The 69233-nt window shown below is 45.5% G+C and overlaps 2 protein-coding genes across 2 annotated transcripts in view; one reads left to right on the plus strand and one right to left on the minus strand.

Moving 5' to 3' along the window:
* LOC115138735 (cysteine-rich protein 1-like) overlaps positions 1-10526 on the plus strand; it is a 15142-nt gene extending 4616 nt beyond the window's left edge. Inside the window, exons 2-5 of the mRNA XM_029675888.2 lie at positions 7981-8075; positions 8546-8603; positions 9733-9786; positions 10234-10526. Of these exons, the coding sequence (XP_029531748.1) occupies positions 7981-8075; positions 8546-8603; positions 9733-9776 (197 nt within the window). The 3' untranslated portion in view covers positions 9777-9786; positions 10234-10526. The remainder of the gene's footprint in view (positions 1-7980; positions 8076-8545; positions 8604-9732; positions 9787-10233) is intronic.
* A 20193-nt stretch (positions 10527-30719) lies between these two features.
* LOC115138736 (cysteine-rich protein 2-like) lies at positions 30720-60402 on the minus strand. Its single transcript, XM_029675889.2, has 8 exons — positions 60248-60402; positions 39606-39700; positions 35566-35623; positions 34875-35006; positions 33708-33776; positions 33414-33508; positions 32835-32892; positions 30720-32505 (listed from the first exon to the last, which is right to left on the minus strand). Exons 1-8 carry the CDS (start codon positions 60288-60290, stop codon positions 32438-32440), a joined length of 618 nt encoding a protein of 205 aa, XP_029531749.1. The 5' UTR covers positions 60291-60402; the 3' UTR covers positions 30720-32437.
* Between the last annotated feature and the right edge of the window lie 8831 nt (positions 60403-69233).

A 69233-nucleotide genomic window follows, 5' to 3' on the forward strand; every position in this document is an offset into this window, starting at 1 on the left:
TAGTTGGAGTGGTGTAAGAAGTGTTACTCAGGGTAGTTGGAGTGGTGTAAGAAGGGTTATTCAGGGTAGTTGGAGTGGTATAAGAAGTGTTATTCAGGGTAGTTGGAGTGGTGTAAGAAGTGTCACTCAGGGTAGTTGGAGTGGTGTAAGAAGGGTTATTCAGGGTAGTTGGAGTGGTGTAAGAAGTGTTATTCAGGGTAGTTGGAGTGGTGTAAGAAGGGTTATTCAGGGTAGTTGGAGTGGTGTATTCAGAAGTGTTATTTGGGGGTAGTTGGAGTGGTGTAAGAAGGGTTATTCAGGGTAGTTGGAGTGGTGTAAGAAGGGTTATAAAGGGTAGTTGGAGTGGTGTAAGAAGTGTTATTCAGGGTAGTTGGAGTGGTGTAAGAAGGGTTATTCAGGGTAGTTGGAGTGGTGTAAGAAGGGTTATTCAGGGTAGTTGGAGTGGTGTAAGAAGGGTTATTCAGGGTAGTTGGAGTGGTGTAAGAAGTGTCACTCAGGGTAGTTGGAGTGGTGTAAGAAGGGTTATTCAGGGTAGTTGGAGTGGTGTAAGAAGTGTTATTCGGGGTAGTTGGAGTGGTGTAAGAAGGGTTATTCAGGGTAGTTGGAGTGGTGTAAGAAGGGTTATTCAGGGTAGTTGGAGTGGCGTAAGAAGGGTTATTCAGGGTAGTTGGAGTGGTGTAAGAAGGGTTATTCAGGGTAGTTGGAGTGGCGTAAGAAGGGTTATTCAGGGTAGTTGGAGTGGTGTAAGAGGGTTATTCAGGGTAGTTGGAGTGGTGTAAGAAGGGTTATTCAGGGTAGTTGGAGTGGTGTAAGAAGTGTTACTCAGGGTAGTTGGAGTGGTGTAAGAAGTGTTATTCAGGGTAGTTGGAGTGGTGTAAGAAGGGTTATTCATGGTAGTTGGAGTGGTGTAAGAAGGGTTATTCAGGGTTGGAGTGGTGGTGTTAGGGTAGTGGAGTGGTGTAAGAAGGGTTATTCAGGGGTAGTTGGAGTGGTGTAAGAAGGGTTATTCAGGGTAGTTGGAGTGGTGTAAGAAGTGTTACTCAGGGTAGTTGGAGTGGTGTAAGAAGTGTTACTCAGGGTAGTTGGAGTGGTGTAAGAAGGGTTATTCAGGGTAGTTGGAGTGGTATAAGAAGGGTTATTCAGGGTAGTTGGAGTGGTGTAAGAAGTGTCACTCAGGGTAGTTGGAGTGGTGTAAGAAGGGTTATTCAGGGTAGTTGGAGTGGTGTAAGAAGTGTTATTCGGGGTAGTTGGAGTGGTGTAAGAAGGGTTATTCAGAGTAGTTGGAGTGGTGTAAGAAGTGTTATTCGGGGTAGTTGGAGTGGTGTAAGAAGGGTTATTCAGGGTAGTTGGAGTGTGGTAAGAAGTGTTACTCAGGGTAGTTGGAGTGGTGTAAGAAGGGTTATTCAGGGTAGTTGGAGTGGTATAAGAAGTGTTATTCAGGGTAGTTGGAGTGGTGTAAGAAGTGTCACTCAGGGTAGTTGGAGTGGTGTAAGAAGGGTTATTCAGGGTAGTTGGAGTGGTGTAAGAAGTGTTATTCGGGGTAGTTGGAGTGGTGTAAGAAGGGTTATTCAGGGTAGTTGGAGTGGTGTAAGAAGTGTTATTTGGGGTAGTTGGAGTGGTGTAAGAAGGGTTATTCAGGGTAGTTGGAGTGGTGTAAGAAGGGTTATTCAGGGTAGTTGGAGTGGTGTAAGAAGTGTTATTCGGGGTAGTTGGAGTGGTGTAAGAAGGGTTATTCAGGGTAGTTGGAGTGGTGTAAGAAGGGTTATTCAGGGTAGTTGGAGTGGTGTAAGAAGGGTTATTCAGGGTAGTTGGAGTGGTGTAAGAAGTGTCACTCAGGGTAGTTGGAGTGGTGTAAGAAGGGTTATTCAGGGTAGTTGGAGTGGTGTAAGAAGTGTTATTCGGGGTAGTTGGAGTGGTGTAAGAAGGGTTATTCAGGGTAGTTGGAGTGGTGTAAGAAGTGTTATTCGGGGTAGTTGGAGTGGTGTAAGAAGGGTTATTCAGAGTAGTTGGAGTGGTGTAAGAAGGGTTATTCAGGGTAGTTGGAAGTGGTGAGTGGTGTAAGAAGGGTTATTCAGGGTAGTTGGAGTGGTGTAAGAAGTGTCACTCAGGGTAGTTGGAGTGGTGTAAGAAGGGTTATTCAGGGTAGTTGGAGTGGTGTAAGAAGTGTTATTCGGGGTAGTTGGAGTGGTGTAAGAAGGGTTATTCAGGGTAGTTGGAGTGGTGTAAGAAGTGTTATTCGGGGTAGTTGGAGTGGTGTAAGAAGGGTTATTCAGAGTAGTTGGAGTGGTGTAAGAAGTGTTACTCAGGTTAGTTGGAGTGGTGTAAGAAGGGTTATTCAGGGTAGTTGGAGTGGTATAAGAAGGGTTATTCAGGGTAGTTGGAGTGGTGTAAGAAGTGTCACTCAGGGTAGTTGGAGTGGTGTAAGAAGGGTTATTCAGGGTAGTTGGAGTGGTGTAAGAAGTTATTCGGGGTAGTTGGAGTGGTGTAAGAAGGGTTATTCAGAGTAGTTGGAGTGGTGTAAGAAGTGTTATTCGGGGTAGTTGGAGTGGTGTAAGAAGGGTTATTCAGGGTAGTTGGAGTGGTGTAAGAAGTGTTACTCAGGGTAGTTGGAGTGGTGTAAGAAGGGTTATTCAGGGTAGTTGGAGTGGTATAAGAAGTGTTATTCAGGGTAGTTGGAGTGGTGTAAGAAGTGTCACTCAGGGTAGTTGGAGTGGTGTAAGAAGGGTTATTCAGGGTAGTTGGAGTGGTGTAAGAAGTGTTATTCAGGGGTAGTTGGAGTGGTGTAAGAAGGGTTATTCAGGGTAGTTGGAGTGGTGTAAGAAGTGTTATTTTGGGGTAGTTGGAGTGGTGTAAGAAGGGTTATTCAGGGTAGTTGGAGTGGTGTAAGAAGGGTTATTCAGGGTAGTTGGAGTGGTGTAAGAAGTGTTATTCGGGGTAGTTGGAGTGGTGTAAGAACGGTTATTCAGGGTAGTTGGAGTGGTGTAAGAAGGGTTATTCAGGGTAGTTGGAGTGGTGTAAGAAGGGTTATTCAGGGTAGTTGGAGTGGTGTAAGAAGTGTCACTCAGGGTAGTTGGAGTGGTGTAAGAAGGGTTATTCAGGGTAGTTGGAGTGGTGTAAGAAGTGTTATTCGGGGTAGTTGGAGTGGTGTAAGAAGGGTTATTCGGGGTAGTTGGAGTGGTGTAAGAAGGGTTATTCGGGGTAGTTGGAGTGGTGTAAGAAGTGTTATTCGGGGTAGTTGGAGTGGTGTAAGAAGTGTTATTCAGGGTAGTTGGAGTGGTGTAAGAACGGTTATTCAGGGTAGTTGGAGTGGTGTAAGAAGGGTTATTCAGGGTAGTTGGAGTGGTGTAAGAAGGGTTATTCAGGGTAGTTGGAGTGGTGTAAGAAGGGTTATTCGGGGTAGTTGGAGTGGTGTACGAATGGTTATTCAGGGTAGTTGGAGTGGTGTAAGAAGGGTTATTCATGGTAGTTGGTCTTACTCACACATACCCCCATTACAGTAACCACACCCCAATTACAGTAAACACACCCTAATTACAGTAAACACACCCCAGTAACAGTAGACACATCCCAATTAGAGTAGACACACCCCCATTACAGTAGACACCCCCTCCCCATTACATTAGACACACCCCAATCACGTTAGACACACCCCAATTACAGTAGACACATCAAGGGGACTGAAGGATCTGTGTCTGTATATAAACCTCCTTCACACACCCACCTACAGACAGACAGACAGATGGACAACAGAGTGCCTGAGGAATGAGCTGACCATTCATAACCAGTGGTGACAACAGAAGTGAAGGAATGTTGTTCGATGAATCACAATAGACCTTATTCACGTGTCGGCCATGATTGCTCCAGAGTAGGAATGAAAACCCCTGTGTGAATAAGGTCAATTACTGTAACCCAACAGCGTTGCCTCTGTTACCCTCTAACACTGTAAGTCAACCTAGAGCAGTTGAGACACAGCAGCACCATTATATTCTGTCCCAGGGTAGTGGAGAGGGACATCCTTTCTCTGTCTCCTCATCTTGTTAGTGGAAGTACAGTAATTACCAGAGGTGGGACCAAGTCATTGTTTTACAAGTCACAAGTAAGTCTCAAGTCTTAGCACTCAATGTCCCAAGTTAAGTCCCAAGTCAAGACAGGCAAGTCCAAGTCAAGACCGTCAAGTATCAAGTCAAGTCTCAAATCCTGAACTTTGAGTTTTGTGTCCTAAACAAGTCATAATATGCTCTTCACCAAATGTAATACCATTTCATATTTTTAACAAGAGTAATAGTTAGTATATTACATTTACGCAAATCATGAATGCTTTTAAAAATATCTATATATGTATTACTTTCCAAATAAATGTTATATTTCCATGGAAATACATGGGTAGCCATGAGAAAGACACCCCACCCCCAATAGTGATCGACTATCGAGGATCGCTGTGGGGCGCATTCGGCGATGTAGGCTCGTACACCATCGCCCAACCTTAACACACACACACACGCACATGCACACGCACACGCACACACACACACACACACACACACACACACACACACACACACACACACACACACACACACACACACACACACACACACACACACACACACACACACACACAGTAGGCTAACGGTTACAGTAGGCTAACGTATGTCAATGGTTTTAGGAACAGCAGTAACATCAGGCAGGATTTAGGCTACCAACTGCCTAGCCAGTTGTAGCTCAATCTTGGGTGCAATGATCACGTTCCCGCACAGACTGACTGTGTGGAGGCTCATTGATTTAACGTTACGTTGCCTACATGATACACTAGTAAAGTAATAAAATATATGTCGGCTATATTAGCCATGACTTACCATTCTTTGTGCAGCTTCAAATGTCAAACAAAGTTGGAAACTTTTGCGCCTCCGCCTGTAATTTTCTTCCCGCATGTTTTGTAAGTTGCAATCAATTTTTTTGTTGATACAGTGTCGCCCTTTCCAAGGACTCCATCTGAATTCACCCGCCGACGTTCCTCTGCTCTGCCACGCACAACTGTTCCTCAGCTGGCACAGATTGATTGGCTGCTGTCCGATTCAAACTGTAATCCGTTAAACGAAGAGTTGATGCGCTGCACACTTTTTTAATAGCATCATTTTTAATATTTGGGCTTGAGGAGGGTATCAAGTCAGGTCGAGTCATAAGGCTCAAGTCCAAGTCAAGTCACGAGTCATTGGTGTTAAAGTCAAAGTTGAGTTGCAAGTCATCATATTTGTGACTCGAGTCCACACCTCTGGTGAATACTGTGGCCCAGAGGGAGGTCAAACCTTGGAACTGGTTCCATTCCACCCAGCCTCTACAGAGCCAGCTGGAATGCTGTAGGACTGACTGACTGGAAGACTGACTGACTGCACTGAGACACTGATTGACTGACAGATTTTTTTTATTTAACCTTTATTTAATTAGGCAAGTCAGTTAAGAACAAATTCTTATTTTCAATGACGGCCTAGGAACAATGGGTTAGCTGGTTTTTTCAGGGGCAGAACAACAGAGTTTTACCTTGTCAGCTCAGGGATTCAATCTAGCAACCTTGTGGTTACAAGTCCAACGCTCTAACCACTAGGCTACCTGCAGCCCCAGTAGAATTTGATTGCTGACTGACTGACTGGCTGACTGGAAGACTGTTGGACTGGCTTACTGACTGACTGGCTGACTGACTGACCGACTGATTGTACTGAGACACTGGAAACAATAATCTGACAGCAGTTGCCAGAATGGATCCATACTCACACTAGGGGCTCGATTTCATCCGTAGCGCTGAAGAATTGTGCTACAGCTCCATAGAAATGTAAAGGCAATGTTCCTGCGTTCACAGACACTGGATTCACGGTACATACGGCATATGTCAGCTCAATCTGGAAATGATCTTTACATTGAGTTTGCGCTACAGTGCGGATCTTCAGCGGATTGGATCGAGTCCTAAATCACTAACGTGACAAATACATTTTTGGGCGTTTCTGTACTTTACTTTACTATTTATATTTTTGACAACTTTTAATTTTACTCCACTACATTCCTAAAAAAGATAATGTACTTTCAACTCCATACATTTTCCCTGACTCCTAAAAGTACTTGCTACATTATGAATGCTTAGCAGGACAGGAAAATGGTCTAGTTCACGCACTTAAAGAGAAAACCCCTGGTCATCCCTATTGCAGCTGATCTGGAGGACTCACTAAACACAAATGCTTTGTTTGTAAATGATGTCTGAGTGTTGGAGTGTGCCCCTGGCTATCTGTAAATGATGTCTGAGTGTTGGAGTGTGCCCCTGGCTATCTGTACATTTAAAAAACAAGAACATTGTGCCGTTTGGTTTGCTCAATATAATAGAATTGGAAACGATTTATACTTATACTTTTACTTTTGATACTTAAGTATATTTCAAACCAAATACTTTTGGACTTTTACTCAAGTAGAATTTTACTGGGTGACTTTCACTTTTACTTGAGTCATTTTCTATTAAGGTCTCTAACTTTTACTCAAATATGACAATTGGGTACTTTTTCCACCACTGACAAATAACTACTGTGCATGAACACAGTAATACAGTATAGGCAAATGCAATTCTACAATATGTAGAGACTTTCAGAATCATTTACAGTAATTCCAAATATGAAGTAAGAGTTCACATGAGGGATCTGTCATCTATTGGTTAAACACTTCCTTTAAGTCGTGTATTGAGTGAGACTTTAGCAGGACACTCGTTCATATCCATAGATGGTAGTGATCATGTTATGCTCCAGTGTGTTCTGAATTTTCTCTACTTTATTTATGACCAAAATGTATTAGAATGTCGTTTTGCTTTCAGCACCTCCTGTCCTTATGTTTGAACTTTACAGCATTTGGCTCCCATCAGACACAGCAGATGCTTAGTTGGCCCTCTCTCCCATTGCATCATGGGATAGGTCTCAGCAGACAGCCCTCCGAGCTTGAACATTTCTGCTCATAAAACCCATAAAACCCATGACTATGGCTTACCCCCCAGTTTAACGACCGTCTCCATGATGGCTGTTTGTTGCAAATCATTCCTCACAGCTCAGCCCAAAGATAAATACTCTCTTTATCAGGTTTTTATATTTCCAAGGGAGGAGGGGAAATAGGGAGGGAAGAGAGGACATATTCCTCAGGGAGTCTCCACTCTCTCTCTCCTCAGACACTCAGCCAAGCACCACACCCTCCCAATATTCTTGTGACTAAAGTGTTATCTGTGTGCTGGTCTAAACGAGGCCTGTAAACGTTACATCATGGAGCTCACGAGCAGTATCCAGACAGTATCCTCACCAGACTACACTCTGACATCCAGACAGTATCCTCACCAGACTACAGTCTGACATCCAGACAGTATCCTCACCAGACTACAGTCTGACATCCAGACAGTATCCTCACCAGACTACAGTCTGACATCCAGACAGTATCCTCACCAGACTACAGTCTGACATCCAGACAGTATCCTCACCAGACTACAGTCTGACATCCAGACAGTATCCTCACCAGACTACAGTCTGACATCCAGACAGTATCCTCACCAGACTACAGTCTGACATCCAGACAGTATCCTCACCAGACTACAGTCTGACATCCAGACAGTATCGTCACCAGAATACAGTCTGACATCCAGACAGTATCGTCACCAGAATACAGTCTGACATCCAGACAGTATCCTCACCAGACTACAGTCTGACATCCAGACAGTATCGTCACCAGACTACAGTCTGACATCCAGACAGTATCGTCACCAGACTACAGTCTGACATCCAGACAGTATCCTCACCAGACTACAGTCTGACATCCAGACAGTATCGTCACCAGACTACAGTCTGACATCCAGACAGTATCGTCACCAGACTACAGTGCCCTTCTCGGGGTGGTGTGGGGAGATGTCATTGTGAATGGGCCATTGTCCATTAGCTAAATGTGTCCTTTTATCTCTTTGTCTCACAGCGGAGAGAGTGACATCACTGGGGAAAGACTGGCACAGACCCTGTCTGAAGTGTGAGAAGTGTAACAAGACGCTATCGGCCGGATCACACGCAGAGGTCAGCCGAAACACACACACACACACACACACACACACACACACACACACACACACACACACACACACACACACACACACACACACACACACACACACACACACACACACACACACACACACACATGCACACACACACACACACAACAACACACAATTAATTATTATTTGAGAAATATTTTAAGGAAAGAATTAAGGATATTGGAATAATTTATTTATGATATGTGTTCTCTTGTCATAGATCGTATTGGTCATAAACTACAATTAAGCCCACATTCTGGTCCATTAATCTTTCATGATATTGTTTGGCTTTTCATCTGAAAACATTCACATGCTGGTATTTTCAGTCAGCCAGGCTGGTACTAATACAGCCTGTACACTCTCTCTCTCTCTCTCTCTCTGTCTCTCTGTCTTTCTCTCTCTCTCTCTGTCTCTCTGTCTCTCTGTCTCTCTCTCTCTCCCTCTCTCTAGCACGATGGCAAGCCTTACTGTAACAGCCCCTGCTACTCTGCACTGTTTGGGCCTAAAGGTGAGTTCCTATTTACAATGATCCTACAGTAGAGGTGAAAGGTGCCTTAACAGTCTATCTTGATGAGGATATCATAATTGGGAGAGATCACAACCCTATTATCGTAAACCATATTACCTAGGGTTGTTATATGTTTTTGGTTGAAAGTACATGTCAATGTAAGAAGGTAACAGTTGATATATAAGTTGAGTTCATTGTTATGGGAGCCGTGTGTATATATACGTACCCTGATAAAGCTCCACTCTGTAATCTTTGGGAGGAGAACCTCACTATCGGGTATTCCTGACCATAATATCCTGTATGGAAAGTCCTGTTCATTGTGAACCTCAGTGGGTAAGGTTCACGCTTCCACAAAGAACATTGGGGTTAATAACATCTTATCAATCAATATATTTTATATTTTATCTACTGATAACCTAGAAACTCTCTCCTCAAAATACAGTCACTGTGTCTGAAAAGTGGGCTAGTCAAACCCCTTACATTGACAGATATCCTGAACGTGAGAAATAGTTGGAATGTTCTGCTGGAATTGGAACAGCGGTAGTCATAGCAATGGTCATGTTGGTTCCGTGTGGTGGTTCTAGAAGAGCTGTTGTGGAAAGGGGTCAGGGACCACAGGAGTTTCCATGATTGTGGTTCCGCTGTTCCACTGCCACCTGAAACATAATCCCAGAATGTTTTGTCGACATACAGTATGCAGTCCCCTGACCCAACACTCTATCTTTCTTTCTCGCTGTCTCTCTCTCTCTCACTCACTCTCGCTCTCTCTCTGTCTCTTCCCTCTCCCCCTCTCTCTCTTTTTCTCTGTCTCTCTCCCTCTCCCCCTCTCTATCTTTCTCTCTGTCTCTCTCCCTCTCCCCCTCTCTCTCTTTCTCTCTGTCTCTCTCCCTCTCCCCCTCTCTCTCTTTCTCTCTGTCTCTCTCCCTCTCCCCCTCTCTCTCTTTCTCTCTGTCTCTCTCCCTCTCTCTCTTTCTCTCTGTCTCTCTCCCTCTCTCCCTCTCGCTCTTTCTCCCTGTCTCTCTCACTCTCTCTTTCTCTCTGTCTCTCTCCCTCTCTCTCTTTCTCTCTGTCTCTCTCCCTCTCGCTCTTTCTCTCTGTCTCTCATGCTCTCTTTTTCTCTCCCCCAAAGGATTTGGACGTGGGGGAGCTGAAAGCCACACATTCACTAAGTAGACCAACTCAGGTACAGTACAGGCCATTCAGTGTACTCATTCAAATATAGACCAACACCGTTCATTTAAGTCACATTCAACTAGATCTCAATGATAATAAGATATTTGTCCTGTTACACATAACTGTGTTTCTTGCACATCCCAACTCCTCCTGAGACACCTGCAGGGTGACCATATTCCAGCACCACCAGAGAAATTAGGGTTAAGAGCCTTGCTCAAGGGTACAGCGACAGATGTTTCACCTTGTAAGGTTCGGTACTTGAACCAGTGAACTTTTGATTCCTTTCCCAACGCTCTAACCTTGAGGCTACCTGCCACACCAGAATCAAAGCAAATATATGGAGAGAAATATACACCTTCACCACCAATCTCACAACCTTACAAACGCTACAAACATGAAAGATTGTTGTTTCGTTATACAAAATACAAATCTAACATGTTTTCTCCTTTGTTTACAGGTTCATCCACCACACCAAATGGGTTTCAAGAAGAAGGCAACTCAGCGTTCTATACCATCCTCCATACTATGCTAAACAAAAACAAACAACCAAAAAGGCTCCTTTTTGGAACCAGCGTTTTGTGTTATTTTCTGTCTTTGTGTTGTCTAGAGGAATCAGTCTTAATACACATTTTAATTGGCTATAGTGAGATGTTTACTATAGTCCTGCTAGTGGATCGGAGGGTTATACAATATCCTCTCTGTTCCTGTACATGTTTTTTACATCCTAATTAAACAGTCTTTTTCAAAATGTTTTTCTCTCCTTTTCATTCATTCCTCATTGGCTTTACTCAGATCAGTATTGTTTTTATATTACGTCTCATTTAGACGTTTCCTCCTTAATACACTTGACAGATACATACAGAGCAATATGAGAATATTTCTGTGACTTCTACTTGCTACAATCTATGGAAACTTGGACATGTCCACTATGTCCACTATGCCCACAATGCCCACTATGTCCGCTGTGCCCACTATGTCCACTATGCCCACTATGTCCATTATGTCCACTATGTCCACTATGTCCACTATGTCCATTATGTCCACTATGCCCACTATGTCCACTATGTCCATTATGTCCACTATGTCCACTGTGTCCACTATGTCCATTATGTCCACTATGCCCACTATGTCCGCTGTGCCCACTATGTCCACTATGTCCATTATGTCCACTATGCCCACTATGTCCACTATGTCCATTATGTCCACTATGTCCACTGTGTCCACTATGTCCATTATGTCCACTATGCCCACTATGTCCACTATGTCCATTATGTCCACTATGTCCACTGTGTCCACTATGCCCACTATGTCCATTATGTCCACTATGCCCACTATGTCCATTATGTCCACTATGTCCACTATGCCCACTATGTCCATTATGTCCACTATGCCCACTATGCCCACTATGTCCATTATGTCCACTATGCCCACTATGCCCACTATGCCCACTATGTCCATTATGTCCACTATGCCCACTATGCCCACTGTGCCCACTATGGCCACTATGTCCACTGTGTCCACTGTGTCCATTATTTCCACTGTGTTCACTATGTCCATTATGTCCACTATGCCCACTATGTCCACTATGTCCATTATGTCCACTATGTCCACTGTGTCCACTATGCCCACTATGTCCATTATGTCCATTATGCCCACTATGTCCACTATGTCCATTATGTCCACTATGTCCACTGTGTCCACTATGCCCACTATGTCCATTATGTCCACTATGCCCACTATGTCCATTATGTCCACTATGCGCACTATGCCCACTATGCCCACTATGTCCACTATGTCCATTATGTCCACTATGCCCACTATGCCCACTATGTCCACTGTGCCCACTATGTCCACTGTGCCCACTATGTCCACTATGTCCACTATGCCCACTATGTCCACTATGTTCACTATGCCCACTATGCCCACTATGTCCACTATGTCTATTATGTCCACTATGTCCACTATGCCCACTATGTCCATTATGTCCACTATGCCCACTATGCCCACTATGTCCACTATGTCCATTATGTCCACTATGCCCACTATGCCCACTATGTCCACTATGTCTGATGACCAGGTGGCGAATCGCATCTCTGCATGTCTGGCAGACATATCAGTGTGGATGACGGATCACCACCTCAAGCTGAACCTCGGCAAGACGGAGCTGCTCTTCCTCCTGGGGAAGGACTGCCCGTTCCATGATCTCGCCATCACGGTTGACAACTCCATTGTGTCCTCCTCCCAGAGCGCTAAGAACCTTGGCGTGATCCTGGACAACACCCTGTCGTTCTCAACTAACATCAAGGCGGTGGCCCGTTCTTGTAGGTTCATGCTCTACAACATCCGCAGAGTACGACCCTGCCTCACACAGGAAGCGGCGCAGGTCCTAATCCAGGCACTTGTCATCTCCCGTCTGGATTACTGCAACTCGCTGTTGGCTGGGCTCCCTGCCTGTGCCATTAAACCCCTACAACTCATCCAGAACGCCGCAGCCCGTCTGGTGTTCAACCTTCCCAAGTTCTCTCACGTCACCCCGCTCCTCCGCTCTCTCCACTGGCTTCCAGTTGAAGCTCGCATCCGCTACAAGACCATGGTGCTTGCCTCACGGAGCTGTGAGGGGAACGGCACCTCAGTACCTCCAGGCTCTGATCAGGCCCTACACCCAAACAAGGGCACTGCGTTCATCCACCTCTGGCCTGCTCGCCTCCCTACCACTGAGGAAGTACAGTTCCCGCGCAGCCCAGTCAAAACTGTTCGCTGCTCTGGCCCCCCAATGGTGGAACAAACTCCCTCACGACGCCAGGACAGCGGAGTCAATCACCACCTTCCGGAGACACCTGAAACCCCACCTCTTTCAGGAATACCTAGGATAGGATAAAGTAATCCTTCTCACCCCCCTTAAAAGATTTAGATGCACTATTGTAAAGTGGCTGTTCCACTGGATGTCTTAAGGTGAACGCACCAATTTGTAAGTCGCTCTGGATAAGAGCGTCTGCTAAATGACTTAAATGTAAATGTAAATGTAAATGTCCACTATGCCCACTATGCCCACTATGTCCACTGTGTCCACTGTGTCCATTATTTCCACTGTGTTCACTATTTCCACAGTGTCCATATCTGCAAGAAGAAAAACAGAACACATCACATTGGCATCAGGCCAGCCATAGATAATACTTATTGTCCACATTCCTTGGCAGTTGGCACAATCACTAACTCAATCAGTAATCTAATTCGATTAGGATCTGGACACAGAACTATGTATGTGAGCAGGAATAGAAAGCTTTCCTTCAACATTGCAGTAAATACATGGGTAATCTACCTCGATTAAAATTCCAGCTATTGATGAGGATGGACTCTTGAAACTGTCATCCTCTCTAGTCTACCGTGGGTTTGTAACCTCACACATAAACTAAAGTTAACATTTTTGCTAATGAGAGCAACATAGATCAATATTATGACATTGTCCTTCTGAATAAGTCCCTATCTACTTCCATGAAACAAGCATTATGACATTATCCTTCTGAATAAGTCTCTATCCACTTCCACGATACAAACATTATGACATTATCCTTCAGGGGAGTGAGGGAGGGGAGTGAGCATGGGAGGCCAGGCTATTCTAGAGTCCTAAAGGGAGATGAAGGGAAAGGAGGGTCTGGGATTTTTCCCAAACTATCCCATGGCCAGAAGGGAAAGCCAGAAGGGAAAGCCAGAGGGACAGGCCAGAAGGGAAGTCCAGAAGGGAAAGCCAGAAGGACAGGCCAGAAGGGAAGTCCAGAAGGGAAAGCCAGAAGGGAAAGCCAGAAGGACAGGCCAGAAGGGAAAGCCAGAAGAGAAGTCCAGAAGGGCAGGCCAGAAGGACAGGCCAGAAGGGAAAGCCAGAAGGGAAGTCCAAAAGGGAAGTCCAGAAAAACAGGCCAGAAGGGAAGTCCAGAAGGGCAGGCCAGAAGGGAAGTCCAGAAGGACAGGCCAGAAGGACAGGCCAGAAGGGAAGTCCAGAAGGGAAAGCCAGAAGGGAAAGCCAGAGGGCAGGCCAGAAAGGAAGTCCAGAAGGGCAGGCCAGAAGGGAAGTCCAGAAGTGCAGGCCAGAAGGGAAGTCCAGAAGGGAAAGCCAGAAGGGAAAGCCAGAAGGACAGGCCAGAAGGGAAGTCCAGAAGGGAAAGCCAGAGGGAAAGCCAGAAGGACAGGCCAGAAGGGAAGTCCAGAAGGGCAGGCCAGAAGGGCAGGCCAGAAGGACAGGCCAGAAGGACAAGCCAGAAGGACAGGCCAGAAGGACAGGCCAGAAGGGAAATGCAGAAGGGAAGTCCAGAAGGGCAGGCCAGAAGGACAGGCCAGAAGGGAAGTCCAGAAGGGCAGGCCAGAAGGGAAGTCCAGAAGGACAGGCCAGAAGGACAGGCCAAGCCAGAAGGAAAAGCCAGAGGGCAGGCCAGAAAGGAGGTCCAGAAGGGCAGGGAAGAAAGGAAGTCCAGAAGGGCAGGCCAGAAGGGAAGTCCAGAAGGGCAGGGAAGAAGGGCAGGGAAGAAGGGAAGTCCAGAAGGGAAAGCCAGAAGGGAAAGCCAGAAGGACAGGCCAGAAGGGAAGTCCAGAAGGGAAAGCCAGAAGGGAAAGCCAGAAGAACAGGCCAGAAGGGATGTCCAGAAGGGCAGGCCAGAAGGACAGGCCAGAAGGGAAAGTCAGAAGGGAAGTCCAGAAGGGCAGGCAAGAAGGGAAGTCCAGAAGGGAAGTCCAGAAGGGAAGTCCAGAAGGGCAGGCCAGAAGGGAAGTCCAGAAGGGAAGTCCAGAAGGGCAGGCCAGAAGGGAAGTCCAGAAGGGAAGTCCAGAAGGAAAAGCCAGAAGGTAGGTCCAGAAGGGAAGTCCAGAAGGGAAGTCCAGAAGGGCAGGCCAGAAGGGAAGTCCAGAAGGGCAGGCCAGAAGGGAAGTCCAGAAGGGAAGTCCAGAAGGGAAGTCCAGAAGGAAAAGCCAGAAGGGCAGGGAAGAAGGGAAGTCCAGAAGGGAAAGCCAGAAGGGAAAGCCAGAAGGACAGGCCAGAAGGGAAAGCCAGAAGGGAAGTCCAAAAGGGAAGTCCAGAAAAACAGGCCAGAAGGGAAGTCCAGAAGGGAAAGCCAGAAGGGAAAGCCAGAGGGCAAGCCAGAAAGGAAGTCCAGAAGGGCAGACCAGAAGGGAAGTCCAGAAGTGCAGGCCAGAAGGGAAGTCCAGAAGGGAAAGCCAGAAGGGAAAGCCAGAAGGACAGGCCAGAAGGGAAGTCCAGAAGGGAAAGCCAGAGGGAAAGCCAGAAGGACAGGCCAGAAGGGAAGTCCAGAAGGGCAGGCCAGAAGGACAGGCCAGAAACACAGGCCAGAAGGACAAGCCAGAAGGACAGGCCAGAAGGACAGGCCAGAAGGGAAATGCAGAAGGGAAGTCCAGAAGGGCAGGCCAGAAGGACAGGCCAGAAGGGAAGTCCAGAAGGGCAGGCCAGAAGGGAAGTCCAGAATGACAGGCCAGAAGGACAGGCCAAGCCAGAAGGAAAAGCCAGAGGGCAGGCCAGAAAGGAGGTCCAGAAGGGCAGGGAAGAAAGGAAGTCCAGAAGGGCAGGCCAGAAGGGAAGTCCAGAAGGGCAGGGAAGAAGGGCAGGGAAGAAGGGAAGTCCAGAAGGGAAAGCCAGAAGGGAAAGCCAGAAGGACAGGCCAGAAGGGAAGTCCAGAAGGGAAAGCCAGAAGGGAAAGCCAGAAGAACAGGCCAGAAGGGATGTCCAGAAGGGCAGGCCAGAAGGACAGGCCAGAAGGGAAAGCCAGAAGGGAAGTCCAGAAGGGCAGGCAAGAAGGGAAGTCCAGAAGGGAAGTCCAGAAGGGAAGTCCAGAAGGGCAGGCCAGAAGGGAAGTCCAGAAGGGAAGTCCAGAAGGGCAGGCCAGAAGGGAAGTCCAGAAGGAAAAGCCAGAAGGGAAGTCCAGAAGGGCAGGCCAGAAGGGAAGTCCAGAAGGGCAGGCCAGAAGGGAAGTCCAGAAGGGAAGTCCAGAAGGGAAGTCCAGAAGGAAAAGCCAGAAGGGCAGGGAAGAAGGGCAGGGAAGAAGGGAAGGCCAGATCCTCCTTCGTGACCTTTGTGGCTTCCACTGCCACACCCTGTTCCGAGGACATTGCCTTGAGCTCTGAGTTTACGACCAGCCGCCCATCCGCGCTCCGTCACCCAGCAACTGGCTGGCAGCCACCTCACTAACCTTCCTCCCCTCAGCTGTCACCAGGCCGACCCACCGCCCACTGTTACCACGGTAATAGACACAAACAAGACCCAACAGGCACCTGACAACCCAGACACCTCTCTCTCTCTCTCACTCTCTCCCTCCCTCCCTCCCACCCACGTGCATTCCTCTTTGAACAAAGACATCCAGTGTCACACAGAAGTCCACCAAGCCATACCACAGACAGGGTGGTATGCCCAACTGATGAGGCCACAGAGCGAGGGGGGGATTAGTAATAGCATCTGTGAAAAGTGCATTTATCTCCCAACTCTTTTCTTATCTGTTATCTTCCCCCAACTAGAATGAAAAGAGACTATAAAGTAAATAAACAAATTCCATGCATAGCACACTCAGAGAAAAAATATACAAATTGACTTCAGTTGTGGTTGGAGTATTTTTTACATACTTATACGCTCAGTGCCAACCATGTCAATAGAACCTATCAAGTTCCACAGGATAACAAAAGACAAAAGAGTTCTTTCTAAACATTTTTGGAATAATGGGGACAACATCTATCTGTGAGGGGGCTAGAAAGGGGGACAACATCTATCTGTGAGGGGCTAGAAAGGGGACAACATCTATCTGTGAGGGGGCTAGAAAGGGGGACAACATATATCTGTGAGGGGGCTAGAAAGGGGGACAACATCTATCTGTGAGGGGGCTAGAAAGGGGGACAACATCTATCTGTGAGGGGGCTAGAAAGGGGGACAACATCTATCTGTGAGGGTGCTAGAAAGGGGGACAACATTTATCTGTGAGGGGGTAGAAAGGGGGACAACATCTATCTGTGAAGGGGCTAGAAAGGGGGACAACATCTATCTGTGAGGGGGATAGAAAGGGGGACAACATCTATCTGTGAGGGGGTAGAAAGGGGGACAACATCTATCTGTGAAGGGGATAGAAAGGGGGAGAAACATCTATCTGTGAGGGGGATAGAAAGGGGGACAACATCTATCTGTGAAGGGGATAGAAAGGGGGACAACATCTATCTGTGAGGGGGATAGAAAGGGGGTAGCATAGAAAAATATAAGAAATATATCAACATGAAAAATGTGGGTCAGTATTCTGTTTTTTTTACAGGGTCAGTGAAAATGATTTTTTTTGTTCTGCAATTTCGCGGCAGAAGATTGTGTTCTCTCTCTCCCCCCTCTCTTTCTCTCTCTTCATGACAATTATCTTTTAACACTGGAAGGACAGACCTTAAAGGGGAGATGAACTTCCTGATTTGGCCTTGTTTTTCGAGTGAGTGACTGTAACTGGGTACTGTTTTGGCAGAGTGAATTTACAAATGCTTCACACGTGCGAAAGCGCACACAAGAGACACCCACACTGTGAAAGCGCACACAAGAGACACCCACATTAAAACATCCCCCCAAGACAACTCTCATTTGGCTTTAGTCATGGCTGCTGCATTTCTTAATGATCAAGTGGTCATAACTGAAGCCTAATAAAAGTTGTCTTGGGGGGGATGTTTTAATGTGGGTGTCTCTTGTGTGCGCTTTAACAGTGTGGGTGTCTCTTGTGCACGCTTTCTCAGTGTGGGTGTCTCTTGTGCGCGCTTTCACAGTGTGGGTGTCTCTTGTGTGTGCTTTCACAGTGTGGGTGTCTCTTGTGCACGCATTCACAGTGTGGGTGTCTCTTGTGCACGCTTTCACAGTGTGGGTGTCTCTTGTGCGTGCTTTCACAGTGTGGGTGTCTCTTGTGCGTGCTTTCACAGTGTGGGTGTCTCTTGTGCACGCTTTCACAGTGTGGGTGTCTCTTGTGTGTGCTTTCACAGTGTGGGTGTCTCTTGTGCGTGCTTTCACAGTGTGGGTGTCTCTTGTGCACGCTTTCACAGTGTGGGTGTCTCTTGTGCGCGCTTTCACAGTGTGGGTGTCTCTTGTGCGCGCTTTCACAGTGTGGGTGTCTCTTGTGTGCGCTTTCTCAGTGTGGGTGTCTCTTGTGCACGCTTTCACAGTGTGGGTGTCTCTTGTGCGCGCTTTCACAGTGTGGGTGTCTCTTGTGTGTGCTTTCGCAGTGTGGGTGTCTCTTGTGTGCACTTTCTCAGTGTGGGTGTCTCTTGTGTGCGCTTTCTCAGTGTGGGTGTCTCTTGTGCGCGCTTTCACAGTGTGGGTGTCTCTTGTGCGCGCTTTCACAGTGTGGGTGTCTCTTGTGCACGCTTTCGCAGTGTGGGTGTCTCTTGTGCGCACTTTCACAGTGTGGGTGTCTCTTGTGTGCGCTTTCACAGTGTGGGTGTCTCTTGTGCACGCTTTCACAGTGTGGGTGTCTCTTGTGCACGCTTTCACAGTGTGGGTGTCTCTTGTGCACGCTTTCACAGTGTGGGTGTCTCTTGTGTGTGCTTTCACAGTGTGGGTGTCTCTTGTGCACGCTTTCTCAGAGTGGGTGTCTCTTGTGTGTGCTTTCACAGTGTGGGTGTCTCTTGTGCGTGCTTTCACAGTGTGGGTGTCTCTTGTGCACGCTTTCACAGTGTGGGTGTCTCTTGTGCGCGCTTTCACAGTGTGGGTGTCTCTTGTGCGCGCTTTCACAGTGTGGGTGTCTCTTGTGCGCGCTTTCGCAGTGTGGGTGTCTCTTGTGTGCGCTTTCTCAGTGTGGGTGTCTCTTGTGCACGCTTTCGCAGTGTGGGTGTCTCTTGTGTGCGCTTTCACAGTGTGGGTGTCTCTTGTGCGCGCTTTCGCAGTGTGGGTGTCTCTTGTGCGCGCTTTCGCAGTGTGGGTGTCTCTTGTGCACGCTTTCGCATGTGGGAAGCATTTGTACATTCACTCACTCTGCCAAAACAGTTAGTCACTCACCTTTCTAGATAACATGAAATAGTCTAACCAGGTCTTGTCTCTTGAAGTCCCCTAACTTCTTTCACCAATTAGCTACAGCCAGGCTGTTGTGCAACTTGGCAAAATGGGTTTGACATTGGATAGCCTATCTCTGGGGCTAGTTAGGGACCATCATTAAATTACAATATGTAAATGGGAATATGTAAATGTTTTAATGTTGCACATCTTGTAGCTGTATATGCATTTCTACAATTTATAGTTGGTTTGAGATTTTAAAAAATTGTCACATTGTGTAATTTTCTGATGGTCCCTAACTAGCCCCATATAGATATCGAATGTCAAACAAAATGTACCATAGTTACGATCGGATCGAGAGCTCCATAGTTAGGATCGGATCGGGTGCAGTTGAGCTTCGAATGGATTATTTGTGGGCATGAGGGCAGGTTTGAAATTAACACTTCATTCCAGGATATGCCATATCTTCCTATCATCTTGCAAATTTCACTTTTGGATGAGAGCGAGACTGACTTTATGACCAAAATGATCCTATTTACACATAGTAAATTGTGACAATAGAATACATGCTTCTGACTCTTATCGATGCCACATAAGCTGTTTTCAAAGTGAGAAGTTACTTATAAGGGGCAGTCGCTCTTTAACTGCCACCATGGTAGTCATGGTGACACTTCTCATTTGACTGGTACTCTGGAAGTAAAAACTCTAGTGCTCCTATAGTCTAGAATCACAACCGTGTCCCAGATGGCACCCTATTCCTTGTATTCCCTATATAGGGCACTACTTTCTATGGACCCTGATCAAAAGTTGTCACACCCTGATCTGTCTCCACCCCCCCCACCCCCCACCAGGTGTGTCCAATTTTCCCAATTATCCTCTGTGTATTTATACCTGCGTTTTCTGTTTGTCTGTTGCCAGTTCGTCTTGTTTTGTCAGGTCTTACCAGAGTGTTTCTCGTGTTTGTGGTCTAGTCTTTCTGGTTCTGACCTTTCTGCCTGTCCCTGATTGACTCTGCCTTGGGTTACGAACCTCTGCCTGTCCCTGGTTGACTCTGCCTTGGGTTATGAACCTCTGCCTGTCCCTGATGGACTCTGCCTTGGGTTACGAACCTCTGCCTGTCCCTGATTGACTCTGCCTTGGGTTACGAACCTCTGCCTGTCCCTGATTGACTCTGCCTTGGGTTACGAACCTCTGCCTGTCCCTGATTGACTCTGCCTTGGGTTACGAACCTCTGCCTGTCCCTGATTGACTCTGCCTTGGGTTACGAACCTCTGCCTGTCCCTGATTGACTCTGCCTTGGGTTACGAACCTCTGCCTGTCCCTGATTGACTCTGCCTTGGGTTACGAACCTCTGCCTGTCCCTGATTGACTCTGCCTTGGGTTACGAACCTCTGCCTGTCCCTGATGGACTCTGCCTTGGGTTACGAACCTCTGCCTGTCCCTGATTGACTCTGCCTTGGGTTACGAACCTCTGCCTGTCCCTGATTGACTCTGCCTTGGGTTACGAACCTCTGCCTGTCCCTGATTGACTCTGCCTTGGGTTACGAACCTCTGCCTGTCCCTGATTGACTCTGCCTTGGGTTACGAACCTCTGCCTGTCCCTGATTGACTCTGCCTTGGGTTACGAACCTCTGCCTGTCCCTGATTGACTCTGCCTTGGGTTACGAACCTTTAACTGCCCTTTAACTGCCCCTGTGTTATAATAACTATTCTGACAACCAAACTATCTGCCTCCTGCATCATGGTCATATCCTGAGTCATGAGAAAAGTAGTGCACTACATTAGAATTAGATGGTTCATGTTGTGAGCTGTGTACAACAACTCTGGAGGCAAGAGTAATAATCCAACAACAAGCTGTTGTTTCAGGATGAATCACAACCCAAATAGCAAAGGTGTGATAGATGAAGGAACGAAAGTACTAAAGCTGTTACTGGGGAAAATGGTAGAATGGTGAAATGTCTCACCACTAACCCAACTTATACACTGAGTGTACAAAACATTAAGAACACCTGCTATTTCCATGACATAGACAGACCAGGTGAATCGAGGTGAAAGCTATGATCCCTTATTGATGTCATTTGTTACATCTACTTCAATCAAATCAAAATCAAATCAAATTGTATTGGTCACATACACGTGTTTAGCAGATGTTAATGTGAGAGTAGTGAAATGCTTGTGCTTCTAGTTCCGACAGTGCAGTAATATCTAACAAGTAATCTAACAATTTCACAACAGCTAACTTGTACACACAAGTGTAAAGGAATGATTAAGAATATGTACATATAAATGCATGGATGAGCGATGGCCGAACGGCATAGGCAAGATGCAGTAGATGGTATAGGGTACAGTATATACATATGAGATGAGTAGGGTATGTAAACATTATATTAAGTGTTTAAGTGATTAGTGATACATTTATTCCATCCAATTATTAATTATTAAAGTGGCTAGAGATTTGAGTCAGTATGTTGGCAGCAGCCACTCAATGTTAGTGATGGCTGTTTAACAGTCTGATGGCCTTGAGATAGAAGCTGTTTTTCAGTCTCTCGGTCCCAGCTTTGATGCAACTGTACTGACCTCGCCTTCTGGATGATAGAGGGGTGAACAGGCAGTGGCTCTGGTGGTTGTTGTCCTTGATGATCTTTTTGGCCTTCCTGTGACATCGGGTGGTGTAGGTGTCCTGGAGGGCAGGGAGTTTGCCCCCGGTGATGCGTTGTGCAGACCTCACTACCCTCTGGAGAGCCTTATGGTTGTGGGTGGAGCAGTTGCCTTACCAGGCGGTGATACAGCCCAACAAGATGCTCTCGATTGTGCATCTGTAAAAGTTTGTGAGTGTTTTTGGTGACAAGCCAAATTTCTTCAGCCTCCTGAGATTGAAGAGGCGATGTTGCGCCTTCTTCACAACGCTGTCTGTGTGGGTGGACCAATTCAGTTTGTCCGTGATGTGTACGCCGAGGAACTTAAAACTTTCCACCTTCTCCACTACTGTCCCATCGATGTGGATATGGGGCGCTCCCTCTGCTCTTTCCTGAAGTCCACGATCATCTCCTTTGTTTTGTTGACGTTGAGTGTGAGGTTATTTTCCTGACACCACACTCTGAGGGCTCTCACCTTCTCCCTGTAGGCCGTCTCGTCGTTACTGGTAATCAAGCCTACCACTGTAGTGTCGTCTGCAAACTTGATGATTGAGTTGGAGGCGTGCATGGCCACGCAGTCATGGGTGAACAGGGAGTACAGGAGAGGGCTGAGAAAGCACTGGGGCCCCAGTGTTGAGGATCAGCGGGGTGGAGATGTTGTTTCCTACCCTCACACCCTGGGGGTGTCTCGTCAGAAAGTCCAGGACCCAGTTGCACAGGGCGGGGTCGAGACCCAGGGTCTCGAGCTTGATGACGAGTTTGGAGGGTACTATGGTGTTAAATGCTGAGCTGTAGTCGATGAACAGCATTCTCACATAGGTATTCCTTTTTGTCCAGATGGGTTAGGGCAGTGTGCAGTGTGGTTGCGATTGCATCGTCTGTGGACCTATTGGGGCGGTAAGCAAATTGGAGTGGGTGTAGGGTGTCAGGTAGGGTGGAGGTGATATGGTCCTTGACTCAAAGCACTTCATGATGACGGAAGTGAGTGCCACGGGGCGGTAGTCATTTAGCTCAGTTACCTTAGCTTTCTTGGGAACAGGAACAATGGTGTCCCTCTTGAAGCATGTGGGAACAGCAGACTGGGATAGGGATTGATTGAATATGTCCGTAAACACACCAGACAGCTGGTCTGCGCATGCTCTGAGGACGCAGCTAGGGATGACTTCTGGGCCGGCAGCCTTGCGAGGGTTAACACGTTTAAATGTTTTACTCACGTTGGCTGTGGTGAAGGAGAGCCCGCAGGTTTTGGTAGCGGGCCGTGTCAGTGGCACTGTATTGTCCTCAAAGCGGGCAAAGAAGTTGTTTATTTTGCCTGGGAGCAAGACATCGGTGACCGCAACGGGGCTGGTTTTCATTTTGTAATCCGTGATTGACTGTAGACCCTGCCACATACTCTCGTATCTGAGCCGTTGAATTGCGACTCTACTTTGTCTCTATACTGACGCTTAGCTTGTTTGATTAAAGAATCATTTTTTAAGCCATGAGACAATTGAGACATGGATTGTGTATGTGTGCCATTCAGAGGGTGAATTGGCAAGGCCAAATATTTAAGTGACTTTGAACATGGTATGGAAGTAGGTGCCAGGCGCACCGGTTTGTGTCAAGAACTGCAACGCTGCTGAGGTTTTCGAGCTCACCCGTTTCCCGGGTGTATCTAGAATGGTCCACCACCCAAAGGACATCCAGCCAACTTAACACAACTGTGGGAAGCATTGGAGTCAACATGGGCCAGCATCCCTGTGGAACGCTTTCAACACCTTGTAGAGTCCATGCCCTGACAGACTGAGGCTGTTCTGAGGGCAAAAGGGGATGCATGTAATTATTAGGAAGATGTTCCTAATGTTTTGTGCACTCAGTGTATACTGTAGACCCATACTGGATAATATACAGAAATGCAGATGAGTGTTTTAAGTGGAAATCTCATATAAGGTTTATATTGTGTGTAGAGTGAGGTGGTGTGTGGTGCAACACACATCTGTTTGGATTACTTGCTAAGAAGCCTACTGTTCTACCATCAATGTCTATTGCCATCCTATGTGCTATGGCATTGTTCTAGTGCCAACTGCGCTGTTGAGTAAGAAAGAGCTTGAGGCCCCCTGAACTCCACAACTCAGCAAGATTACAACAGAAGGTCGATTAAGGCTCAGAGGCTGTGCTTTTTAACTTAACTGTTTTATGGCAGGATATTAAAAAAAAATCCCCTCAGTAAAACAGACATTAACAGGGAAAACACAATACCATTGAAAAGAAAGGAAGTTTATTTTCTTTCCTCCAGCGTCCCACAGAATTCTTTAAGATGGTATCCGAGTCACGGAATTCACATAAAAGAAGGTGACCTGGCCAATTCTAAAGGTTCTGTAATAAACACACACACACACACACACACACACACACACACACACACACACACACACACACACACACACACACACACACACACACACACACACACACACACACACACACACACACACACACACACACACACCTTTTCCAGCATCTCATCATTTATTTTTGCTGTAAATCATTTTGGAGTTGTTAGTGAAGTTCATACAGTAAGTGTTGAATGTCACTCAGAGTTTCATACAGTATGTGTTGCATGTCACTCAGAGTTTCATATAGTGTGTTGCATGTCACTCAGAGTTTCATATAGTAAGTGTTGCATGTCACTCAGAGTTTCATATAGTGTGTTGCATGTCACTCAGAGTTTCATATAGTGTGTTGCATGTCACTCAGAGTTTCATATAGTAAGTGTTGCATGTCACTCAGAGTTTCATATAGTGTGTTGCATGTCACTCAGAGTTTCATATAGTGTGTTGCATGTCACTCAGAGTTTCATACAGTGTGTTGCATGTCACTCAGAGTTTCATATAGTGTGTTGCATGTCACTCAGAGTTTCATACAGTGTGTTGCATGTCACTCAGAGTTTCATATAGTGTGTTGCATGTCACTCAGAGTTTCATGCAGTGTGTTGCATGTCACTCAGAGTTTCATGCAGTGTGTTGCATGTCACTCAGAGTTTCATGCAGTGTGTTGCATGTCACTCAGAGTTTCATATAGTATGTGTTGCATGTCACTCAGAGTTTCATACAGTATGTGTTGCATGTCACTCAGAGTTTCATATAGTGTGTTGCATGTCACTCAGAGTTTCATATAGTGTGTTGTATGTCACTCAGAGTTTCATACAGTGTGTTGCATGTCACTCAGAGTTTCATATAGTGTGTTGCATGTCACTCAGAGTTTAATATAGTGTGTTGCATGTCACTCAGAGTTTCATACAGTGTGTTGCATGTCACTCAGAGTTTCATATAGTGTGTTGCATGTCACTCAGAGTTTCATACAGTATGTGTTGCATGTAACTCAGAGTTTCATATAGTGTGTTGCATGTCACTCAGAGTTTCATATAGTGTGTTGCATGTCACTCAGAGTTTCCAGGCTCTGTAGTTGTAGTGTCTGGTAACTGAAGTGCTGCTGTGATGTCACAGTGTGTTGCATGTCACTCAGAGTTTCATACAGTGTGTTGCATGTCACTCAGAGTTTCATACAGTATGTGTTGCATGTCACTCAAAGTTTCATATAGTGTGTTGCATGTCACTCAGAGTTTCATACAGTGTGTTGCATGTCACTCAGAGTTTCATACAGTGTGTTGCATGTCACTCAGAGTTTCATACAGTGTGTTGCATGTCACTCAGAGTTTCATACAGTGTGTTGCATGTCACTCAGAGTTTCATACAGTGTGTTGCATGTCACTCAGAGTTTCATATAGTGTGTTGCATGTCACTCAGAGTTTCATGCAGTGTGTTGCATGTCACTCAGAGTTTCATGCAGTGTGTTGCATGTCACTCAGAGTTTCATACAGTATGTGTTGCATGTCACTCAGAGTTTCATATAGTGTGTTGCATGTCACTCAGAGTTTCATATAGTGTGTTGTATGTCACTCAGAGTTTCATACAGTGTGTTGCATGTCACTCAGAGTTTCATATAGTGTGTTGCATGTCACTCAGAGTTTAATATAGTGTGTTGCATGTCACTCAGAGTTTCATACAGTGTGTTGCATGTCACTCAGAGTTTCATATAGTGTGTTGCATGTCACTCAGAGTTTCATACAGTATGTGTTGCATGTAACTCAGAGTTTCATATAGTGTGTTGCATGTCACTCAGAGTTTCATATAGTGTGTTGCATGTCACTCAGAGTTTCATACAGTGTGTTGCATGTCACTCAGAGTTTCATATAGTGTGTTGCATGTCACTCAGAGTTTCATACAGTATGTGTTGCATGTCACTCAGAGTTTCATATAGTGTGTTGCATGTCACTCAGAGTTTCATATAGTGTGTTGCATGTCACTCAGAGTTTCATATAGTGTGTTGCATGTCACTCAGAGTTTCATACAGTATGTGTTGCATGTCACTCAGAGTTTCATATAGTGTGTTGCATGTCACTCAGAGTTTCATATAGTGTGTTGCATGTCACTCAGAGTTTCATACAGTGTGTTGCATGTCACTCAGAGTTTCATACAGTGTGTTGCATGTCACTCAGAGTTTCATACAGTCTGTTGCATGTCACTCAGAGTTTCATATAGTGTGTTTTGCATGTCACTCAGAGTTTCCAGGCTCTGTAGTTGTAGTGTCTGGTAACTGAAGTGCTGCTGTGATGTCACAGTGTGTTGTAGATGCACAGGAAAGCAACCCTATGCGTTTCACTCTCTCCAGCCAACTCCTGAAGTGGTGGGATAAAGACTCATTACAGTACTGACTCTAAACTTGAAGGCCAGAGTTGGATTTTTCTAACTTTTTCCACTTCACATGCATTAAATATAATGACTCAATTATGGGTACCATAATTTAGGCTTTTATGTATAATGTTGTCAGTTTGTCCAAGGATTGGCTAGGAGAAAATAAACTGTATGGTCATTTTCCCTCTGTACAGTATGAAATTGTGGTGACAGCATATGGAACAGATGTATTTAATGACTGCAATACCAGGTGCTAGCAGCTACCATGTCACTTGGACATCCTACTTAAAATTGCAATGATGGTCCATTTCTGTACAGAGGCTGCATTTCCCAGGAGGAATAATAATTATCTCTCCATCTGGACTGAACTGTACATGCTTGGTGTTAAATCACGCTTTTCACAGAACACTGACTACACCACTTCCGCAACCCATTAACACCTCATGTTAAACATTTACATTTACATTTAAGTCATTTAGAAACAATAAATAATTGAGTGGAATGGCAACTCAGAAAGTGCTTTGCTTGAACTTGGAACTATGAGATATCTTTAACGTGTAAATTGTGTGTAAAGACAGACTGTCTTCAACAGTGATCCATTCATTCACTGTGGATTCACCAGGCCCGCGTTGGAGGGAGGAGTGTGTGTGTGTGTGTGTGTGTGTGTGTGTGTGTGTGTGTGTGTGTGTGTGTGTGTGTGTGTGTGTGTGTGTGTGTGTGTGTGTGTGTGTGTGTGTGTGTGTGTGTGTGTGTGTGTGTGTGTGTGTGTGTGTGTGTGTGTGTGTGTGTGTGTGTGTGTGTGTGTGTGGTTTCGCAAAGCTTGTGTTGCAGGGATGGATGAGAGTAATGGCAGTTACAGTCAAAACTGGACCAGGTTTCAGTAATTGAATATGCATGGCAGTTTCAGATATTCCCACACCTCTCATCCCTCCGTTCCCTCCCTCCCTCCAGTAACAGGGCAGGCCTGGTGATGATTCTAGCTGTTAGATGCATCTAGATGGAGCACAACACTCTTCAGCAGATGTGTATAAATAGGGCCTGTTGTTATTGCTAATAAGAATGAAGTATAAAGAGGACTGTCTCAGCTGCCATAAGCACTGTGTCAGGCAGCCAGCAGCACTCCTTAACTACTCCACTCTGAGGGATTCATCACTGTGTCAGGCAGCCAGCAGCACTCCTTAACTACTCCACTCTGAGGGATTCATCACTGTGTCAGGCAGCCAGCAGCACTGTGTAACTACTCCACTCTGAGGGATTCATCACTGTGTCAGGCAGCCAGCAGCACTCCTTAACTACTCCACTCTGAGGGATTCATCACTGTGTCAGGCAGCCAGCAGCACTCCTTAACTACTCCACTCTGAGGGATTCATCACTGTGTCAGGCAGCCAGCAGCACTCCTTAACTACTCCACTCTGAGGGATTCATCACTGTGTCAGGCAGCCAGCAGCACTCCTTAACTATAAATCCACTCTGAATGAGATTCATCACTGTGTCAGCTGCCAGCAGCCAGCAGCACTCCTTAACTACTCCACTCTGAGGGATTCATCACTGTGTCAGGCAGCCAGCAGCACTCCTTAACTACTCCACTCTGAGGGATTCATCACTGTGTCAGGCAGCCAGCAGCACTCCTTAACTACTCCACTCTGAGGGATCACTGTCATCAGCACTCCTTAACTACTCCACTCTGAGGGATTCATCACTGTGTCAGCCAGCCAGCACTCCTTAACTACTCCACTCTGAGGATTCATCACTGTGTCAGGCAGCCAGCAGCACTCCTTAACTACTCCACTCTGATGGATTCATCACTGTGTCAGGCAGCCAGCAGCACTCCTTAACTACTCCACTCTGATGGATTCATCACTGTGTCAGGCAGCCAGCAGCACTCCTTAACTACTCCACTCTGATGGATTCATCACTGTGTCAGGCAGCCAGCAGCACTCCTTAACTACTCCACTCTGATGGATTCATCACTGTGTCAGGCAGCCAGCAGCACTCCTTAACTACTCCACTCTGATGGATTCATCACTGTGTCAGGCAGCCAGCAGCACTCCTTAACTACTCCACTCTGATGGATTCATCACTGAGGCAGCCAGCAGCACTCCTTAACTACTCCACTCTGGATTCATCACTGTGTCAGGCAGCCAGCAGCACTCCTTAACTACTCCACTCTGAGGGATTCATCACTGTGTCAGACAGCCAGCAGCACTCCTTAACTACTCCACTCTGATGGATTCATCACTGTGTCAGGCAGCCAGCAGCACTCCTTAACTACTCCACTCTGATGGATTCATCACTGTGTCAGGCAGCCAGCAGCACTCCTTAACTACTCCACTCTGATGGATTCATCACTGTGTCAGACAGCCAGCAGCACTCCTTAACTACTCCACTCTGATGGATTCATCACTGTGTCAGGCAGCCAGCAGCACTCCTTAACTACTCCACTCTGATGGATTCATCACTGTGTCAGGCAGCCAGCAGCACTCCTACTCCACTCTGATGGAACACTACTCCACTCTGATGGATTCATCACTGTGTCAGGCAGCCAGCAGCACTCCTTAACTACTCCACTCTGAGGGATTCATCACTGTGTCAGACAGCCAGCAGCACTGTGTCAGGCAGCCAGCAGCACTCCATAACTACTCCACTCTGAGGGATTCATGAAATCGTACAAGGAGGAAGTCTCTGGCTCCAAGATGCAGCAGCATGATGATGATTGGTTGGCTGTAAGACTTCCTGTCTTCACCAGACTATAGCCTGGCTGACACTAGCCAAACTATACAAACTACACTCCAAACCTGGGGTCAAATAGGATAAGTTTTCCATCAACATGGTTGGGTGGCGCTTGATTAAAAAAAAGCTTTGGCAAAATAATGACCAACAGAATAGTCTCGCCCATCTGCCATTCCAGGCAGGCTCAGTTCAAATGTTCAAAGTATTTTGAAAAGAAAAACAGATACTATTTGAACCCTGTCAGGCTCCTGTAGGTTTTAATGAGGACCAATTAAATCCTGGACTAGCAAAATAACATGATATTTAAACACATTTACATCCCTCTCTATATTCTGTAGTTAATATCATTATGTTGCAAACTAGGAGTGTAGCTACTCAAACAGAAACTCTGCCCTGTGGTGGATTGTTCTGGACCAGATGGCCAAATCTGACATAGTGTACACCTCAGTGCGGACAGACAGACAGACAGACAGACAGACAGACAGACAGAGCTCCCCTGCCCTGAGAAGCTGAGGGGAGTCCCCTGCCCTCAAACAGAGAGAACTCGGCTTGAGCCTGGCTCTCTGACTTCATGTTTGGGAATATCCTCCGGATATGCGTGTCTGTGTCTGTGTGTCTAGGCTTGAAAATGGGGTATTAGTGTTCATTTATAACTAAAAACATTATGGCTGTAAATCATCAGAACCAGCCCAGCCCATGAATACTAAGTCAGTAAACCTTACAATAACGTGCCCATAAAATACACATTGTTATTTTTGACAGCAGATGGACTCTCAGGGCATGGACTCTACAAGGTGTTGAATGCGTTCGCCAGGGATGCCGGCCATGTTGACTCCAATGCTTCCCACAGTTGTGTCAAGTCGGCTGGGTGTCCATTGGGTGGTGGACCATTCTTGATAAAAATGGGAAATTGTTGAGCGTGAAAAACCCAGCAGCATTTCAGCCCTTGACACAAACCAGTGCACCTGGCAGCTACTACCATACCCCGTTCAAAGGCACTTAAATCTTTTGTCTTGCCCATATATCCTCTGAATGGCACACATACATAATACATGTCTCAATTGTCTCAAGGCTTAAAAATCTGTCTTTAACCTGCCTCCTCCCCTTCATCATCACTGATTGAAGTGGATTTAACAAGTGACATCAATACGGGATCATAACATTCACCTGGTCAGTTTATGTCATGGAAAGAGTTCTTAATGTTTTGTAAACTCAGTGTATCTTTCTATTGTTGACAGAAACGGATTCCTGTGGTAAAGGAGCAGTGAATCGGCTGTGTGTGTCTGTCTGTGTCTGTGTGTATTGTGACAACCACCCAACAAACAGCCCACAAGGCATTCATAATGGCGTGTATTATAAAGAGGCAGGGTTGGCCTTGTAGTGAACAGAGTTAGGATGGGTTGAGCTCAGCTCAGACAACAGGGTGGGGTCAGCCCAAGGTCATTATTATGACTGTGAGCTACAAGGTCTGTTGTATTGACTGCATGGTTTTACACCAGTCATATCTACGGCTCTGGGTTACATGATACAGGCAAGCAAACAACTATTAATAAGTTAATCATGTTAATACCGATAACCGTTTTGCATAAGTACCCATTTTGAGTGTTTACTGTATGTGTTCATGTGTGTTCTTAAGTAGTTTAAAATACATGCCATATTATGTCAACAGTAGAAGGAAAACCAATTCCATGACATGTGTTTATTATAAGAGGACTGTAGGAGAAAACCACATGGGTTTTATGAGGTCAGCCTGGGACAAACCACAGCCATGCACACATACACACACACATATGTAAATATGTGTATAGAATGGCTCACACACAGGTCAAACCAGAGGAGATCAGACCAAAAGTATAGATAGAAAGTTTAATTCATGGGTTCAAAAGACAGAAGCAACAGGACTGAAGAAGTGTAGCCATTTTCTTTTTTCTTTACAAACAGCAAGTCCTGAAGTGTTTTAAAGCCTTACTACACAAAACAGATAACTACTGATCATCATAATCATTAAAAGTCATAGTATTATATATAATAAGGCACATTCCAACAGAATGCTTTGTCTGTAGTGTCTGCCAGTTATTCTGTGTGCGTCCAAAATCAGACCCTATTCCCTGTAGTTGAATCCTTTTGACCAGGCCACTATATAGGGAACAAGGTGCTATTTCAGACACACAAAAGGTTCTATAGGCTACTTCCAACTATAATACTTCAGCTCATAGTAATGTCAGTGAGGAATACATCAGGGTTCCTCACTACACTAACATTTTGACCATATGGAAATGTACAGCTTTTGGATGGTCTATATTCTACAAGTTTATGTTTCGTCACTGAACAGATTATGTTCAGTTTCCTTCCTTCCTTCATTTGTCCCATGGGGGTAGCTGTAGTACAATGCAATTTCCTTATGCAATTTTACTGGTATATTCTTAACCAATCAATAAATACATCTTGTGTCAATCAAACCAATTTAAAAAAGGATTTCATGCCAGAACTCTATACAGAACTGTACATACACAATTGACCCTGCCAAACCAGTAACAGGACCCTCAGAATAGCCTGGGTCCAGATGTGTTTGTTCTGTATAGCAAACTCTTATGGTATCCATTGGAAAAACAGGAATCTGGAACCAGGCTACCCTCAAAAACCCACCACCCTAAAATAACACATCTTAACACCATCCAGACTCTTTCTGAAACCTAAACCCCACAGACAGAGTTTTTAATATCATCCACTTGATCAGGAATGTAGTTGGACAGCCAAAACAGTAGAAATCTGGGTCTTTGTAGTAGTGCTCCTGTCCTGATCAGCACCATCTGCACCTGTAGCCAGACTACTCCCTCTCTCCCAGGTGAGATAGATCCCTACCCCTGGCCTGTCAGCATGTTACCGTGACAACGCAGCACCTTCCTTTAAAACACCATGTATCACTACTCTGAGGAAAGCCTCAAATGTGTTATGTTTACAGAGAGGGATTATTTTTAACTTTTCACCCGGTCTCTAAACTCCCCCTCAACGGATCTATGCTGAACTGTCCTGTTAAAAAGGTACTTAAAGAGAAATAAAATGAAAATAAAATATGTTTTATGGCAGTTCTTAAAGTGACATTTTATGTGGGGTTGTAATGCGTATATATCCACACTCGTAAATATACATAAACATGACCAACTGATCATGAACTCATAAAAGTGAAGAATGGGCTTCTTGGCCCTTACGCTTTAGTGGGGAGAGAGAATGATATTCACATACACTGTGGTGCTTTTGGTTTCACTACGGACCCACTGAGGGTTAAATTGCTTTCAATAAATATATATATTGTACGTGTAAATAAAATGTCATTTAGAAGGTCGCTGTGCTAGGAGGCTGAGGTGGGCATAGCCAGGTGGTACAGGTTTCAGGGTTTGAAGGGGAGGAAATAGAGGCTAGTGGCGGGGTCTCAGGTCTCTGGGCTGCTTATAGAACGAGCTATAGAGGCGAGCCTAGTGATAATAACACTGTGTTGGATCGTGGAAGTAGTATTGGAGAAGTCAGGTTGGTCTCGGAGGCTGGGGACTGGACGGGGTAGACAGCAGCAGCTCAGGGCTGGGCCTCTGTGCAGACATCCTTCTCGTAGATGTAGCTGCCTACACCACCAGTGTTCACCCCTGGAGACAAGAGAACACATTTTACATTTGAGTCATTTAGCAGGCGATCTGATCCAGAGCGACTTACAGTAGTGAGTGCAGACATTTTCAGACGTCTAGGGAGGATCACATGCGGAAAATGTATTGCAGTATAACAAATAATTTATTTTCAGTTGGTGGTTTGAAACAGTCTGAGTAAGTTGCATCACCTTTGTGTCGGAAGAGCAATATGAGTGGGTTCTTTAAAAAGCAATTCTACACTGCATAGACTACTGTTACAGTACAGCTAATACATGTCAGACAACAGCACCACCTGGTGGTTGAATAAAGAAGACAAGCGACGCGCCTACCTTTGGGTCCGAAGAGACAAGCATAGCATGGCTTGTGGCAGTATGGTTGGCCATCATGCTGTAAAGAAATATAAAACAATGTAACCATACCACGTATTCATTGAGAATATCCATACTACAACACATTTATGGGGCGGCAGGTAGCCTAGTGGTTAGAGCATTGGACTACTAACCGAAAGGTTGCAAGACTGAATCCCCGTGCTGACAAGGTAAAAATCTGTAATTCTGCCCCTGAACAAGGCAGTTAACCCACTGTTCCTAGGCCGTCATTGAAAATAAGAATTTGTTCTTAACTGACTTGCCTATTAAAATAAAAATCATATTTAGGTGCATTCAAGAAGACCAGCCTTAACAAGGTGTTGTGTAGATTCCCTGATATTAATAATGACTAGTTATTTAGGAAGCAAGCTTATTTGTAGATCAGTGATTTTGTGCAGTCAGGGCCTTGTTCAGGCCAACTCCTTTGAACACAAGTCTTTGAATAGCTGGCCCCTTCCTGTTTAAATAGCCCTTTCACCCCATCCTCATCCCTTGTTTCTCCATCACCTCCCATCCTATACATCCCTCTCTCTCTCCTACCTCTGCATGGCTGCCGGCGGCCAGGGTCTTGCTGCATCTCTCACAGCGGAGACAGGGCCGATGCCAGTCCTTCCCCAGGGAAGTCACCTTCTCAGCTGTCACACACACACACACACACACACACTTAGAAATTAGATGCATTCATCTCAGGGTTGCTTCAGCAGGTGCCTCAGATATGTTTGAAACGTAATTCAAAGAATGACACACAGGAGCACACAATACCATGGCAACTGCACAACAGTTCATTCTCACCCTGGTAGTGTGTGATAGGTACTTAATATAATGGCTACTTACCAAAGTAGACCTTCTTGTTACACCTGGGACACAGGTTGGCCTCACCAGAGAAGGTAGTGATGCTGGAAGCTGTACACACACACACACACACACACAGTAATATGGCCTACGGCCTGCAATGGTGCAAAACCCCAGTGTGAACAGCTAAATAAACTACCCTGTGATTGTCCCTGGAGTGAGCCTGGTGTTAACCTGATGTTAGCCTTACCCCTGGAGTGAGCCTGATGTTACCCTTACCCCTGGAGTGAGCCTGGTGTTAGCCTGATGTTAACCTGATGTTAGCCTTACCCCTGGAGTGAGCCTGATGTTACCCTTACCCCTGGTGTTAGCCTGATGTTAACCTTACCCCCTGGAGTGAGCCTGGTGTTAGCCTGGAGTTAGCCTGATGTTAGCCTTACACCTAGTGTTAGCCTGATGTTAGCCTTTCCCCTGGAGTGAGCCTGATGTTAGCCTGATGTTAGCCCTTCCCCTGGAGTGAGCCTGATGTTAGCCCTTCCCCTGGAGTGAGCCTGGTCTTAGCCTGATGTTAGCCCTTCCCCTGGAGTGAGCCTGATGTTAGCCCTTCCCCTGGAGTGAGCCTGGTCTTAGCCTTTACCCCTGGAGTGAGTCTGACCTGTATAGTAGGGCTCTAATCACAGGAAGACAACAAGGGTCTGCTACTCCTTTAGGATAAAGGTGTTAGCCTGTATAGTAGGGCCTGTATAGTAGGGCCTGTATAGTAGGGCCCGTGTAGTAGGGCCCGTGTAGTAGGGCCCGTGTAGTAGGGCCCGTGTAGTAGGGCCCGTATAGTAGGGCCCGTGTAGTAGGGCCCGTGTAGTAGGGCCCGTGTAGTAGGGCCCGTGTAGTAGGGCCCGTGTAGTAGGGCCCGTATAGTAGGGCCCGTATAGTAGGGCCCGTGTAGTAGGGCCCGTGTAGTAGGGCCCGTGTAGTAGGGCCCGTGTAGTAGGGCCCGTGTAGTAGGGCCCGTGTAGTAGGGCCCGTGTAGTAGGGCCTGTATAGTAGGGCCTGTATAGTAGGGCAGGAGTCAGCAGAGTCAGCAGGAAGACAACACACAGTCTGCTAATCCTTTCTAACAAAGGCAGCTACTTCCAATATTTCACATGTCATCAGTTACACACGTGGACACATGTAAACATGCGTGACAGAACGCGCACATGTAGCATGTACCTTTGACAGGAGCTCTGGGTGCCAACGCCGCCTTCTCCTCAGGTTTGGGGGGGGCGTCCACGTCAGTAGGGGTCGGGCTATTGTTGAGGGGGGCTTCATACACATAGGACCCTGCTCCACCGATGTTTACACCTACAGAGGTCATAGGTCAGGTTCAACCTAGAGCCATATATCTATCTAAGATACATATTATTTCATAGAACATATTTCCAAACATTTAGCAATCATTACATATTGCTGTGGTTCAGCCCATCTGCTTACTACACAACAGTGTGTTTCTAAACAGTACAATCATTACATATGGCTGTGGTTCAGCCCATCTGCTTACTACACAACAGTGTGTTTCTAAACAGTACAATCATTACATATGGCTGTGGTTCAGCCCATCTGCTTACTACACAACAGTGTGTTTCTAAAACAGTACAATCATTACATATGGCTGTGGTTCAGCCCATCTGCTTACTACACAACAGTGTGTTTCAAACAGTGTGTGGTTCAGCCCAACTACACAACAGTGTGTTTCTAAACAGTACAATCATTACATATGGCTGTGGTTCAGCCCATCTGCTTACTACACAACAGTGTGTTTCTAAACAGTACAATCAAACTGGAGGTTATTAGGAAGTCAGTTTGAAGATCTTCAGATAGTTTTAACCACTGGGCTTTGGACAGACATACAAGTGTACTGCACCTTTTGGTCCAAAGAGGGCAGCATAGCAGGGTTTGTGGCAGAAGGGCTTCCCATCATGCTGTGTAAAGGGAATAAAGAAGAGGAGAATGACAGACAGGGAGTAAATAACAAGTCTAAAACACAAGACTAACAACCATATCTTGGCAATTTCCTTTTTCTAGCCAGACTCATGCATTTTTTGTGTGTGTGTGTGTGTGTGTGTGTGTGTGTGTGTGTGTGTGAGTGAGTGAGTGAGATAAAAAGCACCACAGCATCCTGAGAAAGAGTCTGATAAATCAACAGTACTGGTATCCTGGTTACAACGACAACGTTTGGACATACGGTATAGATGAAACACACAGACATGGGAGAATGGAAAGTGGGGATCAAACCAAACGCATCACATTCAGGTCCTGTTCAGGAGAATGGTTTTGGTTGGAGGATTACGGATTGGTGGTCATGTAATAGTTGTCAGTGGTCAAATCAAACAGTCATGTAACAGGCAGCAGAGGGATCAGGGCCTGGGACAGATACCAGACCATCGTCCAGAAGAGAAGAGGAGACGTGGTGATGCAACAACAGAGTGGCCTAGGTCAGCCAGTCGGGGGATCATCAGGGTCTAGACCAGAGAGCAGACATCCAGTCAGTCAGTAGGAGGATCATCAGGGTCTAGACCAGAGAGCAGACATCCAGTCAGTCAGTAGGAGGATCATCAGGGTCTAGACCAGAGAGCAGACATCCAGTCAGTCAGTAGGAGGATCATCAGGGTCTAGACCAGAGAGGAGACATCCAGTCAGCAGGAGGATCAGGGTCTAGACCAGAGAGGAAACATCCAGTCAGTCAGTAGGAGGATCATCAGGGTCTAGACCAGAGAGGAAACATCCAGTCAGTCAGTAGGAGGATCATCAGGGTCTAGACCAGAGAGCAGACATCCAGTCAGTCAGTAGGAGGATCATCAGGGTCTAGACCAGAGAGCAGACATCCAGTCAGTCAGTAGGAGGATCATCAGGGTCTAGACCAGAGAGCAGACATCCAGTCAGCAGGAGGATCATCAGGGTCTAGACCAGAGAGCAGACATCCAGTCAGCAGGAGGATCATCAGGGTCTAGACCAGAGAGCAGACATCCAGTCAGCAGGAGGATCAGGGCCTGGGACAGATACCAGACCATCGTCCAGAAGAGAAGAGGAGACGTGGTGATGCAACAACAGAGTGGCCTAGGTCAGCCAGTCGGGGGATCATCAGGGTCTAGACCAGAGAGCAGACATCCAGTCAGTCAGTAGGAGGATCAGGGCCTGGGACAGATACCAGACCATCGTCCAGAAGAGAAGAGGAGACGTGGTGATGCAACAACAGAGTGGCCTAGGTCAGCCAGTCGGGGGATCATCAGGGTCTAGACCAGAGAGCAGACATCCAGTCAACCAGTCAGTCAGTAGGAGGATCATCAGGGTCTAGACCAGAGAACAGATATCCAGTCAGCCAGTCAGTCAGTAGGAGGATCATCAGGGTCTCGACCAGAGAGGAGACATCCAGTCAGCAGGAGGATCAGGGTCTAGACCAGAGAGGAAACATCCAGTCAGCCAGTAGGAGGGTCATCAGGGTCTAGACCAGAGAACAGACATCCAGTCAGCCAGTCAGTCAGTAGGAGGATCAGGGTTTAGACCAGAGAACAGACATCCAGTCAGCCAGTACGAGGATCAGGGTCTAGACCAGAGAGCAGACATCCAGTCAACAGGAGGATCAGGGTCTAGACCAGAGAGGAGACATCCAGTCAGCCAGTCAGTCAGTAGGAGGATCATCAGGGTCTAGACCAGAGAGGAGACATCCAGTCAGCAGGAGGATCAGGGTCTAGACCAGAGAGGAAACATCCAGTCAGTCAGTAGGAGGATCATCAGGGTCTAGACCAGAGAACAGATATCCAGTCAGCCAGTCAGTCAGTAAGAGGATCAGGGTCTAGACCAGAGAACAGACATCCAGTTAGCCAGTCAGTCAGTACGAGGATCAGGGTTTAGACCAGAGAACAGACATCCAGTCAGCCAGTCAGTCAGTACGAGGATCAGGGTCTAGACCAGAGAGCAGACATCCAGTCAGCTAGTCAGTCAGTCAGTAGGAGGATCATCAGGGTCTAGACCAGAGAGCAAACATCCAGTCAGCTAGTCAGTCAATAGGAGGATCAGGGTCTAGACCAGAGAACAGACATCCAGTTAGCCAGTCAGTCAGTACGAGGATCAGGGTCTAGACCAGAGAACAGACATCCAGTCAGTCAGTCAGTGGGAGGATCAGGGTCTAGACCAGAGAACAGACATCCAGTTAGCCAGTCAGTCAGTACGAGGATCAGGGTCTAGACCAGAGAACAGACATCCAGTCAGTCAGTCAGTGGGAGGATCAGGGTCTAGACCAGAGAACAGACATCCAGTTAGCCAGTCAGTCAGTACGAGGATCAGGGTCTAGACCAGAGAACAGACATCCAGTCAGCCAGTCAGTCAGTACGAGGATCAGGGTCTAGACCAGAGAGCAGACATCCAGTCCAGTCCAAATTCATCTTTCCTCCACTCCTCCATTTCTCACCTCGCCACTTATAGTACACCAATAACCCCCATCTATGAAACCGCGCTTCTGTTTCCATGACGATAAGGTACTGCTAGGTACTGTGTGTGTGTGTGTGTGTGTGTGGAATCTGCTGTCTGTTCATGGAGAGGAGAGGACGGACTAGAAGACATGTAATATATACAGAGATTAAACAACCCTGGCCAGGTCTGGCAGCACCCACTACTAGCCTGGTCACAGGCCAGGTCAACATCCAGTATATAGTGATGACTGAGGTCTGGTCTGGGGGGAAATTGAGTTTGTGTCGTAAAAAAAGATGCAGAATTCCCATCCTTCATTTCTTCCTGTTCTGTTCTGATCCAGGGACAGTGCAGTTTCACACAGGAGGGGATGTTCACTATTCCTGTTCTGATCCAGGGACAGTGCTGTTTCACACAGGAGGAGATGTTCACTATTCCTGTTCTGATCTGTTCTGATCCAGGGACAGTGCAGTTTCACACAGGAGGGGATGTTCACTATTCCTGTTCTGATCCAGGGACAGTGCAGTTTCACAGTGACGTACAGTAACAGCATGTGTGGAGGAGATATGAGAGGACTGGAGGGGATATACAGTAGATTGACTATAACACACAGATATGGTGGAGATAGAAACTAGAATGGCTGTCTAACGGAGTAACCCTTTTACAATATGTTATACTGGTAATTCTATGGGCTGGCTGGCTTGCTAGGTCCTAAAGTGACTAGACAAACAGCTAACCTTCAGCAAGGCTAAACTGTAGGACATCGGCCGCAAATCTACAGTGTACAGCTGTAGGCTAAACTGTAGGCCTATAGTACAGTGATGGTCATGTTTCAGTGATATTCTGAGAGCTGCTGATCCATCTGGGTGTGTGTGTGTGTGTGTGTGTGTGTGTGTGTGAGTGAGTGAGAGAGTGTGTGTGTGAGAGAGTGAGCGTGAGAGAGTGAGCGTGTGTCAAATAGTCAATACAAAATTGAGGCCTGCATTGGGGGGCTCCCGAGTGGCGCAGCGGTCTAAGACACTGCATCTCAGTGCTTGAGGCGTCACTACAAACACCCTGGTTCGAATCCAGGCTGTATCACAACCGGACGTGATTGGAAGTCCCATATGGCGGCACACGATTTGCCCAGCGTCGTCCGGGTTTGGCCGGTGTAGGACGTCATTGTAAATAAGAATTGGTTCTTAACTGACTTGCCTAGTTAAATAAAACATGGGTTTTACCATAAGCTATACCAGGTGGATCTACAGATGTTGCATCTTAACTTTGTAATTTCCACTTAGAAATTGCAGGCTTGATTTTCCATTACGAAATATGTATCAACCCCTACAAAAATGTTCATGAATTATAATCCACATAATATACATTTGCTGTTGCTGCAGGATTATTTTCCTGCTGTGAGAAACGGATCAAATTAAGATCCTACATCTGTATAGAGACTGATCCTGTGTGTGTGAGCCTACAGACCCACAGAAGTTGATGTCATTGTTCATCACTCACCTCAGCATGTCCTCCTGCGTTCAGGGTTTTGCTACAGCGACCACACTTCAGACAGAACTTATGCCAGTCCTTCCCCAGTGATGACACCTTCTCAGCTAGAGAGAGAGAGAGAAAGAAAGGAGAAATAGAGAGATAGGGAAAGGGCGGGGGAAGAAGATTATTAGAGAAAACATTTGAATAAAGCAGCATTTCCTCCTTTGATTGAAATCAACAACTTCACTTCCTTTTATCGGTCTTCTTAAGGTCTTTAAAATACCTCTGTATAACCCATTATACAGTGGGGCAAAACAGTATTTAGTTAGTTCTCCCACTTAAAAAGATGAGAGGCCTGTAATTTTCATCATAGGTACACTTAAACTATGACAGACAAAATGAGAAAAAAAAATCCTGAAAAATCACATTGTAGGATTTTTAATTAATTAATTTGTATTTGGTCACCTACAAACAAGCAAGATATCATCGGTATCATCATCGGATGGGACCACAGTGTCTCCTGACCCCTCCTGTCTCAGCCTCCAGTATTTATGCTGCAGTAGTTTATGTGTCGGGGGGCTAGGGTCAGTCTGTTATGTCTGGAGTATTTCTCCTGTCCTATCCAGTGTCCTGTGTGAATTTAAGTATGCTCTCTCTAATTCTCTCTCTCCCTTTCGCTCTCTCGGAGGACCTGAGCCCTAGGACCATGCCTCAGGACTACCTGACATGATGACTCCTTGCTGTCCCCAGTCCACCTGGCTGTGCTGCTGCTCCAGTTTCAACTGTTCTGCCTGCGGCTATGGAACACTAACCTGTTCACCGGACGTGCCACCTTGTCCCAGACCTGCTGTTTTCAACTCTCTATAGAGACGGCAGGAGCCGTTGAGATACTCTTAATGATCGGCTATGAAAAGCCAACTGACATTTACTCCTGAGGTGCTGACTTGCTGCACCCTCGACAACTACTGTGATTATTATTATTTGACCATGCTGGTCATTTATGAACATTTGAACATCTTGGCCATGTTCTGTTATAATCTCCACCCGGCACAGCCAGAAGAGGACTGGCCACCCCTCATAGCCTGGTTTCTCTCTAGGTTTCTTCCTAGGTTTTGGTCTTTCTAGGGAGTTTTTCCTAGCCACCGTGCTTCTACACCTGCATTGCTTGCTGTTTGTAGTTTTAGGCTGGGTTTCTGTACAGCACTTTGAGATATCAGCTGATGTAAGAAGGGCTATATAAATACATTTGATTTGATCTGTGGTCTTCTTAAGGTCTTTATACACCTCTGTATAACCCATTGTAATTATTCAACCATGCTGGTCATTTATGAACATTTGAACATCTTGGCCACGTTCTGTTATAATCTCCACCCGGCACAGCCAGAAGAGGACTGGCCACCCCACATATGCTCTCTCTAATTCTCTCTTTCTTTCTCTCTCTCGGAGGACCTGAGCCCTAGGACCGTGCCCCAGGACTACCTGACATGATGACTCCTTGCTGTCCCCAGTCCACCTGACTGTGCTGCTGCTCCAGTTTCAACTGTTCTGCCCTACTATTATTCGACCATGCTGGTCATTTATGAACATTTGAACATCTTGGTCATGTTCTGTTATAATCTCTACCCGGCACAGCCAGAAGAGGACTGGCCACCCCACATAGCCTGGTTCCTCTCTAGGTTTCTTCCTAGGTTTTGGCCTTTCTAGGGAGTTTTTCCTAGCCACTGTGCTTTTACACCTGCATTGTTTGCTGTTTGGATTTTAGGCTGGGTTTCTGTACAGCACTTTGAGATATCAGCTGATGTACAAAGGGCTATATAAATACATTTGATTTGATTTGTAACGGTCACTCCTCTACAGTAGATGACACTAGAGGGAGAATGGAGCTCCTCAGTGCTTTACACTGTGGTTAGTATAATGATTTTCTGTGTTCCAGTGATTCCTATTTGGTAGTCTATTAGGCAAATAGAGAAGTGGGTATTATGATCCTGAGCGCGCTTGAAGTGAACCAAATGCGAAGCTGCTGTGAGGTCATCAGGAAGGGTATGGCTGGACAGCAGGGTCTCAACAGCAGCTAACCCAAATCCCTTTATATCCCTGTCCCCACATCCCCCTTCTCCTCCCTCTCCCTACACCCTTTCCAATTTTACAACCCTCCCTCTCTCTCCCTCCCACCTGCCCTCTCTCCCTCCTCCTCCTCGCTCTCCCCCCCTCCCCTCCAGACAATGGTCCAGAGGTCTGCATGACCAGCTAAGCTCCCTACAGGAAACACCTTCTCTTACAATGGCAGGGCACGATCAGTCGGAAGTTAGGCCAGACCCCACTTCCTACACCTCCCTCCTCCCCTTTCTCTCTCCACCTCTCTTCCCACATGGAGACAGAGGATTATTTTAGAAGGATTGTAAGCAACTCCCCATTGGGCAGTTTATGTTCTCTTTCCAATCAGTGTCATTGTCATCACTTCTCACTGTTAACTGCACAAAAGAATAACCTAAGAGTGGTGGAGGATAACGGCTAGAGTTGTTGAACCTCCCACAAACAGAACAGCACAGTAGAACACAGCTCCAGTGTAATCTAACCAAATCACAGATTAGCCTAAATCAATGATTTCTTATCAAATGGGAGCGATTACAGACAATGTAGGCCTATGAGTAGGATGGGACACACGGCTATGTCAGCCAACACTCTGTCATTGTGTGAGGGACAGGTTAGCTAGATGATAAACAGGCCAGCTAACAGATGTATGAGTGAGACGGGATGGAAGCCTATACCAGTCAGCCAGCCAGTCCCCTGTCATTGTGTGAGGGACAGGTTAGCTAGATGATAAACAGGCCAGCTAACAGATGTATGAGTGAGACGGGATGGAAGCCTATACCAGTCAGCCAGCCAGTCCCCTGTCATTGTGTGAGGGACAGGTTAGCTAGATGATAAACAGGCCAGCTAACAGATGTATGAGTGAGACGGGATGGAAGCCTATACCAGTCAGCCAGCCAGTCCCCTGTCATTGTGTGAGGGACAGGTTAGCTAGATGATAAACAGGCCAGCTAACAGATGTATGAGTGAGACGGGATGGAAGCCTATACCAGTCAGCCAGCCAGTCCCCTGTCATTGTGTGAGGGACAGGTTAGCTAGATGATAAACAGGCCAGCTAACAGATGTATGAGTGAGACGGGATGGAAGCCTATACCAGTCAGCCAGCCAGTCCTCTGTCATTGTGTGAGGGACAGGTTAGCTAGATGATAAACAGGCCAGCTAACAGATGTATGAGTGAGACGGGATGGAAGCCTATACCAGTCAGCCAGCCAGTCCCCTGTCATTGTGTGAGGGACAGGTGATCAAGAGACCAGTTAAAACAGCTCTTCAGTTTAAAGGGTTGCTGTTATTGTTAGAGGAGAGAGGTTGTGAAAGGGCTGTCTGGGATAGGAGTGTGTTTGTGTTAGTAGAAGAGAAGGATACCCAGCTGTCTATTCCCTGGCTATCCCCTGGCTGTCCTCCAAACAACCATTTCTCCTATACGATGCTGCGTGCACACACACACACACACACACACACACACACACACACACACACACACCACACTAGGAATGGGCATTTGGACATTTCACTATAATAATATCATACAATTTTTTCAGATATCCGGATAATATAAAATTTAAATAAACATCTCTTCAATCTCTTGACCAATCAGAATGATGCAAATGCACATGGCAGCGGACAGGCTGCTTTTCTCTGTAGTCTTTCTCTAAAAGCAACAGGCTGCTTTTTTCTCTGTAGTCTTTCTCTAAAACTAACAGGCTGCTTTTCTGTCTCTCTCTAAAACAAGCCGCTTTTCTGTCTTTCTCTAGAACTAACAGGCTTCTTTTCTCTGTAGTCTTTCTCTAAAAGCAACAGGCTGCTTTTCTCTGTAGTCTTTCTCTAAAAGCAACAGGCTGCTTTTCTCTGTAGTCTTTCTCTAAAAGCAACAGGCTGCTTTTCTCTGTAGTCTTTCTCTAAAAGCAACAGGCTGCTTTTCTCTGTAGTCTTTCTCTAAAACTAACAGGCTGCTTTTCTGTCTCTCTCTAAAACAAGCCGCTTTTCTGTCTTTCTCTAGAACTAACAGGCTTCTTTTCTCTGTAGTCTTTCTCTAAAAGCAACAGGCTGCTTTTCTGTCTTTCTCTAAAAGCAACAGGCTGCTTTTCTCTGTAGTCTTTCTCTAAAAGCAACAGGCTGCTTTTCTCTGTAGTCTTTCTCTAAAAGCAACAGGCTGCTTTTCTCTGTAGTCTTTCTCTAAAAGCAACAGGCTGCTTTTCTCTGTAGTCTTTCTCTAAAAGCAACAGGCTGCTTTTCTCTGTAGTCTTTCTCTAAAAGCAACAGTGATTTTTGCCATGATAGAACTGATGTTACAAAAAGTTGATCTGTGTCAAGTCTTGTGGAAACTCTGTTAGGTGTCCCCCAGTCATTGCTAGTTAAAGTAGGGCAAATAGCATACCGATGTCAGGGCAGCCTGGATGGATAAATGTGCTGCAAGAGCTCAACGCATGGTTCTGAAAACTTTTATTAAATTAAGTATTTCAAATGCATCATAGTATATCCTTGAAGCGAACAATGTCACAAGGATATTCTCGTTTAATTTATAACAAAGCTTTTTCATTGTCAAAATAGGACGATTTATATATATTTTTTTAAATATGAACACACTCAAGAAACCGAATACTAACGTCCGTTAGGATACCCGGATAACCGTGTCCCTAACACACACACACACACACACACACACACACACACCGAGTAAAAGTTCTACATTTTTACAAGGCTCCATGTTGACCCGCTAATGAAAGGTCACCACCATCACCCCTCCCTCGTTATGGTAATGAGTGAACACTAGTGTAAACAAACACACCGGAGCTCAGAGGGAAATCCTCAGGATATGCTGGTTAACATGGTAAACACTGCTGAGGATGTGGAAAGTCCTACAGGACAGCTGTGAGTTTGATGACAGCAGAACTGAAAATATTGTGCTTATCTCTAACGGGATAGTGTTCCAAACAACTTGATTACAACTGCTTAATTATCAACACTAACGAGCCAGAAGCAAATTCACACACACATCACACAGTCACGCAAACACACAGTCTCACACACGCACATGCAAACGCACAGACACACAACCCAGGCCAAGTGGATGAGCTGAGCTGAGCTTACCTTGGATCTCTGCGTCTGTTAAACAAGGTTTAACAAGTCATCACAGGCAAATAATGACTAGACTACTCTGCCTTGAACAACAATGACACAGCTGAACTACATGCAGCAGCAGGAACAGGGAGGAATGTCAATGGGATAGTGATACCTTCTTATCAAATGACTTGAAAACTGGATTACAATTTAACTCAAATCCAAATCAGCAGGATGACACCGTATGACCTCCGCCCACTCATATCTGATACGTGTGTGTGTGTTTCATTCTAGGTGTCATGCATGTAGTTCTACAATAGCCACAAAGATCGTTAACAGCTCCAGCATTTCCACAGTTGGCTAGATGTGAGAACAGTATTCTACTAACTATAGCCCTCCATCACATGAAGTGATCAAGGCGGTTAAACACCAACGCCTGCTCCCCGGGCGCCGATGACGTGGATGTCCATTAAGGCAGCCTCCCACACCGCTCTGATTTAGAGGGGTTGTTGGGGTCGTGCAACTGACCAGGGATCCGTTTCCACTTCCTCCTTTCATTAGAGTTCACCCATCACTCCATCTCTCAGGCTACATTCTTTCCCACCAGCTTCTGGAGAAGGTCTATTTTAAAACACTACAAGCCCTGGATGAAGAACATTCCTCTTGTGACAAATATTGAATTAATAGCTTACAACAAGGGACTATATCCATTTAAATTAAGTCTATTTTATTTATTTGGCAACAAAACACCAGTCTCAGAGTATGAGAAGTGGGGCACTGCACCAGATCTAGCTGGTAGCTAACACCAGTCTCCGAGTATGAGAAGTGTTGAACAGAACAAATGAGATGGAATTGACCCCAATGCTGAATACAGGGATCCGTTTCCACTTCCTTGACGAATACGCTGATTCGGTGTGCGAGTTCATTAGAACGTGCGTCGAAGATGTCGTTCCCATAGCAACGATAAAAACATTCCCAAACCAGAAACCGTGGATTGATGGCAGCATTCGCGTGAAACTGAAAGCGCGAACCACTGCTTTTAATCAGGGCAAGGTGTCTGGTAATATGTCCGAATATAAACAATGCAGCTATTCCCTCCGCAAGGCTATTAAACAAGCTAAGCATCAGTACAGAGACAAAGTGGAATCTCAATTCAATGGCTCAGACACAAGAGGCATGTGGCAGGGTCTACAGTCAATCACGGACTACAAGAAGAAACCCAGCCCAGTCACGGACCAGGATGTCTTGCTCCCAGGCAGACTAAATAACTTTTTTGCCCGCTTTGAGGACAATACATTGCCACTGACACGGCCTGCAACGAAAACATGCGGTCTCTCCTTCACTGCAGCCGAGGTGAGTAAGACATTTAAACGTGTTAACCCTCGCAAGGCTGCAGGCCCAGACGGCATCCCCAGCCGCGCCCTCAGAGCATGCGCAGACCAGCTGGCCGGTGTGTTTACGGACATATTCAATCAATCCCTATACCAGTCTGCTGTTCCCACATGCTTCAAGAGGGCCACCATTGTTCCTGTTCCCAAGAAAGCTAAGGTAACTGAGCTAAACGACTACCGCCCGTAGCACTCACTTCCGTCATCATGAAGTGCTTTGAGAGACTAGTCAAGGACCATATCACCTCCACCCTACCTGACACCCTAGACCCACTCCAATTTGCTTACCGCCCAAATAGGTCCACAGACGATGCAATCTCAACCACACTGCACACTGCCCTAACCCACCTGGACAAGAGGAATACCTATGTGAGAATGCTGTTCATCGACTACAGCTCGGCATTCAATACCATAGTACCCTCCAAGCTCGTCATCAAGCTCGAGACCCTGGGTCTCGACCCCGCCCTGTGCAACTGGGTACTGGACTTCCTGACGGGCCGCCCACAGGTGGTGAGGGTAGGCAACAACATCTCCTCCCGCTGATCCTCAACACGGGGCCCCACAAGGGTGCGTTCTGAGCCCTCTCCTGTACTCCCTGTTCACCCACGACTGCGTGGCCATGCACGCCTCCAACTCAATCATCAAGTTTGCGGACGACACAACAGTGGTAGGCTTGATTACCAACAACGACGAGACGGCCTACAGGGAGGAGGTGAGGGCCCTCGAGTGTGGTGTCAGGAAAATAACCTCACACTCAACGTCAACAAAACTAAGGAGATGATTGTGGACTTCAGGAAACAGCAGAGGGAACACCCCCTATCCACATCGATGGATCAGTAGTGGAGAGGGTAGCAAGTTTTAAGTTCCTCGGCATACACATCACAGACAAACTGAATTGGTCCACTCACACTGACAGCGTCGTGAAGAAGGCGCAGCAGCGCCTCTTCAACCTCAGGAGGCTGAAGAAATTCGGCTTGTCACCAAAAGCACTCACAAACTTCTACAGATGCACAATCGAGAGCATCCTGGCGGGCTGTATCACCGCCTGGTACGGCAACTGCTCCGCCCTCAACCGTAAGGCTCTCCAGAGGGTAGTGAGGTCTGCACAACGCATCACCGGGGCAAACTACCTGCCCTCCAGGACACCTACACCACCCGATGTTACAGGAAGGCCATAAAGATCATCAAGGACATCAACCACCCAAACCACTGCCTGTTCACCCCGCTATCATCCAGAAGGCGAGGTCAGTACAGGTGCATCAAAGCTGGGACCGAGAGACTGAAAAACAGCTTCTATCTCAAGGCCATCAGACTGTTAAACAGCAATCACTAACATTGAGTGGCTGCTGCCAACACACTGTCATTGACACTGACCCAACTCCAGCCACTTTAATAATGGGAATTGATGGGAAATGATGTAAATATATCACTAGCCACTTTAAACAATGCTACCTTATATAATGTTACTTACCCTACATTATTCATCTCATATGCATACGTATATACTGTACTCTACATCATCGACTGCATCCTTATGTAATACATGTATCACTAGCCACTTTAACTATGCCACTTTGTTTACTTTGTCATCTCATATGTATATACTGTACTCGATACCATCTACTGTATGCTGCTCTGTACCATCACTCATTCATATATCCTTATGTACATATTCCTTATCCCCTTACACTGTGTATAAGACAGTAGTTTTGGAATTGTTAGTTAGATTACTTGTTGGTTATCACTGCATTGTCGGAACTAGAAGCACAAGCATTTCGCTACACTCGCATTAACATCTGCTAACCATGTGTATGTGACAAATAAAATTTGAATTGATTTGAGAATATAAGTGGTATGTTTTTCGTTGAATGAACAGTATGATGCTATTTACATGTGTACAAGTGTACTATAGGCTAAATATTTCCAAAGTACAGTTGGTTGGACTCCTACATCAGCCATCATTAATGTGGACCTGTCTGTTCTTCAGCCCCCCTCTCCCTTTATGTCCCAACCCCCCCCCTTCCCTCTTTCCCTACTTCTGTCCTCAATCCTCTCCAGCTGAGTCCAAGCAGGCATTTGTACTAGTCCAGCCCTCCTCTGACGACTGCACTGGTCCAGCCCTCCTCTGACGACTGCACTGGTCCAGCCCTCCTCTGACGACTGCACTGGTCCAGCCCTCCTCTGACGACTGCACTGGTCCAGCCCTCCTCTGACGACTGCACTGGTCCAGCCCTCCTCTGACGACTGCACTGGTCCAGCCCTCCTCTGACGACTGCACTGGTCCAGCCCTCCTCTGACGACTGCACTGGTCCAGCCCTCCTCTGACGACTGCACTGGTCCAGCCCTCCTCTGATAACGGAACTAGTCCAGCCCTCTGATAACGGAATGTCCCATTACCCACCATGCACCTGACTCCTGAGGACTGGGAGGCCTATAGGGTTGGTGACCAGGTGCAGGGGGCGAAAAGAGTATCCTCTCCAGCAGCAGACAGGAAGGAACAACATTCAGCACGTGTTCCCCTCTGCATCCTCTCCCCAATCTGCCCATTTAAATACAATGGTGGTAAAAATACACACACACCTTCGAGGCCAAATGACCTTTGCTGTGTTTAAGACAATGGCTATTCAACATTTACACAGTCCCATGGCAAAGGTTGGCATTGTAGCCTAAATCTGACATTCTTTACCTGACCCTGGCTTTGAATGTAGTTTGATTTAATGAGGTACCAGTTACATCCAATTGAACACTAGGATCAAACTCGCTCTCAAACTATGAAGGCTACATACATTACATTTCAACTGATTTCCAGCATCCAGCTCACTACAATCTGATTTTTATTTATTTTCTAATATCCAATTTGTACCTGCAGCGATGGGACAAGACTGCAACTCCCGTACGGACTCGGGAGAGGCGAAGGTCGAGAACCGTGCGTCCTTCAAAACACGACCCCGCCAAGCTGCACTGCTTCTTGACACACTGCTCACTTAACCTGGAAGCCAGCAGCATCAATGTGTCGGAGGAAACACAGTACAACTGGCCTTGCTACAGCGTGATGGGTCAAGGACAACCCGGCCTGACAAACCCTCCCCTAACCTGGACGATGCTGGGCCAATTATACGTGGCTTCATCGGTCTCCCGGTCGCGGCCGGCTGCGACACAGCTTGTGATCGAACCAAGATCTGTAGTGATGCAGTGCCTTAGACCACTGCGTCACTCGGGAGGCCCTCTAAAATCTGAACTTCTAATTAGCCCCAAGACCATAGGCATTATGGTAATACTGTAGCTTAAAGCTTTATCTTTATACCTTCTGATGGGCTGGGTGGACAGGTCGTATATACACCCATCTAATCCTCTCAGATCTACAGAAGTGGCTCAAGAATAAGGGGTTGGTTTGTGATTCAGCATTAGACGTTTCCCTCTGTAGGATGTGTGTTCAGATCAGGACAAGCACCTCTTCCCTCCGGCTGGCTGATGCAACACAAGTGCAAAATAAACTAGTCCATGTTCCAAATGGCAACCTATATTCCCTATGTAGTGCACTACTTTTGACCAGGGTCCATAGGGACACAGCCTAGCTTTGGAGGTCGCCTGTCGCCTCAATCAAGGCCAGGTTCTCGTTCTCTTTCCCTCTCTCCCCCCTTCCTTCCCCCTCTCTCTCTCTACCGCTCTCATTCAGTCCCAGCGTCCCTCCATGAAATTTGTGACCTTGTGACTTGGGCTTGCTGATGTAAAAGTTCACTCCAGGCTGCATCCTGGAGCGCATTGAAGCAGTGAAATAACTGTCTTCCTGTCTGTTTGTCTGTACTGGTCAAAAACAGAGGAGAGAGGAGCCTCAAGCAAAGCACACATTTTTTTATAGACACTCTGCCTTGCTTAGTTCACCTTTGCGCTTTCTCCCCCCCTCTCTCACCCCAGCATCTCACCCTCAATCCTAACTCATGTGCACTAAACACTAACCAGTCAGGACTTTGTGTTCTGAACTGGAGAGTCTACATATGGGCCAACATGGCTCTATTCCAGACAACTACTGTGCTGGCATGTTACAATGGAATCAGGACTGTGTGACTGCTAATGGCACCCTATTCTTAAAGTGCACTACCTGTGACCAGGGATCTGGTGAAAAGTAGTGCACTATTTAGGGAACAAAGGGTGCTATTTGGGACACATCCATTGACCACGTGGCAGATGAAACTTTGTAGACAAAACCTATAATACTCTATGTGGGATTACTTTACACATGTGGTCTGGTTGTCGTTTAGTGGTGAAACCAAATGCTATTTGAAATTCACATAATCTTTAGAGTCACAGAGAGAGCAGTCAGTGCATTAAATAAAGGGGCTTTAGTTCACCCTGTTCAGCTGAATATTGAAGGCTCAGGAAGACATCCTTTACAAAATGTCTACTAAAAAAAGGCCATTTCCCAGTAACCATTTGGGTGGAGTAAATTATTAATGATTTTCTGCAGCTAGATGAAAACCAAATTCCACCTTAATGTCAAATCTATTTAAAGATCATATCTCTTATGTAAGAAACCATTTGGAGTCAACCACCTGCAGGTCAGAACGATGAGGGCAGTTCATCTCTCAGAGCAGAGTTTACACAGGATCAGTGTTCAGGCTTCTATTCCATGTGTTTTCTGCTATGCGGGTATGTTCATTCCATAATGAAATTAGCTGGAAAAGACTTGTCAAAAGCGCACCGCACATGCAAACGGTTTAACATGACAGCAACAAATATCCATCAGAGATTTAGAAAGAGGGTAGATCTAAAGATGCAACAACTAGCATGGGTTACTAATAGGACTATGACTGTGCCTTTGGCTACTGGACAATGAAAGAAAGTTGATTTGAAAACCAATAGAACATGAGAGAAATAGGCTACATGGTTTCAATAGTATATGGAAGTCTTTAGAAAATAATTGCCTCTACAGTTCTATGGTCACATCTTACTTTGAATGAAGGTAAGTCGTGTCTCATAATATGAAGTAAAACCTTCAGTATCAAGTAGGTATTCAAAATGCATACTGCCTCCAGCTCATTGCAAAGTGGTGTGTGATGCGCTGAAGCCTACTGTTGCCTATAGGCACTTGGCGAATGGGAAGCGTGCTTATTATGCAATTTACCATTTGAGGAATAAGATTTGTAGCTCTTTTTTAATCCTGACCATGAACTTTTTTACATTTTAATTTAAAACATTTAACACGTGATTGCATTTAGATTTGTTGTGCAATGATTGGTCTTAAAAAGCATGTTTCACTCCAGCAGCAACGAATGAGCAGTTTAAGAAGCTCATAAGCTCTGTATCATGCTGTGCAGGTGTGATAATCATAAAGACTAATGAAAATACACACGAGCCAATTTAATTCCACTAAATTATGCAAATTAACCTATAGAACTATAAGCATGACCGGTCAAATGCATTTACATCGACTGGTGTTTCAATCAATCAATAGGAAATGCCTGGTCCCGCTCCTTCTCTCTGGCGCTCCAAGGGCGCCAGGCGGCCCTTCATTACATACACCTGTCACCATCATTACGCGCATATGCACTCATTGGACTCACCTGGACTCCTTCACGTTTGTTGATTGCCCCTCTATATCTGTCTGTTCCTCGGTTAGATCCCTGTGTCAGCATTATTGTTGTTTTGTTTTCCCCTGTCCAGACGCTGTTCGTATTCTGTTCCAGTACGTGTTTCATTAAAATGGTCACTCTCTGTACTTGCTTCACGTCTCCAGCGTCTGTCCTTACAACTATAACGCACTGTCAGTTTTTAATAGTTTATATAATTACACTTTTAGTTTGTGTAGCTTACGGTCTGCAAACTACTGTCTGCTAGTTTGTCTTTTCTTAGCAAGTTGTTGCTAAAATAAATTCTGTTAGCCGCTAATGCTAATCACTAGTTAGTTGGCTAGCTTGCTTGCTAAATGTACAAGAATCAGAGAGCAAACGTAGCTAGCTAAAACAGTTCACCAATTAACTAGGCCTAGATTTTTTTGCCCATATCATGCAGACCTGTGTGGCAGTGTGGAAATGATAATACAAGTGCAAAAAAAAGCGTATTACCAGCTAGCTTCAATGCCAAACAACTCTCCTTCCGTGGCCTCCAATTGCTCTTAAATACAAGTAAAACTAAATGCATGCTCTTCAATCGATCGCTACCTGCACCTACCCGCCTGTCCAACATCACTACTCTGGACGGCTCTGACTTAGAATATGTGGACAACTACAAATACCTAGGTGTCTGGTTAGACTGTAAACTCTCCTTCCAGACTCACATCAAACATCTCCAATCCAAAGTTAAATCTAGAATTGGCTTCCTATTTCGCAACAAAGCATCCTTCGCTCATGCTGCCAAACATACCCTTGTAAAACTGATCATCCTACCAATCCCCAACTTCGATGTCATTTCTAAAATAGCCTCCAATACCCTACTCAATCAATTGGATGCAGTCTATCACAGTGCCATCCGTTTTGTCACCAAAGCCCCATATACTACCCACCACTGCAACCTGTACGCTCTCGTTGGCTGGCCCTCGCTTCAGACTCATCGTCAAACCCACTGGCTCCAGGTCATCTAAAAGACCCTGCTAGGTAAAGTCCCCCCTTATCTCAGCTCGCTGGTCACCATAGCAGCACCCACCTGTAGCACACGCTCCAGCAGGTATATCTCTCTGGTCACCCCAAAACCAATTCTTCCTTTGGCCGCCTCTCCTTCCAGTTCTCTGCTGCCAATGACTGGAACGAACTACAAAAATCTCTGAAACTGGAAACACTTATCTCCCTCACTAGCTTTAAGCACCAACTGTCAGAGCAGCTCACAGATTACTGCACCTGTACATAGCCCATCTATAATTTAGCCCAAACAACTACCTCTTTCCCTACTTTATTATTTATTTATTTTGCTCCTTTGCACCCCATTATTTCTCTCTACTTTGCACATTCTTCCACTGCAAATCTACCATTCCAGTGTTTTACTTGCTATATTGTATTTACTTTGCCACCATGGCCTTTTTTTTGCCTTTACCTCCCTTATCTCACCTCACATTGTATATAGACTTATTTTTCTACTGTATTATTGACTGTATGTTTGTTTTACTCCATGTGTAACTCTGTGTGTCGAACTGCTTTGCTTTATCTTGGCCAGGTCACAATTGTAAATGAGAACTTGTTCTCAACTTGCCTACCTGGTGAAATAAAGGTGAAATAAAATACATTAAAATAAATGAAAACCCTGCTGTGTGTGTGTGTGTGTACACACGTGGGATAAAGGAGTGTTTAGTGTACTGAGTGGAAAATAGGGTGTTCTTCTCTTCAGCCCTGACACAGCCTGTCTAAGAGGAGGACTAAAGTATTCTCGAACCCAGAAAGAACACAAGTATAGCTACTATACAGACAAAGACAGACAGAAAGAGCCTTGTGTGTCTCGCTTTAAATAAAGACAAAGACAAAGCCATGCCTCCCCCGCACCCCCACTTAAAATCAGGAGAGGAATTCAAGGCCTGGGGCTAGAAAGACAAAGTAGGATAAAAAGAGAGAGAGAGAGAGAAGATTCAACATAGAAGAGTATCATAGCAGCACATCATCATCATTCTCTTCCTAGTTACCATGTTGTGCACAGGAGATGCTGCCTCCCATTATATTGGTCCCCTTAGGCCTTTTAGGGTTCAACTTTGGTTTACTGAGCCATGCCACCACACACACCCCTCTGGGTATCTGTCCTGGTCATATGTCAATCAATAGTCCATGTGCATTTCATTTCCAATACAGTTTCACATCTGTGAAGCTGCAGCAGTTGAAACTTGGAACACTAGAACTTTCATCTAACAAATGTGCAGCCATGCACTCTGGGAGTTAAGAGTTCATGTCAACAACCGAAGGGGACATTGTGCATTCTTTCTCTGCCAACACTTAATTAAGCTAAGGTTTTATTTTGGGATTTCATGAAATTTGCCTAAATCCATGATAATCTTGAATATAGGTTACACATCCCACCTACTTGATATTATTGATGATTTAATCTGGTCCAGATTCTCTACATGGAATAGAAAACTATGAATAAGTAAAGACAGGCTAAATAGAGATTTAACACAGAAAATAAAACAAATAAGATGATTGCAATGGCTTGAAACGCCTCTAATACAGTCAACATTTGCCTTAAATTAGAGGAGACTAAATATCACCATCTGCTAAAAGCAGCCCAATAACGAAGAAATGGAAAATAATAAAACATTACCTTTAAAAGACAAAGTTTCCATTCCAGACAGTGGCACCATAAAGGGTTTCAAATGACAGACTCCATAAAGAGAGGTAGGGATAAAACACCCACTGTTCCAATATTGGGCATTGCCAGCTGCTGGAGGACTAGGTTGGGTGCAGACAGGGAGGTTCCTTCTCTACAGATGGCAAAGGCAAACCATACTGGCAAACATAGCTCAAGTCATTTCTACATCAAATTCTAAAATTATTTTAAGATGCATTATCTTTTGCTTTGGCATAGCCATTCTCCACAGTAGGGGGCACGGTGCATAGCGGGCTTGAGCTATAAGGCACATGTCAACCACCATGCTGCTTGAATCCATGTAGCACATCCAGTAGCAACACTTTCTCCCAGCTGAAGGGAGTTAGGTCAGGGGGTTAAAGAGAGTTGTGTAGGTGATATTGTAGTAAGGCAGCAAGCCCAGCTCCTTCATTTGAGTAGCATTCTAGAACTCCTGAGTGACATCACCCTGATGTTCCAAGTTCCAACTAAACAGAGGGCAGCATAGCCAAGAACAGTACCAGACCTCACCCAGACCAGACCTCATCACTTCCTGCACTAAAACTGTTATTATACTTAGTTACTCACTCACTCTTCAATAATCACTTATAATGCAGACAAACTCACACAGGTCTCTTCACTGACTGTTCTCTCAGGGCTAGCCCTATAATCAACTAGGATATTCCCAGTAAAACTGTTACTATAGTTGTACTGTAGAAATATATTAATGCAGTAAGCAACAATTTCAAAGATTTTACTGAGTTACAGTTCATAGAAAGAAATTAAACAATTGAAATAAATTAATTTGGCCCTAATCTATGGATTTCACATGACTGGGCAGGGGCGCAGCCATGGGTGGGCCTGGGAGGGCATAGACCCACCCACTTGGGAGCCAAGGCCATCCACTTGGGAGCCGGGCCCAGCCAATCAGAATGAATTTATTACAGAAATAAATACTCCTCAGCTCCCCCTCCCTCCACAGACGATCACACAGGTGAAGAAGCTGGATGTGGCGGTGACGTGGTTACAAACAAAAATCTAAAAACCAGGAAAAATACAACAGAGAAAACATCACAGATTTTATAGGCCCCACCTTAGAATTGCTTATTAACCAATATTTTATCAGGTATATTGACAGAAAACATTGGGTACTACTTTCTCTTGTACACCAAGGAAGAAGAAGAAGAGAAGAGAAGAGGACTGGCCAATCCTCAGAGCCTGGTTCCTCTCTAGGTTTCTTCCTAGGTTCTGTGCTTCTACATCTGTCAACCCCATACAGTATCAACCCCATACAGCTACAGTACCCCCAGCATCAACCCCATACAGCTACAGTATCCCCAGCATCAACCCCAAAAAGCATCAACCCCATACAGCAGGGGTGTCAAAGTCAAATGGACGGAGGGCCAAATAAAAAAATCAGCTACAAGACGAGGGCCGGACTGTTCGAATGTTCATTGAAAAATTTTTAAATGACGCATATAGTCTAGTGAACCTAATTGAACCTACTGAAAACCTAACAAATATATTACAATATGATCAGATAAATAAAGCAATATTTTCTTATGGCTCTGTCAGTAATCTTTAATTTTCAACAGACACAAAAGACAAATTTCCTTTATATAAATATCCCCATAACATGAACATTAAATGAAAGAAACCGGTATTCAAGGCACCATCAGTAGACTATATTTTCTATTTTAGCAAAAGTGGGCTAAATTTACTTCAAAGAAAAAACAATAATAGCAATTTTCTATCATCCACTCAACTGAAATATTTTTAAAATATAATTGGATTGAAATACAAAAAAATAAAGTGCAAAAATCTATTAATCAAAAACAACACTTTGTTTAAGGAGAAGTAACATGCAGTGAAAACAAATATTAAATTTTAACTTTTAAACTTGAACTGAGTAAAACTCTAAATATGTGATTGCACAGTAATGTTCACTTGTTTGAGGTTGAGGGTGATACTTGGTGGTGTCCCATCTTTTCCACAAGTTCATCAATGTTCGGGGTAAGGCTCTGAGCTGAAGAAATCCTCAGAATTGAGTGGAGGTGTTCAGCAGTAAGTCGACTTCTGTGTGATGTTTTGTTCAGGTTCATCAAAGAAAACAGTTGTTCACACAGGTATGTGCTGCCAAACATAGACAACGTTTGAGCAGCCTGGATGCGCAGCTGGGGCATTGTGCCGGGAGGAACGGGCGAACTCCGCAGCACCCACTGCCGCATATTTTGCCCTCAGTGCATCATTGCATTGGAGGTCAATCAACTCCATTTGGAGGTTTGGTGGTGAGCTTTCCACGTCAACAGCAAATGGGTTACCGAGCAGTTCCAACCTGCTTTTTTGTGCTTCAAAGTCAGCAAATCGGCCGAAAGTCAGCGGCAAGCATACCTATCAGCCAACTGTGTGCTCGGGAACGCACTGGTAGAGAGCTTCTCTTTCATGGTCTGGCAGCTGGGAAAGTGGCTCAAATTTTCTTTCCGCATCTGCGTCTCCCACAGAGTCAGTTTGGTTTTAAATGCCTTCACTGTACTGTACATATCAGAGATGACACGATCCCGACCCTGCAGCTGCAAGTTTATTGCATTCAGATGACTCGTAATGTCACACAGAAAAGCCATTTCACACAGAAACATTTCGTCTCGGAGTTGTGTTGTGTCTTTCCCTTTGCTGTCCAAGAACAGACAAATCTCCTCACGAAGCTCGAAACATCTTTGAAGCACCTTTCCTGGCTTAGCCATCGCACCTCTGTGTGATAAGGCAAATCACCATGCTCCGTTTCTAACTCCGTCAGAAATGCCTTGAACTGGCGGTGATTCAAACCTTTGGCTCTGATAAAGTTAACTGTGCGCGTGATGATGCTCATTACATGCTCCATTTTCAAGGCTTTACCGCACAACGCTTCCTGGTGTATGATACAATGATAAGCTGTCAGCTCACCTGTCGCGTTTTCCTCTTGCATCTTTTCCCGTATCTTCGCCACCAGTCCGCTCCTGTGTCCACACATCGCAGGTGCTCCGTCGGTTGTCAAACCCACGAGTTTTCCCAAGGCAGCTCCATCTCATTTACACATCTTGACACCTCTTCATACAAATCATGCCCCGTAGTTGTGCCATGCATAGGACGTAAAGCCAAAAACTCCTCTGTCACGCTTAGGTTGGAGTCCACTCCGCGGATGAAAATTGACAACTGGGCAATGTCAGAAATGTCGGTGCTCTCATCCACAGCCAAGGAATATGCAATAAAATATTTTCCCTTTTTCACAAGCTGCTCTTTTAGATTGATGGACAACTGGTCTACTCTCTCGGCAATGGTGTTTCTGCTCAGACTCACATTTAAAAAGAGTTGCCTTTTTCTGGGCAAACTTCGTCACAAACTTTAATCATGCAGTTTTTGATGAAATCCCCCTCCGTAAATGGCCGGGCTGATTTAGCGATCTCTTCTGCCAAAAATAAAACTGGCCTTGACAGCAGCCTGGCCTTGTGATTTGGCTTTTTGAACAGAGCCTGTCGAGATTTGAGGCCTCGTTTTAATTCCTCTGCCTTTTGTAGCCTTTGTTCCATGTCCATATTCTTGTTTTTGTCCGCGTGTTTCGTTTCATAATGTCGTCTCAGATTATACTCTTTCAGTACCGCCACACTTTCTCCACACAGAAGACACACAGGTTTTCCAGCTACCTTCGTGAACATATACTCCGACTCCCACCTTGTTTGAAACCCCCGGTTATCAGTATCCACCTTCCGTTTTGCCATTTTTGATGGGTATCTGAAAGTTAATTTTACTGTGATGCTGACGACTGCTGTGCCAATAAATATTGAAATGAAGCAGCCTACTGCTCGGTGCGTCACCTTTGCATTGTGGGAAATGTAGTATTGGTGCGTGTAAAAGATCTGCGGGCTGCCGGCTTGCTGCGGGCCGGTTCTAATAATAAATCAAGATCATCCCAGGGGCCGTAAAAAACCTTCTTGCGGGCCGGATGTGGCCCGCGGGCCTTGACTCTGACATATGTGCCATACAGCATCGACCCCATACTGCTACAGTATCCCCAGCATCAACCCCAAACAGCATCGACCCCATACAGCTACAGTATCCCCAGCATCAACCCCAAACAGCATCGACCCCATACAGCTACAGTATCCCCAGCATCAACCCCAAAAAGCATCGACCCCATACAGCATCAACCCCATACAGCAGTGACCCCATACAGCTACAGTATCCCCAGCATCAACCCCATACAGCATCGACCCCATACAGCTACAGTATCCCCAGCATCAACCCAATACAGCTACAGTATCCCCAGCATCAACCCCATACAGCTACAGTATCCCCAGCATCAACCCCATACAGCATCAACATGATGCCCCATATAGCACTACAGATAAACATGGTGCCCCAGGCAGCACTCCACCCAACTGTGATGTGAAAACTTCACCCCACCACACCACACGCAGTCTCAGTAAAACATGACTTGTTTCCCTCCCTCTGAGCACGCCACGCGTGTCTGTGTTACCGCCATGTGTGTTACAGAAAAATGAATTAATTAGGGGCAATGACATCACTCACCAAAGAACGGCTAACCGAGAGAAGAGGCAGTGTTATACAGTATGTCATATAATGGTATTTGGTGCTCATCTGAAATCTTATTTGCCTGCTGTATGCAAACAATTGCCTGACTTGAGGGACTCTGGCATTGGCCCATAGGATGAGCAGCAGCTGTGATGCGCACAGCCTATTTTGCAGACGCTTCCACTCCCTAAATTGATTTGGACCTCATGGAAGCTTCATGCACTGTTAGGTGGTGATGTGTGTGAGATGTAGTTAGTTCGTGACAGGATGAGAACTAGCCAGGAATAATTGTTTGTTCCATGCTGACAGCAAAAACAACACACATGGACACACACGGACACACACACAGATACAGTACACCTAGCAATCGGGTGACTGATTTTATCATGACATCAACTTATATATGATGCATGTGTGTGTGTCCCTGTGTGTGTTAATAAATCAAGTCTCTACACTGCCCAAGCAGATGTTTGGTATCTTTGTTTGTGATCTGGGCATATGGTTGAGATGGAACAGCAGGTTTGGAACTAACCCAGTTTGACTAGAACATAAGGCCACACTGCCTCCCTTCATATTGAACATTTGGCATGATCACATACTTGGCACTGACCGAGTAAGCAAGGACTGACTGTGCAGCAACCTCCAAAGCCAAATGCCAAGCACAACACATTTACTAGGCTGTCATAGTTCAGGTGTCAGAGATTAATCCAATATTTTGGGAATTTTAAATAATTTGAATGAATATACATACATACATACATGCATGGACTTTTTTGTGAGATTGAATGGATGTTTCAGGCACTAGTCTTATCCTCCATTGCGACTAACGTAATTACACTGCAACGTATTAGTCCATTAAAACGGTTGTTCTAAAAATGGGTTACTCTTATTTTAGGAATGTCAGGAACGTGGCCGGCTGAATACTATAGGACCATAAGGGTTTAGAAAAATAATCTAATTGAGTACATTTACAAATCCAATTAGCTATTAAAACCACCAGCTATTAATGCAGACTTCTGTTTATTCATGTTGGCCCTCCTTGATAATGAACAGACACGTTGTAGCTAGCTTTTGTAAACAATGACAAATTGTGCCCACAAATGTTGTGATTTTGGGTATGGATGTTTTCTACATTATTCTTTGTATAAAACACCCCGCTTTAGCTAACTAAAACGGGCTAACCTAGCTGTAGCAGGTTGCACTGACTCTTTGCATAATTTCCCACGGGTGTTATTTCGCTAATAAATCTCAGCTAACCATGTGCACCAGAAAATAACGTCAGATAAGAGTCAGGAAATCAAGTTTACTTACCAAAATACACTGTCTTGTCACACTTGGGACACTTTGAAGCCATGTTGCGATGGTTTTATCGACGAAAAACCAGAGTTCTGTGTCCACGTTGTCTTTGTATCTCATTCAAGCGTAAGTGCTGCTCTGTTCGTTGAGAGCATCTCTTTCACATCACCGCGCCACATTTGCATAACCCCCGCCTCTTGCAGCTCTTTGGTCCGGCTCGCCGTCAGTCACAGACAGGGCGGGAGAACAGGAGCGCCTGCCGGGCAGTGATGTCAAAGGACTCGGATTCAGTCTGGAGCACTCGGTCTGGAGCACTCCGTCTTTCCACACGCCCACTTTCCACTTATTTTTTTCCACCCGGCGAGTAGGCAGTGGTTGGTTGAACCACAATGCGCTCTTTCACTGGAGACTTTTAGCTTTTTTTTAGGGCATGCATGGTGATGGCAGATGTTGACATATGAAATCATTGTGCTGGCACAATGAATTAATGGTTGATCTGAGTCAGAAAGATGGGGATAATAGCTGAGATATTTGTTTTACTAGTTCAGGGAAGCTTAGTAATAATATAACATGTATTTTATGACCAGTGCCCTGATATTTGACTGTTCAATCTGTAAACTCCATACAAACATGGGTCATGTTATCTGTATTCACATGGTATGCCTACAAGCAGCTGTTGAATTAACACATATGCTCCCCTCTCTGACTACATAACATGTTTGCCTTTATCTTTCACCAGAGGAGGAAGTGCATGTATTTCTTTCCGAGCTACATGACTGTTAGTTAGCTCACCCATTCACGCAGTGCTGTCATGTCTAGGCCCTGGCCTCTTGGTGACATTCTGCAGGTCCCAACCCAAGAACACCCACATTCTCCAAGTGGAAGCTATTTCCCAGAGCCCTGTGAGTTTCCCAGATGATTAGCAGCGTGCCTCAGCCTGTGACCACTTCATCTTATCTCACTACAAACTCACTTTTTCTAACCGTCGGGCTGTCTGTCTGTCTGCTGAGTGTCTGTCTCACTTTGTGTGTGTGTGTGTGTGTGTGTGTGTATGTGTGTATGTGCGTGCGTGCGTGTGTGTGTGTGAGTGTGTGTGGGTGTGTATGTGCGTGCGTGTGTGGTATGTGGGTGTGTGTGTGTGTGTGTGTGTGTGTGTGTGTGTGTGTGTGTGTGTGTGTGTGTGAGTGAGTGCGTGTGTGTGTGTGTGTGGGTGGGTGCATGTGTGTGTGTATGTGCGTGCGTGTGTGTCTGTGTGTTTGGTATGTGGGTGGGTGCGTGTGTGTGTGTGTGTATGTGCGTGCGTGCGTGCGTGCGTGCGTGCGTGTGTGTGTGTGTGTGTGTGTGTGTGAGCGTGTGTGGTTTGTGGGTGTGTGTGTGTGTGTGTGTGTATATGTGCGTGCGTGTGTGTGCCAGAGAGGACATGACTTCATTACGAGTCCGTCAGTCCCCTCCATCACGTTGCTGTGGTTGCAGGTCTGTGTTCAGCTCATTCAGCTTCGGTGCTCTGGCTCGGAACAGGACGATTGTCAGAAAGGTTCGGAGAGAGTTGGAATTAAGGGAAAGACAGGGGGGAAATTGAGGCGAAGGGTATTCACTAACTAGTGATCTAAAATAGATGCTTTTGCCTCCCAGCTTCTGGGAAAGGAACATATACCACATAACACTTCAATGTGATAGGAAAAAAATAGTTTACTGACCGAGCATGAGAGAGTTAGACAGAACATAGGGAAAAAGTAGGTTACAAACCGAGCATGAGAGAGTTAGACAGGACATAGGGAAAAAGTAGGTTACTGACCGAGCATGAGAGAGTTAGACAGGACATAGGGAAAAAGTAGGTTACAAACCGAGCATGAGAGAGTTAGACAGGACATAGGGAAAAAGTAGGTTACTGACCGAGCATGAGAGAGTTAGACAGGACATAGGGAAAAAGTAGGTTACAAACCGAGCATGAGAGAGTTAGACAGAACATAGGGAAAAAGTAGGTTACATACCGAGCATGAGAGAGTTAGACAGGACATAGGGAAAAAGTAGGTTACAAACCGAGCATGAGAGAGTTAGACAGAACATAGGGAAAAAGTAGGTTACAAACCGAGCATGAGAGAGTTAGACAGGACATAGGGAAAAAGTAGGTTACTGACCGAGCATGAGAGAGTTAGACAGAACATAGGGAAAAAGTAGGTTACTGACCGAGCATGAGAGAGTTAGACAGGACATAGGGAAAAAGTAGGTTACTGACCGAGCATGAGAGAGTTAGAACAGGAAAAAGTAGGTTAGGGAAAAAGTAGGTTACAGACCAAGCATGAGAGAGTTAGACAGGACATAGGGAAAAAGTAGGTTACTGACCGAGCATGAGAGAGTTAGACAGGACATAGGGAAAAAGTAGGTTACTGACCGAGCATGAGAGAGTTAGACAGGACATAGGGAAAAAGTAGGTTACTGACCGAGCATGAGAGAGTTAGACAGGACATAGGGAAAAAGTAGGTTACTGACCGAGCATGAGGGAGTTAGACAGGACATAGGGAAAAAGTAGGTTACTGACCGAGCATGAGAGAGTTAGACAGAACATAGGGAAAAAGTAGGTTCCTCTCCAATCATGAGAGAGTTAGACAGGACATAGCCTGGTCTCAGCCTCACCACTAGCCTGGTCTCAGATTTGGTTGTGCTGTAAGTTATCGCCAATGGCCTAGGAGTTGGCTATATGACACAAACAGAAATGGGACCAGGCTACTATACAACTGACACTGAAGTCAGTCCAAATGGAGATAACATGTGTGTGAAGCAGATATATGTTTGTTACTACCTGCAACACATACACACACGCACGCACGCACACGCACACACACACACCTGCTCCAGAGATTCCTCACGCTCACCCCATCAGACCAACCAACCAGTCCAGGGGTATAGCCTAGGCCAAGGGCTATAAACCAGGGCAGGGGTGTGAGCAGAACCAGGGATGTCTGTTAATGTTCCTATTCCTTCCTGCAGCACACACACATGCTCCAGAGACTCTTCATGCGTACACACCCATCAGACTGATAATCCATAGGGCCCAAGGGCTAACAGGTGTCAGAACCCTTTGGCGTGAGCCATGTGATCCTCTAGCCAGTTTTTCCTGAAGGCGTCCCACAAAACACTCTACCCTGCCTATGGCCTCACACACACACACACACACACACACACACACACACACACACACACACACACACACACACACACACACACACACACACCACTCAGCCCTAGCCTCTCGCTCAGCCAGTGTGTAGGAGCCATTTTGGCCTGTTTATGTGTTGTGTATATGTTGTCTGTCAAGGGTTACTTTAACATGTTTTGTACAATTGAGGGCACTATATGTTGGGGTCATGGGTCACTAGTCACATGTGTATATAGGTAGCACAGGTGACCAGGCACAGGTGAGAGGAGAGCACATACAGTTGTTACCGTATCACAGATAAAGCTTATAGAAAGCATCTCTCAACAGGAATATGTTTTTTTCTAAAGGAATATGTGTTTTGTAGCTATTTATATTTATATAGGCAATAAATGGGAACTTCACCCCAAAAGAGGAACGTTTAGAAAGCTGATTCTTGTGGATGTGTTATGGACAGCTCTCTCCTGTGCCAGTGGCTTTTCAAAGGAAATCACCACTACACAGTGAACACAAGCTAGTGAGAGGTTCCCACTACAGAATAATATACGTCAGTGTGTGGAGTGTGTGGAGAGTGAGGAGTGTGTGAAGTGTGTGGAGTGTGAGGAGTGTGCGGAGGGTGTGGAGTGTGTGGAGTGTGTGGAGTGTGTGGAGAGTGAGGAGTGTGTGTAGTGTGTGGAGTGTGTGGAGTGTGTGGAGAGTGGGGAGTGTGTGTAGTGTGTGGAGTGTGTGGAGGGTGTGGAGTGTGTGGATTGTGAAGAGTGTGTGGAGTGTAGGCACTATTAAAGTACATGCTCCTAGGAGACAGAAAATTATGGGTGTGTGTTGTGTGTGTGTTGTCTGTGTGTGTTGTGTCTGTGTGTGTGTTGTGTGTGTGTGTGTTGTCTGTGTGTGTGTTGTATGTGTTGTGTGCAAGTGGAAAATACATAATTGATAGTATTTAAACAGTCATTACATGCAAATATGTTCAAGGGGAAGCGTTTAACAGGAAGGCAGCAGGCAGGAAGGCAGGCAGCAGGCAGGAAGGCAGCAGCAGGCAGGAAGGCAGGCAGCATGCAGGAAGGCAGGCAGGAAGGCAGGAAGGCAGGCAGGCAGCAGGCAGGAAGGCAGCAGCAGGCAGGAAGGCAGGCAGGCAGCAGGCAGGAAGGCAGCAGCAGGCAGGAAGGCAGGAAGGCAGCAGGCAGGAAGGCAGGAAGGCAGCAGCAGGCAGGAAGGCAGGAAGGCAGCAGCAGGCAGGAAGGAGCAGGCAGGAAGGCAGGCAGGAAGGCAGGCAGCAGGCAGGAAGGCAGGCAGCAGGCAGGAAGGCAGGCAGCAGGAAGGCAGGCAAGGCAGGCAGCAGGCAGGAAGGCAGGCAGCAGGCAGGAAGGCAGCAGCAGGCAGGAAGGCAGCAGGCAGCTGCTGCCTTTGGATTGAGATAGACTGGAATATGCAGAACCTCGTATTGGGGACAATCTTCATATAATAAGCTGCTCGTACATCTTTCAAGAATGACTGTATAAAGCAGACCAACATCAGAAAAAAATTATGAAAAAGCATGAAAAAAGGCTTTGACCAAAACAGTCTCTGCTCTGTTTGACATGGCTGCGTGTGTGTGTGAGAGAGAGAAAAAGAGAGAGAGAGAGAAAAAGAGAAAGAGAGAGAGAGTAAAAGAGAAAGAGAGAGAGAGTAAAAGAGAGAGAGAGAAAAAAAGAGAGAGAGAGAGAGAGAGAGAGAGAGAGAGAGAGAAAAAGAGAGAGAGAAAGAGAAAGAGAAAGAGAGAGAGAGTAAAAGAGAGAGAGAGAGAGAGAGAGAGAGAGAGAGAAAGAGAGAAAGGATAGTTCAGTCTCTGCTCTGTTTGACATGGCTGCGTGTGTGTGTGAGAGAGAGAGAAAAAGAGAGAGAGAGAAAAAGAGAGAGAGAGAGAGAGAGAGAGAAAGGATAGTTCAGTGTCTGCTCTGTTTGACATACTGGTAATCTGTCAGCTATCTTCGGCTGCCGGGAACTCCCAGGCTAAATCGGGAACAATATCAGCTTTGCTTAAGCAAGGAGGTCTCGCCCTCTAGGCCCTTCCATGGCAATACACAGTTTTCGAATAGAAATAATAAAAACGCTTCAGATATTTTCCAGAAAGCTAGGGTTAAACAAGGACTAGGCTGTGTTTCTCCAATTATCAAACAGAACCTAGTTTTTACACTGTTTAGGTCCCAGTAAAACTAGATGACGAGTCACATTCTAGTATTATTCACAGTTTTGATCCACTTGACACAAGCAAGGAAACATGCATCTGAAACGCTGTAGTATAGGTAGTCTGGGCACACAGTAAATAAGTCTACAGTCTGTGACTACATCATTTAGCATCGGAACTAGGAGGAGGCCAGCTACATCAAATGAAAATGGTTGGCAACTCTTGAAATGTGTGTGGGTGTGTACTGTGTAACCAGAAGACATGGAAGTAGCAGAGAAATGCCAGACTTTGAAGTATCACAGCTTTGGAAGGCTGGTGGTGTGGTGATAGCCAATAAAAAGACAGACGTGGAATTCGGGAATAAGATACTGTCAATTCTATATTGGAGCCTCTAATTCCATATTCCATTGATAGCTGTGCCATTGCATTTCATACCGTTTTCATGGTCTCAACTTCATAGTTTTCAGCATACACCGCACATACCATCATCTCCCCCACCAACTGTCTGGGTTTCTCTGTGAAGACTGAGCAGCCCTTGGAGGAGGTTTGTAGCAGCTGCCTCCCCAACTGGACTTGTCCGGGTCTTGGTTGGCTGCTGCCTGGTATTCTTGGCACATGTTATTCCTCCTGTGCTGTGGAGGGTGTGTAGATTCCCCCGTAGGGAGGGGGAGATGGAGACAGTGGTCCTTGGTTTCAACTGTCTGATCAGGAGAAGAACATGGAGATGTATTAGATACACCCTCAGAAAAGACAGGCATTAGACTACAACCCACAAAGAAAGAAAAGGCATGGAAGGCCTGTGTGTCCTAGTCCAGGCTGCTCCTGTCTAGTGTACTTGGCACATGTCTTTCCTCCTGTGAAGGCTGGAAGGTGGAGTGGAGGGGGACTGAGCAGGAGGTGGATTCCCCTGCAGGGAAGGGCAGATGAAGATGGTGGTCCTTGGCTACCGAAGCAGCTGGGGTGTGTGTGTGTCCTTGTCTACCGGGCAACTGAAAGGGAGAGGGAGGGGGGAGGGGCAATTTCCTTTTGCCAAATATTTCACTGTCTCCATCATTCTCCCAGTCTGTCAGTCCCCACCTAATCTTAAGAGCCAGACTTTACATAGACACATTCATCCGGTTTCACAAGTCCAGTCCCCACCCAGTCTATGAATTTTATAATGCTCTATGCCATGGTCAATTCAATATCAATACCAGTGACATATGCAAGTTGGTTAATCCCTATGTATCTTTTCTTGAAACTGATGAAAAGGTTTCTGAAGGATAGTTGTTCCACCTCAAAAAGCACAAGAAATATGATTTAAATTATTTTGTTGAAATATTATTTGATTAGGCTGTTTGATTGCACATAAATGGGCTTTTTCAATTTATAGGATTCATATAATATTCAATAAATACAGTACCAGTCAAAAGTTTGGACACACCTACTCTTTCAAGGGTTTTTCTTTCTGAAGCACGTGGGTGGCAGCATCATGTTGGGGGGGGGGGGGGTGCTTTGCTGCAAAAGGGACTTGTGCATTTCACAAAATAGATTGCATCATCAGGGAAGAAAATTATGTGGATATATTGAAGCAACAAAGTTAAAGCTTGGTTGCAAATGGGTCTTCCAAATCCCAAGCATACTTTCAAAGTTGTGGCAAAATGGCTTCAGGATAACAAAGTCAAGGTATTGGAGTAGCCATCACAAAGCCCTGACCTCAACCCTAAAGAAAATGTGTGGGCAGAACTGAAAAAGCGTGTGCGAGCAAGGAGGCCTACAAACCTGACTGCGTTATACCAGCTCTGTCAGGAGGACACTTATTGTGGGAAGCTTGTGGAAGGCTAGGTGTATGTAAACTTACGACTTCAACTGTACATTCACCTCTGAATGTAAATAATGTACTTACATTCAGTAATCTTGCTCTGATTTGTCATCCTAAGAGTCACAGACAAAAAATATAGTGTAGTTTTGTCATTTTTTAAAAGGGTTTATATTGAAATGTAGGAACTGGGTTCTAAGGTTTGACCCCACTGCTGTTTCATTACCATAATGCCCAATTCTCATTACCATATGGTGGTCTGTTACGGTAATAAGAAGTTCAGTTATGGCAATGATTAAAACAGTTTCTGATGCATGTGCAATATAACTCCATCACCCTATGTGCGCAGCAGATAACCAAACAACAGTGCTAGGTGCATGCACACTTAAATGAAAGGGTAACTACACTCAACATTTAAATGTTTATTTTCTTCTTCTCCGGATCTGGTTTAAGCATTGTTATCCAATTTAGTTTTTCTATTAGAAAAGTGAAAACCTGAAGGGAAAAAAAATCATAACAACCACCACCCTTAACACCTTCAATGACTCTTCCACATCCCACCACTGCTAAACAAAACACTGAGTTAGACGGGGAGAGGTTTGTCTGTGATAAAGAGATCCTCTGCTTTTTTTAACATCACAACCAACCTAGTCCTGCAAGCTCTGCAAAAAAGCTGTAGCTGGCTCAGAACAGAACGTCTGGCCCTCAAATGTACACATGTCAATAACGTGCAGGTCAGACTCTCCTTGTTCAGAGTGGAAGAGAGATTAACTGCATCACTGCTGGTCTTTGTAAGAAGTATTGATGTGCTGAAAGTACAGAATTGTCTGTTCAGCCAGTCAACACACAGCTCAAAACCTATACATACCCCACAAGACACGCAATCAAGGGTCTCTTAACAGTCCCCAAGAGAGGCTGGGAGGCACACAGTACAGTATAGGGAAATGACTACATGGAATTCTCTTCCACCTCAGGTTTCATTTATTTATTTAACTAGGCAAGTTAATTAAGAGCTATTTCTTATTTACAATGATGGCCTAACGACAATTGTTTACCTTGTCAGCTCAGGGATTTGATCCAGCAACCTTTCGGTTACTCTACCCACGAGGCTACCTACCACCTCTCAGGCAAGCAATAAAAAACAATGCGGAGACACACACATACACCACTCTTAGTATTATTCATTTCTTCACTTTTCTTTATTTTCATTTCTTCTTATTACTTCTAAAATAGTCGTATTGTTTTTTAGTCGTAGTGTTCTTAGTTAAAATGTGTATTGTTGTTCCTGTCCCTTAGTGTTCTGCATTTTGTCATGTTCTATGTTTTGTGTGGACCCCAGGAAGCTGCTTCTTCAATAGCTAATGCGGATCAGAAAAAGATATTGAGCTATACAATCCATTTTTTACACCGCTTCAGTTAATATGGTAAAAAAAAATATCTTGACGAAGCACCGTTTGCTCATTTGCTCATTACCGTAATACGGTCTCTCATCTAGCATAACATTGATCTCATTACCGACATGCATCATCAATGATAAAATATTCCTTGAATAATATTACTGAAATCAAAATATTTGACCTATGCATAAAATGTGCAATTTGCTCTTTATTTTTAATATGAATTTAAAACAGAAATAATAATAAAAAAATCCAGGTTATGAACATGAGGCACATTACAGTAATGAGATAACTGATACAATTTTAAAAATGTAATTAGCATTAGCAAACCATTTGCTACATTTTCACCTTGCTATGTTTTGGTAATGTTTGGCACCTTGCTAGTGTAATGGTAATGAGTTTTTTTTGTGCATGGTTTTGTCAAATGTGTAGAAATCATTCAATCTGAACAGTTAAGATGATTAATTTAACATACACAATCATTTAAGACG

The sequence above is a fragment of the Oncorhynchus nerka genome, linkage group LG12, assembly GCF_034236695.1.
Source record: "Oncorhynchus nerka isolate Pitt River linkage group LG12, Oner_Uvic_2.0, whole genome shotgun sequence".
In the NCBI taxonomy this organism is placed as follows: Eukaryota; Metazoa; Chordata; class Actinopteri; order Salmoniformes; family Salmonidae; genus Oncorhynchus; species Oncorhynchus nerka.

What these genes read in the sequence shown, in the direction of transcription:
- LOC115138736 (XM_029675889.2), bottom strand. Translation starts at nt 60,290, where the DNA reads ATGGCTTCAAAGTGTCCCAAGTGTGACAAGACAGTGTATTTTG. An exon ending in CCGCCGGCAGCCATGCAGAG is followed by an intron (nt 32,893 to 33,413) that starts GTAGGAGAGAGA and finishes ATTTCTTTACAG; the next exon opens with CATGATGGCCAACCATACTG. An exon ending in TTGTCTCTTCGGACCCAAAG is followed by an intron (nt 32,506 to 32,834) that starts GTAGGCGCGTCG and finishes TCTTGTCTCCAG; the next exon opens with GGGTGAACACTGGTGGTGTA.